Raw genomic sequence first — 50,683 nt, forward strand, 5'->3', positions numbered from 1 at the left:
GTGCTGGATTACCGATCTGTTGTTCCCTGGGCTTTTGGTGCTTTCCAGCTTGGCGAGGATATCTGCCCGTGTATTTTCAGCTCGCCTTATATGCTCTACTTCAACTGCTTCAAAACTTCCAATCAGCTCCTTTACCTTCTCCAAGTACCTGCTCATTAATGGTCCTTTGGTTTGGTATTCGCCTGAGATCTGGAAAGCTACCAGTTGGGAGTCAGTGAAGACTTTGAGGCATCGGGCGCCCATTTCTTTTGCTTGGAGCAATCCTGCTGTCATGGCCTCATATTCCGCCTGATTATTTGTGGCGTTGAAATCAAAAGTCAGAGAATATTCGAGTGCTACTCCATCTGGGTTTTCAACTACCATTCCCGCGCCCGATCCTTTGGCGTTCGAAGAGCCATCAACGTCAACTTCCAGTTACCAGCTGAAGGCGTTTCAGTTGCATGCTTCTCAGGATGGGGGTTTGGAGTCATCTCGGCGATGAAATCTGTCAAGGCTTGGGCCATAATGGCCGTTCTTGGTTCATAGGCGATATGGTATTCTGATAGTTCTATCGCCCAAGACATCATTCTTCCAGCAAGGTCTGGCTTATGTAACATTTGCCGATTTGGCTGGTTTGTTCTGACAGTGATTGGATGGCACTGGAAGTACGGCCTTAAACGCCTTGCAGCAAAGATGAGTGTTAATGCTACCTTCTCAACTTGCTGGTACCGGAGTTCCGCTCCTTGTAAGACTTTGCTGGTAAAATAGACAGGCTTTTGTCCTTCCTTTGACTCCTTGACTAGGGCCGCACTGATTGCCTCCGATCCGTCGGCGAGGTATAAGTACAACATTTCTCCGTGCTCGGGTTTGGAAAGTACTGGTGGGCATGAGAGAGCCCTTTTGAACTCCTGAAAGGCGCTCTCGCATTCTTCTGACCATCGAAAGGCGGTCCCCTTTTTTAACAACCCGAATAGGGGGAGGGACTTGTGTGCTGAGTTTGCCAAAAATCGGGCGAGGGCTACCAACCTTCCAGTTAGCTGTTGAACTTCCTTGATTGTTTGCGGGCTCCGCATTTCAATGACCGCCTTACACTTGTCTGGGTTGACCTCTATGCCTCGCTCCGTGAGCATGAAGCTAAGGAATTTTTCCGCGGGAACACCAAAAGCACACTTGCTGGGGTTGAGGCGCATGTTAAATTTTTGCAGTCTTTGGCAAACGCCTTGGAGATCTGCTAAATGTTGGTCTGCCGTCTTTGATTTGGCTATCATGTCATCAATGTAAACTTCTATACAATTGCCGATCAAGTTTCTGAATACCTCGTTCATCATCCTCTGATACGTGGCGCCCGCATTTTTCAACCCGAAGGGCATCGTCGTATAACAATAATTGGGGTTCTGAGTAATGAACGCCGTTTTGTCTTGATCTTCCTCTAACAACGGAATCTGATTATAGCCTGAATATGCGTCCATAAAAGACAACATCTGGAAACCAGAGGCGTTGTCAACCAGCTGGTCGATGCTTGGGAAATGATAGGTGTCCTTGGGGCAGACCTTGTTAAGATCTGTGTAGTCAATGCACATTCTCCACGCGCCGTTTGATTTCTTTACCAACACTGGATTGGACAACCAAGTTGTGTACTTGATTTCCCTGATAAATCCGGCGTCGTGGAGTCTTTTGATTTCTTCATCGATGACCTTATGGCGATCAAAGCCAAACTTCCTCTTCTTTTGCGCAACTGGTTTTGCTTTAGGGTCCACCGACAAACGGTGGCAGCATACTTTTGGGTCGATACCTGGCATATCAGACGGTTTCCAAGCGAACAAATCTTTATTTGTTTTTAACAACTGTATCAGCTTTCTTTTTACTTCGGGTTCGATTGTTGCCCCGATTGTTGTCGTCTGGTGATCCGCCTCGCCCAACACCACGTGTTCTAATGCTCCGTCAGGCGTAGGTCTGGCGTGCTCGACTCTGGGATCGTCCCTGGCGTCAAAATCTACCAAGAAGGACTGGTTGTGCTCGTTCCTCCTCCTGTCGGGATTTCCTTCAGCTGGGGATGTCTCCTTCAGCTGGGGTGTCGCTTCTTTTTTGAAGGTAACCTTTGTCATTGGCCGCAGAGAGATGTTGTAGCAACTTCGGGCAACAATTTGATCTCCTCGTATAGTAGCTATGTTATTATCTCTGGCTATGAACTTCATTGCCAGGTGGGGGTGGGAGATGCTCGCCTCAAAGGCTGCAAACATCCTCCTGCCTAGGATGGCGTTGTAAGCAGATGGTGTATCCAGCACTAGGAATTGGATGTCTGCAGATCGTGATGTTGGCGGCGTTCCAAGCGAGAGACGCAGGTTTATCACCCCCAAAGGCTTGGTGGTGGTAGCATTGAAACCTGAAAGTTCACTTGCGACAGGAGTTAGATCGTTAATTGTGAACCCTAATGCTTTGAGACATGGCAAGAATAAAATATAGGCTGAGCTGCTGTGGTCAACAAATACACGGTTGACGCCGTAATAGGCGATTATAGCTTGGATGACAAGTGGGTCGTCGTGCCCGGGGAGAACGACCCCCAACTCGCTGCTGTCCCAAACTATGTTTGGCCTGGCTGGGCCATGGTGCCCTTTATCTTTGCTAATCACCTTTCCTGCAATCGCCAGACATTGTTTTAGATGCTTCTTCCTGGCGTTGGTCGTTTCGCCCCCGCCGCTTAAACCTCCAGAGATCATATTAATTACTCCGTGCTGGATGGTGGCAGAGTCTTCTTCTTCAACTCGCCTCCCTCCTCGGCTCGGGCTTGTCTGTGTTCTGGTTCTTTGAGGTGAGTCTTCTCTTTGGCCTCGTTCTTCGCGGGACCGAGCGTTGGCCTGATTGGTTTTCCTCCTTTCTGGCGACTTACTTCGGTCGCGGTATCGCCTGCCTGATCTGGAGGGGCGAGCATTATCTCCTCCGCTTTTTTGTGTACCGCCTTTGATGAGTTCGTCGATCTCGTCCTTGAGGCGCCTGCAATCCTCTGTGCTGTGGCCGCTACTGCGATGAAACTTGCAGTATGGCGCGACCTCTTTGCTTGGTTGCTGGGGCCTTTGGTTGCTTTTGGGATCCTCTTTGTAATCTGTTTGTAAGACAGCGTGCGACTGTCGTTCGGATGTGTCCCGTCCAGAATGGCGGGCGGAACGGCTGGATGCTTGGTATCCTTTCCTATTTTCCTCAACATGATTCCTTCCCTTGCTGATCGTCTTTTGTTGACAGTGGGAGTCATTAGCTCAACTCCCTTTGTATTCTTCAATTCTCATAAATTCCTGGGCCTTTTTCTTGACTTCCTCTAAGTCAGTAATTTCATGTCGCGCGAGCTCGTAAGCGAACTCTCCTTGTCGCAAGCCTGACAAGAGTATATGTACCTGTACTTTGGGGTCTAGGCCTTGCACTTGCAAGGACTTTTTATCAAAACGATCTAGGAAGGACCAGAGGGTCTCGCCAGAAAGCTGTCGGACTTTTTCAAGGGCGTGCACTGATTTGGGTACGGGGCGACTGGTTGCAAAATGGGATTGAAACTTGCTTGCTAAATCGTCCCATGACGCAATGCTGCCTGTTGGCAGGGTGGTGTACCAGGTAAGGGCTCTCCCTCCCAACAATGTTGGGAAAGTTCGGCACATGAGTAAATCCGTTTCGCCGTGGAGTGTAATTGCTGCTTCGAATTTCTGGATCCACTCAAATGGATCGGTATCGCCAACGTATGTGGTGATGTAAGAGGGACCCTTGAAACCCAGGGGTATGGGAGTTAGCCTCAGGCTATCGGTCAAAGGCTTGTTACGCACTGACGTGTGGGCAGGCGTTACTCTGATATGTTCTCGTTGTGGACAAGGCATTTGTGGGGCTTCAAAGGAGTAGGAGAGGGCCGGGGCTTGGTGGAAAGCTTGCTGAGCATCATATGGTTGTTGGTTAGGATTCGGGCAAGATACCTGAGGTTGTGGAACGGCTGCGTTATGGGATTGCATGGCGTAGCCATGGAAAGGGAAACCAACTTGGTGAGGTAGTTGAAAAGGAAAAGCTACGTTAGGCGTGTATGGCCTAGGAAGGTATGGGGAGACCATGGGTATCTGGTGGTCACGGTATACTGGCAGTGGTTGACTTTGGGCTGGTAACGGAGGACGGGTGAGATAGGCAGGTCGTGGGACAACTGTTGGAAATGGCATTCCAAAATGGACTCCGGGGGGAGGTGGCTGGTTTAGGACTACATTTTCTCCTTGCATCTCGCACACGGGTGCTTGATAATGTTGCAGGGCGATCCTAGCATCGTTCGTTGGCAGCAATGGGCCTATGGTCTGTAGTACAAGAGGTTGGACTTCTCCAGCGGCCAGCTCGGCTGGGGCCGAATGCATAGATGGAGGGGAGCTTGGTTGTACTGTCTGTACGTGTCCTTTTGGCGTCATGGCCCTGGCGTGCTCCGCTCTTTTGGTGGTGACAACCATGTAGAGTTGTAAAAAGCGTCTGGCGGTTGTTTGTTAGTAAGAGGAAATGACCCGTCAAATGGATCTTTGGGTAAGAGAATGAGAATAGAAGTTTATCTTTCCCACAGACGGCGCCAATGTACCGTTTGGTTCTGTGAGCCCACTATGTACCCTTTGAGGGTAATGTTGTTATATGGATGGTACCTCTAGCTAAGGTAATGACCAGGCTAGAAGGTAATATTCCAAGATGAAGCAAGCAGATATCAATGGTAGACAAATAGTATGGGTATGACTTAAGAATAAATGGGCGTAAATACAGTACATAAAAGATCCCCTTCCTGTTGTGCCCATGAGGGCTATTTATAAGAAAAATGGTGTGGGTTGGTGAGGTGGGGGTCAGCCCTTCTTGGGATGTGTCCCCTTGATGGCAGTGTTAGGCGCGGTTGGTGCTGTCACGATGGCAGCGCTGCACCTACTGCATCAGGCGATGTCAGCACTGAGCAAAGGGGCAGATTCTTTTGCAGTGCTTATGGCGACTGGGTTTAGCGGTTAATGTCCCAAAGTGGGACGTTTTGGTGTATATTTTGGACGTGCTGCAGTCTTGGAGAGCGTGAGGGTCCACGTCAGCCCTAAGGGCTGACTCAGAAGAAAGCTGAGGATTGGGCCTGAGTAACTGGGCCGCTCCAGTGCTTAGGCCATCCGGAACAATATATATATATATATATATATATATATATATATATATATATATATATAAAGAGAGAGAGAGAGGGGTAGGATCCTTTGACATCAGTGTCAAATTTAAAATTTGACACCTCGTCTAACAGCCTTTAGATTAAAAAAATTAATGGTGTCACATGCTTACAAATTAGAGTCATTAATCTTTTTTAATCTAATGACTGTCAGATGAGGTGTCAAATTTCAAATTTGACACTGGTGTCAAAGGATCATACTTTATATATATATATAAAGATAGGATATTGTGACAACCAAATAATGTTACTATCACATCTTAACCGTTGATTTCCGCCAATCAACGATTATCATTTTTCAAATCAAACTCATTAATTAATTATTAATTCGCAATAAATGATAACCGTTGATTGGCGGAAATCAACGATTAAGATGTGGTAGTAACATTGGTAGTAACATTATTTGGTTGTCACAATATCCTATCCCTATATATATATATATATATATATATATGGAAAAAACATTTCTCAAGCAGCTTGAGATAAGTTTATCTCCGGCCACCCCAAAATTACAGTGTTTTATTTATTTATTTTCTTATATTAATTGATTCACCTTTGAATGGTTATTATTCCCTTTTTCTCTCTCTTCCTTTATCACCATTGATCCATCTTTATACGTTTATGATTTAGTAGCCGAAGATAAGATTATCTCAAGCAACTTGAGAAACGATAAGCCCTATATATATATATATATATATATATATATATATATATATATATATATAGAAAAATATTTCTCAAGCAGCTTGAGATAAGTTTATCTCTGGCTATCCAAAAATTACATCATTTTATTTATTTTTTTATGTTAATTGATTCACCTTTGAATGATTATGATTCCCTTTTTCTCTCTCTTCCTTTATCACCATTAATCCATCTTTGTACGGTTATGATTTAGTAGCCGGAGATAAGATTATCTCAAGCAGCTTGAGAAACGATAAGCCCATATATATATATATAGACTTATCTACATTCACTCCCAAATGACGTCGTTTTGGGTAGAGATTAAAAAATTATAATGAGAAAGATTATTATAATCCTGAAATAAATTATAATTATAAAAATACCTTGATTTTCACGTCAAAACAATATCGTTTGGACTCAATGTGATAACTTATCCACATTGATCGGAGAAAAAATGATCTCATATATATATATATATGTGTGTGTTCGCGTGGGGCAGGAGGGCAGGATCATCTTACACTCAACCTTAACTGTTAATTTTTGTAGATCTGATGGTTGTAATTTATTGAAAATTAATAATTAATTAATAAAAATAACTAAATCAATCTTAACCGTTTGATTGATGGAAATCAACTGTTAAAATTGAATCTAAATTTATTTTTCTTACATCAATAGAAGTTGATCATATATATGTGACAAAACATCTCATTTGGGTATTTACACGATTCACTCCTCATTTATATACGGGCTTTACGGTGGTCTTGTCACAGGACCAATTTTTTTTTTCGTGCTAACTCAAACAAGTATGGGATTTTTTTTTTTTTTTTTTAGTAAATATTTTATTCATTCCTCAGTAAATTTTATGATATCCATTTTAGTCCCTAGCAAATAAAAAAGTTATTTGTGGTCTTAAGAAATTTAAAATAGATCTATTTAGTTGATATCGTGATCCTTCACAAATTCAAAAAAGACCCACATTAGTCCCTCAAAAGGACTAAAATGTGTCCACTTTGAATTTCTTAAGGTCCACAATTAGCCTTTTTATTTATTAGGGATTAAAGCGAGTATCATAAAATTTGCTGAGGATCGAAAATGATATTTACTCTTGTTTTTTTTTTTTCCTTTACTTTTTTCATTGGGTGGAATCTATGGATTGTTTGTTGGCAGGAGGAATCTAATTTTCTATAACATAATACTTATAAACCCTTTATATATACGACAAAACATCTCTATAAAATTATCTTCGACTACCTGCATACGCGCTTGTTTCCACTAATAGAAACACACACTCACCTAAAATAATAGCTCATTTATCACACGTTCTATTATATTCTCACAACTGTCTATATATATGCTCATTTACACACAGTTCCACGTCTATTGCTTGTAGTTCAAAAAATAAAATAAAATAGGATTAGGTATTGGTGCTGGTGCAGAGAAAGGGACGAGGGAGAAAGGGTATGGAGGAAGTGAGGAGAAAGAAAGGAAAAAAATTAGTTTTTTTATATCACAAATATTGACCGTTGGATAGGATTGTAATCGAACGATATTAAAAGGGGTAGACAAAGGTAGGCAAAATAAGGGTAGGTAGAATAACTTATCCCATATATATATATAAGGCAGGTTATATTTACAAACTTTTTTGTTTACAAACTCTTGCAAACTACACTATCTTCTCCTACGAGAACACTGGTTTCACTATGTTCTCCCAGGAGAAGATAATATAATTTGTAAAAATTTGTCAAAAAAGTTTGTAAACGGATCATTCCCCTATATATATATATAGGGGTGTAAATGGGCCAGGCTGGCCCAGCCCGACCTATATTAAGCCTGACTTGGCCCGGCCTTTCAGAAAAGTAGAGTAGGCTTATGCTTTTAAGAAAGCTTTTTTAACAAATAGGTCGTAGGCCAATTTTGTTAAGCCTGGCCCAAAGCCTTGTAGGCTGGCCTATTTAATTTATTAAAAATAAAATAATAAAATAAAATTTATTTTATGTGGCATGACAAAGTACCAATACCAACCCTAATTTTTAAATGAATGACATTCTCTTGTAGACTTTATTTCAGCACTCAATAATTGTACTTTTCTTATTTTCCCCATTTCTTTGACTCTATTCCTCTATGATATACATTCTAAAGCTGGGGTATTATGTTGACTCTTTCTTGTTTGTTATTTTTTTCTTATGAGAAATACTAGTGTATTCATGAATGAAACTTTTTTTACTTTATACAATTATTTTCTTTGCTTAGTATCTACAGTGGTAGGGCTGGCAATATGGGCCAGCCCGCCCCGACCTGCCACTAGCCCGCCCAAAATAGGCTGGCCTGCCCCGGCCCGTTTTGACAAAATGGGTTGAATTGAGTAACCCGACCCGTTTTATGAGTGGGCTGGCGGGCTACGGGCCAGCCCGCCTAAAATAAAAAAAATAAAAAAATAAAATACAAAAAATTAAATTCTGCATAAAATCACATAAAAAAATCTGCATAAAAGCATACAAAAATCTGTATAAAATCCTAACGTGCTTATGAAACCAAGAAGATCAGTGTTTAATAATCTGCATATAAATATGCATCTTTCAATCCAAAAATAATAATAAAAAAATAAAATCATATCAGGATAAAATAGAATAACAAAACAAGTAACAAAGTGTTGTATGAGCAGTCCACAACAATTCAAAAAAGCCACTTGCAAGCAGAGAAATCTAAGATACGGAGCTACATAACAATTGGGTAACCTAAAAAAAAATAAAAAAAAAATGACTTGGCGGGCTGACCCATATGGGCTGGCGGGTTTGGCGGGGCGGGTTTGGCGGGCTGGTGGGTTGAAAGACTCAACCCAGCCCGCCCCATTTGGCAGGCGGGGCGGGCCAGCCCGGCGGACTCAACCCATTTTGCCGGCCCTATACAGTGGTAGGCCTACAAGGCCTGTAGGCTATGTCGGACTTTCTTATTTTTAAAAATAGGCCGGACTTGACCTACAAATAAAGCCTTTGATAGGCCAATAAGCCAGATAGGCTAAATTTTTTTTTTTACGTAGGCTTGGGCCAAGAAGGCCAAAGCCCAGCCCAGCCCATTTACACCCCTATATATATATATATATATATATATATATATATATATATATATATATATCACTATATAAAATTCAATGAATACTTCCATATTTAAAAGATATAAGTCATATAACTATATAAGACATAAGTCCAAAGCACAAATAGAGAATATTGAATTTAAAAAATATGGAAAAAATGATTTTTTTTTTAAAACAAAATAAAAAAATTGAGTTTAAGTAAAAACTTGAGTTTCTATCGTTTTTATATTTCTTCGTAACATTTTTATCCGTTTTTACTTGACAATAATGATTATTTGTATTGTTATTCTCTTAATTCGCATATCAAATGGACCTAAATGCCCTTCTCAAGGCTTTTTTCTCATACTTTTCCCATATATTTTTTAGAGGAAGGTTATACTTATAATTTTTTTTTAAAACCTCTTACAATAATATCTTAACACCGTTGATTTTCGCCAATCAACAGTTATTATTTTCAAAAATTAAACTCATTAATTAATTATTAATTCACAATAAATGATAATCGTTGATTGACGAAAATCAACAGTATTAAAATATGGTTGTAAAAAAAAAAATTGTAAATATAATCTTCTTCTATTTTTTATTTAAATTCGTTTAATCCAATTCGATCACTGTAGGATCCATACTTGAAAGAGGTTGTCTCTATACAATTTTTTTATTTTCAACACTAAATAAGGAGAATAACACGTTGTTACTCTTGCTTATTCACATTCTTGTTTTTTTTTTTTTAGTAGACATTCACATTCTTGTTTCAATTGCAAAGGAATGCGTGTGGGCTTTCTTTTGGATGATCTAAAGCAGTTTGCGGTATACCTACAAATCTGGAACTCTTGTATAATTGTTCTGCAATCAGCGCACTTGATTGGAGCCATGTATTTGGACAGCGTTGTCGGTCCAATGACAGAAGTCAATATACGAGGGGGCACTTATTGGGCTTTGTTATGGCCCATCTCTCTGGATTTCATATGATTTCTTATTTTTTGCAACAGAACATTGAACAGGGTATTGACTATTGACAACTTGCATTAGACCCATTCATTAATTGACAAAGATACAATAAATATGCAGAAAAAAAAGGAAAAACTTAAAAAATCTTCCTGTAATTTTTTTTATAATCATTTACCTCCTCTTCAAAATTTTGAATTATTTATTCTCTGACTTAAAGTTTTTTATCATTTACTTTTTGAGGAGGTTAAGTGATAAATAAATTTTAAATCACGGGAGTAAGTGATAAAAAAATCTAAATAAAAGTGTAAATGATTCAAAAAATTTGTGAGGGGTTAAGTGATAATTAAGAAAATTTATAGGAGTTTTTTGAAATAAAAACTGTCGTATAACAATACAAAATAATTCTGGGAAATAATTTAGTTCTCTAATTTATTATTATTATTTTTATCATTTCGTCATGCAATGCTTCACTGGACTCCCCTAATAAGAATTTTTTAGCCACTAATTTAATTGTAAAGCTTTCCCCATATTCTAGCAGGTATAATACAAAAAAAAAAAATCGTTAACAATAAAATCGTTAACAATAAAATACTATGTATGGATTTTATGATTATTTGAAAAATTCTAGTATTTTTTTAATACAATAACATTTATTGACAATGAAAACAACGTTGAAAAAACTCATAAAAGAGATAAAAGATGGTGAATTTTTTCCTCAACATCGTTAAGCCCTAAAAACTATTTTATAAGTTACTTAATTCTGGGACTCACCCAAAATTGAACCAATCGTGAAACAATGAATCGATTGAAATATTAAAAAAAAAAACTAATTTATAAGTTACTTATCAATGTTTTTACTTTCACAACAAATATATTAAAGATATACACACAAAAATGGTTTTTTCAATAAAATAAGATTGTCAATTTTCTCATGTACTAGGAGAATTTTTTTTCATTTATAGACATATCTTGTGTGGGGCTTATATCTATTAAAAATATTGAACAAAAATCAAAAGATCAATGATAAGAAAAAATAATTCTCTAATAAGATGAGAAAATGTTTCCCATCAAATAATCTAATGAAAGCACCAAGTTCAGATAGATTAGGGATACCGGAGAGAGCCAACTCGTCTCAAAGAGATAATTAGGGTTGGGTAACTCAAAAAAAAAAAAGATAGATTTTTGTTACCTCCTAAAAAAAATGCGTTTCAACTTACAACTCCCTTTCATATCTAAAAAAAAGTACCATAGCTAAAATTATGGTCTCTTTCTCAATGCCGAATCATCCGCGCATAGTGAAGGATTTTAAAACTATTCCCCAAAAATAATTGTTTTAAAAATTAGACCTGACTGGATTAGCCGATTTAATCAGAAAATTAGTGAATTAATAAGTATTCTAATTTTATGATAAGAAAAGCTGTTTAAAGAAATGATTAAACCACTCCAAAACCAATGAACTGAAAATTGGTTTCTTGTATGGTGTTATTTTGAGATTTTTTTTTAAAGGGACAAGTTTTATTGTTTTGAGAGCAGGGTTATACTAACACATACTACACGTAATACATAATGTAATTTATAAAAATTTGAAAATAAAAGATTTATAAATATAACATATCTCTTATTTTGAATATTATATCACAAATTTATTTTCAAGTATATTTATTAATTTAATAAATATTATGTCTATTATTAAATTCAAGTAGTTAAAATCGAGTTTTTACCTAAAAAATTAAAGGGATAAAAAATTATAAAACGTAAAATTGTAATAAAAAATCATAAAAAAGTAAAAGCGCTTAGAATGTTGATAAAAATATTTTTAATAAAAAGAAAAAAATTGTAAAAACATAAAAGTGCAGTTTTAAAACGAGTTTTTAATTATCATGATTAAACTTGAATATGTTATATATTACTTCGATTGTAAATGTATATACTTTATTAATATGTTAATCTATTATTTAATATATTACATAAAATCAAAAATCACCGACTGTACAAATTAATGAAATATAAATAACTGTCTTTACAGGTTTAATAATCAATACAATTTTAAAATCACGATAAAAATTATAATAAAAATATCATTATATCAACATCAATTTTATAAGATTTGAATGAATAAGAGGTCCACTTAAAAATCTCCATAACCAAAAAGAATGTTAACAAATTAAAAAGGAAATCAATTCCTTCCATGTAAAAGTTTCTTCTTATGTTGCTCTTTTTTAGCAACAATTTAAGTATATATTTGAATTAATTTATTTATACTTTTAAAATATTTTTATGGATGAAATTATTATTTTAAGATACTGCAACTGCAATCTTACATTTTGTATAATATAAAATAAATAAAACATCTAAATCCAAATCAAAATATAAAAGGAAACAGATACATTAAATATTTTAATTGGGCCGCCCCACCTCTACTTGTTACGATCAAGGGTGGAACACATTAAAATCTGGGAGATAACCGTATCCATAAAGTTAAAAAAAATAAAATTATTCGAGTATTAAGTATGTATTTAATAAAAAAATATTCATATCAAAGATATATGTGATACAATCACAGCAGACTAATTTTACGCTTATTTTTTTTCCTTTGACATCACAATAGGTCAATAGTATTGTTCATTCTTTTGTACCTACTCCTAATTGATTTTTATTTAAACTAAATAATGATTTAGTTCTTAAGCGATTTAAATTAATATTATGTTAGTTATTTTTTATTTGTTATAGATGTAATTTAAATTGACTCAAGTAGGTTTTTAAATTTTTATCATAGAAAATGTTATATTTACAAATTACACTTGAATGAAGTCTGACCGGCTAGACATAGTGTAAATTTATAAATTTATATAAAAAAAGAATAAATACCTTTTAAGGTTCCTAACAAAAAAATAAGGTCTTCACTTTAGTCTTTTACAAAAAAAAATTAGTCTCGAGATCCATAAAAAATTTAAAATGGACCTATCTAGTTGAAATCGTAGCCCCTTATAAATTCAAAAAAGACCTATATTAATCTTTCAAAAAGACTAAAACAAGTGTACTTTGAATTTTACAGAAATCAGACCACCAATTTTTTATTATAAGAAACTGAAATCGGAGCGTATTTTGTCATGGATCCAAAAGTATTTACTCAAAAAAAAATTCAATATAACCCTTCTCTTTTATCGTATCCAAAACACTAATTTACTCATTATTTTTCTGTGGGAAAACTAGAACTAAATCAGGCATAAACTCTAAAGCCACGCATCTCTCTCTCTCTGTCTCTCTCTAATACATGATGGTGATACTGTTTCTCTCTAATACCCATATGGACATATCCATGTCCCTCATCAGTTCCACCTCTCCTTAGTGTTGACACATTGTCTTAAACAAAGCCACATGTGTTGCTGTTGGTTTTAGTGTTTCGTGGATTTTGCATCAGTTACCTTAATACCTTGCCTTGCCCCCCTCTTAGCATTTAGCATTGTCCCTTTTGTTTTTATTTCTTTCTTTCTTTCTTCCTTTATCACTAAAGTTGTCTCCTTTCTTGCATGCTTTAAACAAAGACTCTCATACACCACACTCAGCAACTAACCATTATTCTTACTCTTACAACTTGTTGACATGTCTATCCCTATCATTCTCTGAGTTTTATGGTGGTCACTGGTGAGTTTTGTTATTCATTCTATCATGATAATAATGAATCTTCTTTTGGTTCTTTTTTTTTTGTGTTTTTTTTTCTTCTCTTTACCTGTGAACTCTTGCAGTCTTTGCCCCCATCCAAATCGTGAGAGTGTTGTGATTCGATTAACTTGTTGTGGCTTGTGATGGGTCCTGTGAGAGGATTGAAAAAGAGAAGAAAGCCAGAGAAGAAGCATGACAAAAATGGTTCTTCTGCTTCTGGGTCACCCGACAAAGAAGGGTCTGAAGATTGGTGGGATGAGTTGTCAAATAGGATGAATGGTAGATTTCGTTTGACTTTCACTGTATTCAATTCCTTTGATGTTTGCTCTCTTCGTTTTATGTTTGGTATATTGCTTTTGCTGATGAATTCTGCTATGATGAATGCCTTGGTTTTCATCTCTATTTTACCAAATCTCAGTTTTGCTCCTTTTGTTATTTGAATTTTTTGTACACTGAATCAATCATACATGTGCATTTTGATAAATAAGCTAAGGATCCCTAATTTGACTTTCAAGTTGTTTGTCATTGTGATCGTGCTGCTATCTTACCAATCAAGGAATGTTTAATCACATTATATAATTGCATTATAATTAACTGTGAACAGGTTTGTGTATCTTATACTACATTATGGATGTATACTGAATTCCAAGGGAGAACGATACTTTCTTCTTGGTGCTGGAATTAGTGTAGTCAGTGTGCTGTAATTCCGGCTTTATATTTCTAGAGTTTTCTAACTTTCTAATGCTAATTAATTTTAATTTGATGTTTTAAAATAAATAAAAGAAAGCATATGTAACACATGTATCAGATATGTATGTATTCCATCTACCTTGTGACCAATTGAAAGAATGATGATCCCCATACAAGGTGCTTCAGAACTTTATTATAATTTGTTGTTATTTTTACTTCAAGATTTCATTAAAGCAAAAACAAAATTTACTGCTGGTGGCCGTGGAATGGGTAGCCTCTCCTCCCCCTAAACTTTTTCCAACCAAATAAAAAAGTTTATAATGATGTTAAGTAGTAGTGAATGCACAATATATTTTGTGCATTGCTTTATTGTCATTCTGCTTTCCATTCATTAGACTTCCAGCATATAGAGAAGGGAGCTGAATTTTGTTAGTTATGGTTTTGTACTGGTTCTATTAGCAAGTTAACCTAAGTTAATTTAATTGATATAATTGTTCAAAGTCACTGTTTTGGGTTTTAGCCTACACATTGAATTATTGTTGTTCAACTCAAGTGGTTAATTGCAGCCTTAAGTATGACAGTCAGGTACTTGCAATTGGCATGCATGGACTATTAGACTCACTGAGTGAAAGAAACTTAAGGAGAAAAAGGGGGGATGTGGTTATGCAGGAAGAACAACAGAACAGACTTTTTAAATCTTCGTAGTATCTTCTATAAGCTATCCTCTTAATGCTACTCATTTTTTATGTTATATTCTTTGCTTTTGGTTTATCTTTAAGGAATTGTATTGGGTCCTAGCCATTGTTTGGAAATAAAATAAGGAGGAAAAGAAAATGAAAGGATAGAAAGCAAGGGGATTCAAAATGAGGAAGTAGAAAATAATTTTCTCATCATTTACTGTAACTGAAGAAGAATTAACAGAGGAGAAAATGAGAAGGCGTACTCACTAGGTGTTGTTGTGCTTTATCTTTCTAGTTTTGAATCCGTGATTTGATTGGCTAGTTTCAAGGTGTTGTTGTGCTTGGTGTATAGTTTTTATTAAGTTGTATAGTGCTAAAAGCACTATTATGCAAGTTAGTGACGCTAAGCCGGGCTTTCAGTTGCTGGTTAATTTTGTATGCTTCTCTCTACAAAATGATTTTTTGGTGTTCTTCTGTTTATTCTATTTATACTTAGTTAAACAATCTTGTGGTTTGTAGAATTAGAATGTTAAAGGAGTGATGACCATCAAATTTTGTTGTGATGAGGTACACTGAGTAGGTAACTTGCTGTAGAATGAGATACAGTATTCCTCTCAAGCTTATATTTGCTCACACAATTTTACGTTGACTATTTTATGTTTATGATATTTTAGTATAATACTGTTCATCCTCTTTATAGTTTTGAAATGGTTCACCTTTGTGATGTATGATCATCATGCAGAATTCATTTTATTTTTTTAATATTCTAGACCACATTTATGAAACCCTTTGTAAGTAGAATTACTTGATATTTAGTTCAATTTCTGCTGCTTGATTATGTCACAGCCAGTAATCAATTGGCAAAGCTTACAATTTATTTTATACAATGGTAGGTGTTATTTTAGAAGAATCGGTAACTCAGATTTTGGTCAACACTGATTGATTGCTTAAAGATCATTGCAAAGTAATATCAAAGAACATTGAGAAATCTATCAAGTTTTGCAAGTAATTTGTTTTCTTCTTGAACTGAATGTGCCAAAAGGTTTAACGAAGTACATTTGGAAAGTAGCATCAACCCCCGTATATGATATTGTGACTTGTGTCTGTTTACAGTAATAAATAAGCAGCTTGGCGATTGTATAGGTTATAGCCAACATACGAGTCATGGTAAAATAATCTTTTAGGACTAGCTTTTGATTTGCCATAATTTCGAGGCAACTAGAAACATCCTTTAGCTACCTAATTTTTTACTAAAAAATGGGATGAGAATCAAACAAAAGAATGAGGAAAAAAGAGAGTAAATGCCATTTTATGTAGGTTGATTAGATTAAGCTATTTTTTAACATGCATTCGCAGATCTCATATAACTTTGGTGTTTTTTTGCTGTGTGAGCATTAGTGATGCCAATTTTCATGTTCTTTGTTTCAATACCCAGAACAGATATGTAGTGGGTACTATAAATTTTATAATGACATATATTTAGGCAGCAGAATTACTGCGTTCTAGAATAATGTTATTGCTAGGAACATGATTTGGATACAATTACATGTATAGAAGTCCAAGACCAGACAAGGTTTTTTCGCAGCTAGCCTCTAATCTGTAATCTAACTGGTGAATTTAATTGTAATGCATTTTTGAAGCTCAGGCATATTATTGTTAATATGCATGTTTTCGTGACCTATATTTTCTTCAGATTCATGTATAAATCTGTTATCCTGAATCCTTACTTATTTTTATGTTTATCTCGCCTGAATCAGTTTTATTGTAAGTACAGAAGTTATGTCTAAATTAATCTATTACTTGACCAGACAATAAACATACTACATCCTTCTCAATTAGTTAGTATGATAAATTTTGTAGCAGTTTGTATGGCCTCATACCTCACGAATTAAATCATAATGTGTAACATTTTCATTTGTTTTGATGTTTTTTTTGTTCCTGTTATGAAATGACTCTCACTGATTTCACAAATAAAATTTAAGGCTCGTGAATTTTCTCACTTAGCATTAGCTCCTTCCCCTGACTCTTTTCTATTTTAGATAGTGAAGGATAGTTGCCGTGCCTTGGCATTTTCAGTCCTGCATGACCTGAAAGATCATCCAAAACAACATCTGAAAGTAAAGTCTGCATGGTTAACATTTAGAAGTTATAACACATGTTGCTTGACAGGTCTTCAGCAGTCTGCATCGAAGTGTTTGGGTAGCTTCGAATCATTTTTCAAGATCTCCAGAAGGACGTTTGAGTACATATGTTCACTTGTCAAGGATGATATGATGACAAAATCTGCACATTTCGTGTTCACTAGTGGCAAGCCAATGTCTTTATTTGATCAAGTAGCTGTGGCACTGAGAAGACTGGGATCTGGTGACTCACTAGTCGCAATTGGTGATTCATTTGGGCTAAACCACTCAACTGTTTCACAAGTCACTTGGAGATTTGTGGAATCCATGGAAGAAAGGGGGCTTCATCACCTTCAATGGCCTTCAACAGAAGTGGAAATGAATGCAATCAAAACCAAATTTGAGAAAATACGAGGCCTCCCCAATTGCTGTGGTGTAATTGATGCTACTCACATCACAATGTGTTTACCTGCATCAGAACCTTCATGTAATGTGTGGCTTGATCATAAGAAAAATCATAGCATGGTCTTGCAAGCAATAGTGGATCCTAACATGAGGTTCAGGGACATAGTCACTGGCTGGCCAGGTAAAATGGAGGACTGGTTGATATTCGAGAGTTCAAACTTCAAAAAACTTTGTGACAAAGGGGAGAGATTGAATGGAAAGAGATTAGAGCTCTCTGAAGGATCAGAAATAAGGGAATATATAATTGGTGATTCAGGCTATCCTTTTCTACCTTACCTTGTTGTTCCTTTTGAAGGGAAAGCTCTCCCAGAATCAAAAGCACAGTTTAACAGGCTGCATTTGGCAACAAGGATGGTGGCACAAAGAGCACTGGCAAGGTTAAAGGAGATGTGGAAAATCATTCAAGGAATGATGTGGAGGCCTGACAAACACCGTCTTCCAAGGATTATTCTTGTTTGCTGCATACTTCACAACATTGTTATTGACATGCAAGATGAAATGCAGGATGAACTTTCTTTGTCTCATGATCATGACTCAGGTTACCAACAACTGATTTGTGGAGCTGTAGACGACAAGGGAGTGGCACTAAGAGAAAGTTTGTCTCTCTACTTGACTCGAAGGTTGCCTCCATGATTTTGTTTGTCCATTACTAGCTTTTGGTTGCTCAGTATATTATCTGGAATCATGAAAGTTTCTGGGAAAACATCTCGTATGATATAGTTGTCCCTCTCTTTGATTTCTAGACTGTAAATAATTTGGATGGTGCATGGCAGGGTGAACATTGCAGGTTTACCAAATTATGGTTGAAGATAAGGTTATTGGTAAACTCACATCAGCATTGAGCATAAATTTATCACTGGAATAAAGGGAGTTGATTATTACTCTGTTAGTTGAAAAATATTATGAACATTTCCTTGTAAAACCTTTTGTTTATGATAACAAGTAATTAAAATATGAAACTCTTTTAAAATGTGGCGACTCATGATCAAAATAATATAACAAAAAACTCATTGGATCATAATTAAACCCTTTATTGATGTAAGCTTTAAGTAAAATAATTAAAGTGACATATAATTTATTCTTATATAATAAAATAAAGTCCTTATTGTTAAGAGTAAAATAAGTTTCTCTTTTTCCTTAAGGTATGTAGCTTCACTATTGTTTAGAGTTTTAAATTCTTAAATTATTGGTTATTTCAAAAATTTCTTTTTAGTTAAAATTTCTTTCTTCTCAAATTTCAATTATTTATACTCTCAAAACAATTGCTTTTAAGATATCTATTTAAAAATTTCCTTTTATTTTTAAATATTAGATGTATGTGCTCTCCTAATTTTTTTTTTCTTTCAAAATTGTTTTCTTTCAAACCTCAGTTGTTCCATTGTTACATATTAAATTAAAATACATTATTTTAAATGTGATTTAATTTGTTAATTTATTATCCCTTGAAGAATGATACATATTATTCTTTATTTCACTTCTTTTAAATTTTACATTAAAATTATTGAGAATTGATTATGCATGTCTTATTTATAATTTCAAAGTTTTTCTCTTTTAATTTATATTTTAAATTTTACCTGAATTAATTATGCATACATCTCTTATAAATTACACATTTTTTCATCTAAATATATTTTTTCAATTTATTATTTTTAAATTCTATTTCAATTTAACCTGGTACTTTTCAAATATACTTTTTAATTCACCAAAAAAAAAAAAATTGGCCCAACAATTTACATTTTTAGTTAAGATATATATTTGCCATTTACCCAATTGTCAACAAAGTGGTCACAATTGCCTAAGGGTTTGTCAACAAGCTGCTTGAGATATATTTATCTCTGGTCATCCCAAAATTACGTCATTTTATTTATTTATTTTCTTATATTAATTAATTCACCTTTGAATGGTTATGATTCTATTTTTCTCTCTTTTCCTTTATCACCATTGATTCATTTTTGTACAGTTATGATTTAGTAGCCGGAGATAAAGTTATCTTAAGCAGTTTGAGAAATGATAAGTCCATATATATATATATATATATATGGGGTAGGATCATTTGACACCGGTGTCAAATTTGAAGTTTGACACCTCATCTGAGAGCCGTTAGATCAAAAAAGATTAATGGTGTCACATGCTTACAAATCAGAGTCGTTGATCTTTTTTTATCAAACGGCTATCAAATAAGGTGTCAAATTTCAAATTTGACATTGGTGTCAAAGGATCCTACCTCTATATATATATATATGGATTTACATTTCTGCAGCTGCTGTACGTGCAACAATCAAATACTTGTCATATATATATATATATATATATATATATATATATATATATATATATACGTGAAAGCATTAAATGCAGGGAATCATAACCATATAAAAGATAAAAGCATTAAATGTGAGAAATCATAATCATACACTTGCCGTTGTTGTACGTAAAGCGGTTGCAGAAATAATTTTACCATATATATATATATAGGGCAGGATATTATTACACCGGTGTAAGAGTTAGAAGTCTTACACTCAGTCTTGACCATTGATCCACTTGTATCCAATGGTTCACATTACTGAAAAATTTGAACCCTTAGATATAAGTGGATTAACGGACAAGATTAAGAGTGTAACTTACACTGGTGTAAAATGATCCTGACCCTATATATATGTATTTGTCAATAAAGGTGGACACAGTTGGCTAAGGGATTGGTCCATACTCCTCAAGGGCATGAATTTAGTGACTACACCTAAGCATTGGTACATAATCTCACTTAAACTTTTGTTTACCAATATATATATATATATATATATATATATATATATATATATATATATATATATATGAGGTAGGATCCTTTGACACCGGTGTCAAATTTGATTTTTGACACCTCATCTGAGAGCCTTTAGATCAAAAAATATCAACGGCTCTGATTTGTAAGCATGTGACACCATTGATCTTTTTTGATCTAATGGCTCTCAGATGAGGTGTCAAATTTCAAATTTGACACCGGTGTCAAAGGATCCTACCTCATATATATATATATATATATATGTGTGTGTGTGTGTGTGTGAGGAATGCTATATTTACAAGCCTTTTTATTTTTACAAACTCTTCCAAACTATATTATGTACTCCAAGGAATAGACTCCATTAAACCTAAAAAAAAAGAGAGGAATAGACTCCATTAGGAATGTACTCCTAGAAGTACATAGTATAATTTTAAAAGTTTGTAAATATAACATATCCCTAATATATATATTGAGAAAATATAAAAAATAACAAGTTAGTATACAAAAATAATTTATATAGTACTACTTTAATGGGAAAGTTGGTGAACAAAAATATACTCTGATCCGTACATGGGATTTAAAAAGGGTTTGCATTTGTCATTTAACATGACACAACAAAATTTCCTACACACACAATATTATGTGGGGCCCACACTTTTTGAAGAAAAAGAAAAAAAGAAAATTACGGCACGCAAAACGAATCTCTATAACATTACATAATCACTTTTTCTACAACATAACTCTGGCAAAAAAATTTATTTATTGTAATTTAATTAAATAATTACGCATTTATTGCAGTTTGAGAAGTATTTACAGATCTATTGCACAATGTGACGCCTTTTTTGGGCGTCACATGTGACGCCTCATTTAGGCGTCTCTCACCAAGGGAAGACGCACCAATGGGGCGTCTCTAATGAGGTGTTGACACGTGTCATTTCTCTCTAAAAAAAAATAATAATTTAATCATAAAACTTCTAAAGGCCATAACTTTTGACTCGGGTATCCAATTCAGGTAATTCTTTTTTTGATTCCACATAACTTTTCGATATCTACGTAATGACATCTCATTTGATATATTTTATTTCTCACAAACATAATTTAAATTTGCAAGAATGGTACTATACGAGCGTTTAAACCTAAAAGTCTCTTAGTTCTTTCCGAATCAACACCAAACACACCAAAACCAAGTGTTTGAAAAAAATAGTGTACAATGTTATTGAACAGAAATTCGTATTGTGTATCGTTTGGTTGATTTTTCGTATCTTGAATCATACGGTATCATAAGTTACATCCTTCTGTTTTATGACTTTTTTCTTTAAAGCCATTTAAATTATAGCTTCTGAATGGTTTTCAAAAATAAAATCCTTCTTACTTAGATATTTATAATATTTATTTAATTATTTTTTTATTATACAGATTTTTCAAAAAAATAAACATAAAATAAAATAAAATCCTTCTTACTTAGAGATTTATAATAGCTCATGAGTACTAGATTTGTGATTTTTGAGTTTAAGTCACAAATCAAATCTTTATTTTGTTTTCCTTATTAATGATAATTTTTTATATTTTTTTAAATTTAAATCACAAACCAAAACTTTATTTATTTTTTATATTAAAAATTAAAAAATGTGATTTTTTTAAATTTAAATCACAAACTAAATCTTTATTTTTTTATATTAAATCACAAATCTAGTACTCAGAGGCTTGTGGATTTAAACGCTCTTATAATACCATTCTTGCAAATTTAAATTATGTTTGTGAGAAATAAAATATATCAAATGAGATGTCATTGCGTAGATCTCGAAAAGTTATGTGAAATCAAAAAAAGAATTACCTGAATTGGATACTCGAGTCAAAAGTTATGGCCTTCAGAAGTTTTATGATTAAATTATTTTTTTTTGGAGAGAGAAATGACACGTGTCAACACCTCATGAGAGACGCCCCAATGGGGCGTCTTCCCTTGGTGAGAGATGCCTAAATGAGGCGTCACATGTGACGCCCAAAAAAGACGTCACATTGTGCAATAGATCCGTAATTATTTCCAAAACTGTAATAAATGTGTAATTATTTAATTAAATTGCAATAAATAAATTTTTTTGCCACATAACTCTTATAAAACCCATTTAAAAATGGTGAAATGCGAAATGATGTGAAATTTAAAATCTTAATCTTAGACCCATTCCGGACAAAATTTCCTCCCATAAAAGATACTTGTGATTTATCTAAAAAAAACTTGAAGCAACATCTAACATTATTTATTTATTTTTTGAGTACAGCGTCCAACATAAATTGTACCATTGTTTTCCTTCATAATGCTTAATTGTTCATTTCCAGTTTTCCACCAATCTGACAATTATAATTTATTAAAAAAAATATCCAATAAATTATAACCGTTAAATTTAGATTAGTAAAAATCAATAATTAAAATTTAGTAATGAGAGATTATAAAACTTTTAAGTTATAAATATATCGAGAAGTTATTCCATAGACTAGTCCCATAAAATTTACTAATGCTCCCTCTCACGTGTAAAAGGCAAAAAAGGAAAACAAAAGAAAAAGCAGGGATAAAATAGTCAAAAAAAAGTTTTGATTGTGAGTGAGACCAAGAAAAAATAACATGGGCCGGAATCATATAAAATTTTTCCAAATATATCCTACCTCCTAAAATAATAGAAATCCTACTTCTCCCAACTGTCCGTGGTACCACGTCTAAATGAACAAAGCTTGAAAGCTATTATCATGATCTACAAATTTGATGTTATAGGGGACATGTTCTTTTCAGGTGTATTCGACACTTTAATTTTGTTAAGTAGACATATTTTTCTCAGATTGTATATTATTTTTACTTTTTTTTATGTTGATTCAGCTAATGAGCATGACTGCATGAGATACAATCATCCGGCAAATTTGAAGACACCCTTATTACCGTACAATAAACTGTCTCTCAGCAAAACTTGTTACTGCCAACGAGTTTATAGCTCAATTGACACTAGTCCTAGTCCTAATAAAGATTGAAGTCTGGTGATGTCGAAACTTCAATCCTTCACCCTCACCAGGTGCTTGGAGATGCAACCCAAAAAACAAAAAATTCTACATTACAATAAGTGAAATAGAAAAATCTCTACTTACGGATTATAAGATTAGTCACGTAGATAATCTGATTTACAATCTAAGCTACATGGTATCAGCACATGCTCACCAATATGTTCTTTCATCTCTATTGTAGTCCCTGAAAAGCTGAATGGAATCAACAAGTAACTTTCAGTGCTTTTGAAGGTGTGGAATTACATGAAAGCAGTATTAACTTATTTTAAGCTTACCTCAGCTATTAAGTCCATTAATAACTCCATCATTAATGGATAGTACAAATGCTTCAGACCATTTCAGCTTTTCAGATTCTGGTACCATAGAATCATCTACGAAAGGGCTCCAGAAGCCCCCAGGACCAGATAGAACCCAGCTTACTTTTGTTGGTGGTTCGGATAAGTTATGCATGGAAGCTCTGTTGTCCTTTCTCGAATTCATTTTCTTCGGAGAATCAGACTTCTTAGACTGCTTTAAAAGACATTCAATTGTTGTTACATTGAAAGTGTATAGTTTTGAAACTCACTGTAGATTGAATAGAATGTTTAGTTACCTTTAGAGTGATTTTGTCTTCTTTAGCAACTGAAGAGTGTTTTTTGACCGGTCTTTGGCAACTTTTCACACCACCACGAGCACTTTGTTTTGCAGTGCCAGATTTCACCACTGACTGAAAAGGAAGCATAAATTAGATAGTGATAAAAAAGGCATAAATATGTTGATGCCACCAGATTATTAATTGTCAAACTGAAAGTAATTTTTGGTTTTAGCACCTCGAATGTATCAGCACAAGCATTTTCTCCGGTTAAATATTCCTCAACAGCACTCAAGGAACGGAACCGAGTCCCAGAGTCTATGTAGGTCTGCAGAAAATATAGCATAGATTAAATCATTGAAAGAACTTCAAACCACACAAGTCTACATCCTCTTAATAGTCTTACACCTCCATGACTTATTTTTTTATTTTTTGGTACTGCAAGCAGCTGGAGGGGAGGGGGACAGGTTGCCATAACTTCTTTATACACGTGTTTTTGTGAGTGTGTTTGTGGCTTCAATGAAGAGCAATAAATGTTAGCTTAAAATTGCCAAAGGAAAATACACAAAAAAAAAACTTTGTCCAAAAGAGAACAAAAAAAAAGGAAGTTTGAAATTGTTTGTGTGTTGTATTCAATCATAATTTGAAAAAAAGGAAGTTTGAAATTGTTTGTGTGTTGTATTCAATCATAATTTGAAATTAAGGCAATTCTCATACGCTAATGAGAGGATAGTTTAACCATTTTTGCAGAAAATCATTATTGCCAAATATTAAGCTAATTACATCAAAGACAAGAACTAAAAATAAAAATACAATAGCAGATTTTTTTTCTTTCTTATTAAATGCTTGTCCATTTGACCGTCTTCTAAGAGCAAAATATGCTTCTATTAAGTTCCTATCCCAAACTCAAACCAAACAAATATATAGAAGGATAGAACTTAATAGTGAGGCAGATAAGAGGTGAGAGCCTCCACTATAAATGAGAGTTCTGTGTCTCACACCCAGCCAATACGACACTATCACTCCTACATCAAAACAGTTAGATAGGAAAGAGTGGTTCATTCCCAAGTTATCAAATGTGGACTGCGGCCTGTAACGGCCAGCCCTAAAAAATGCTATAGTATGGGTTGCGATTGCAGAAATAGTGGAATAGATCAATAGAAAAATACTAAAATCCATTAACTGTATTATTCTGTTTTTATCAATAAAAAATCAAAGAATGCTATTTAAACAAGGATAAGGACAGTGACAAATGCATCAACAAGTAACAAAATAATTCTTCAATACAAGTAACACAACAAATTATTAAAAAAAAAAATTTGAAAAGTAGCCAGTAGCCACTGAGTTTTGTTGCCTCTGATTTTAACATTTTATCTTACATTCTCATTATCAATTACTTGTTTTTGCAGTGCCAATATTTCTATGTATCATGTGCTGAATTCAGTGTGTGGAAATTAATTATGTAATTTTGTTTTTATATATTGGTTTTGTCCCCACTAAACATAATCTCTGGGTCTGTCACTATGGAAAATGCAGGACAAATGCAGTTTTATCACAAGTATGTATAGACAAATGCAGTTAATAAATTTGCTCTAAGGAGTCTATAACACAAAGATAATGACAAAGAGAGAGACACAGAGAGCTTCAAAGTTAAAAATACAAAGATAAATAATAAAATATTCTTTTAAAAATAAAAAAACAGAGGCCAGAGAGCTTGCTAGAGATAGAGGGAGGAAAGGGAGAGAAGTGCATGCAAAATGGCCACGAATGCAGCCGCTATTGCGTTTTGGTGCGGTGCAGATTGTTGCGGCGAGACACTACAAAGTGCAACCAGCGCGGCGCACGCCACTATTACCGCACAATTGACTACTATTCCATCCATGTTATGGGGTGAGCAAACCAGGCACAATTGACTACTAAATCCTAGCTGATAAGAGGGGAGAGCTTCCACTATAAGTGGGAGTCCCATTTCTCACACCTAGTCCAAATAAGACCCAAGCTACAGCAGCAGAGTTTTTTATATTGCCTTTATTTATTTGCTTTTGCAGTGACTCATTTTTCATACCAATAATGAATGTAATGTCCATTGTATTCATTAAAACAAAAACTGCACCCTTACCTAAACATGCAGCCAAACAATATATATCTGGTTCAATATTAGTAAACAGCTGAATAATTAAGTGCAATTTTTTTTTTTTTTCTTCCTACAGTCTTATAAGCCTAATTAACACAACTTTTTTCTTAAAAAAAGTTACATATCAGAATATACCCCAGATAATAAAGTGTTTAGTAAAATAGAAATACCCGGTCTGTGACTTCAGCATAGTTATGGGGCTTCTCCTTAATAACCCAATCATTAGGTTGTTTAACGTATGAGGTATTTTCCCTAGAGAGTTACGACCTGCATCTACAGCAGTATTGGCACATAAGTGGAGATGTGGCCTTCATGTTTCAGGAATTGCTATTATTATATCTAAAAATGTAAATATTATAAGTTTTAGATCTCCAGGTTCTGTCTGAGTATTTAGACCGATTTCATTGTCTTTTCAAATATCATGACAGATTCCACTGTATTCCATATGCTACTGATTACCATTCACAAATTTCTTGTTCCGAGTATATACCTGGACAGATCCACTCGCTCTAAGCCCAACGGGCTAAGCCCACTTGGAGGATTTGAAGACTCCTCCATCCGGGTAGGGAAAGTCCAGTTTGGACCGTAACCTACCAACCCGGATTGTGGGGCTGTACCCACGATCCTCCTCCACCCTTTGGAATCTACGATCACTCCCTAACTGAACCGCACTAAGCTCACGATCACCATGATAACTATCTCCCAAGGTCCATATAAATACACCTACAGTACCTAAAGGACACACTTCAGTCACATTGCATTCGTCCATGCTTACCAAGCCATATTCAACCATACACTTTTGCCTTACACCGTTGACATCATTCCAGACCCATATACAACCAATAGCATTCTCCATACACCTGCATTACAACCCCGACATTGTAGTTGTTGTTCACTCAGAACATTTCTGTTAATATTTTACAAAGTAATTTGACTTTCGTGTGACTTTAACAAAGAGACACACTTGCAAATAATATAAACACAAAATCAGAACTCACAGTGTTTTCATTTTCTGATTTCTTTCTCTCGGTAGTAACATAGTCTCTTGTTTCTTGTGTTAGATATCTCTGAACAGATACCAGAGAACGAAACCTCCTTCCAGTGCCTGGCTCATAGTAATACTGAACAAATAAGATTTAAAAAAAAAAAAAAAACATCAAATCGTGTCATAAGGGGAATAATATCCAAATATTATGGTCCTGGTTTTAGAAATGACCACAATGGAATTTCAATAAATAACGTGAGAACAATATGATAATGTACCAAAATATAGGAACAGAGAACCTAAACTAAATGTGCAAACTTTAGAAATAAAGCATGGCAAGAGAAAACAACTAGCTTTCCCATCTTTTGGGTGCAGATTATTACAGGGTTGAATCAAGTGTGACTTTACCTACCCAATACATTAAATTATTAGCACTAAATGGATATATAGGGAAAAATTTAAACTTTTAAACGGTCTTACTCTGTCAAGTGAATTATCACTTCCTCTACAGTGTAATGCCAAATTTTAAAACCTACTACTAACCCTTGAAGAGATTGCATATAACCATGATGTGTCAGACATCAACTTTCAGTGTGACACTCAGAACTCCTATTAAAAATTCTCTTGAGAATGAAAAATTCAATCTTGATACTCAAAATACTTATGGGACGTTTTTTCAAACACATATCAGAAATGGCACCAGCTTCTCTGAGCAGTTCACCAAATCCAATATTTCAATCCCTAGACGTTGAATTAAAAATAATTACTAAGAAGGGATCTGACACCTAACGAAACCCAGCAAGCACAACATTTGACATTATTCAACACTTGCGACTTGCCACCGCCTCCAACAAATTTAGAAACAATATGTGTGGTGCCTGATTATGCAGTGTGCAGACATGCATGCATGAAACAAAAAGAAGAGGAAAATGCACCCTGTCAACGTGGTAGGGGTTAGAGTGACGGGGCTTTGCCTCCACTATCCAATCATCTGGAAGCTTGAAAGGTGAGGATGATGGTGATGGTGACAAGCTTACAATCTGCAATTCATTTTCCATTGAACTGGTCGGATTGTGATTGAGTTGTTTCTCTTTAACACTATCATCGTACTCATCAATGTCTGGGCTCCTAACTTGGATTGGGGTCGGCATTAAGGATTCCCAGGACATGCTAGTGATGTGATGTGTCGTGTTCTTGTTGTTCTTGCCGTGCAAGTATGTTTCTCACTTCGGTTACTACTACAGTCTATACAACAAAGCAAAATATGGTTACTCTTTTTCGGCCCACTGGATCTCAAAAGCCCGTGTAGTGTAAGTAACCCTTCAAATTAAGTGATTTTAAATTTGGTTTCTAAAATTTTATAATATTATCAAATATTCAATAAAAAAATGTATTCATTGAATTGATGAATATGTTAAGGCGAAATGAAATAACCACAAAACTTTGTAACTGAATGCTATTAGAGTAAGTATTTTTTAAAATTATTAAAAGTGGATACATTTCAATTTGTTTTTAAAATTTGAAAATATGAAAAGACAAAAAAAATATAAATTAAAAATTAAAAAATAATAATTATATAATCAAAAAATAAAATTAGTGATTTTCCATGCTATAATTATATTATATACATATAGGATCAAACAAAAATAAACATTCTCATATTAATTTTTCACTTTATAATTTTATATTTATTTATAAACTCTAGTGAAAAAACCAGATAACGTTTGTATACGATTTGACTGATATGCCGATTAATAGTCTATATTTGACTACTTTATTTTTGTGATGTCAGTACTTTGATACTCAAAGAGTTTTCACTTCCGAGTTCCCACGACAAACTCTATGTTGCCAAGGTAAATATTTTTAGGACTTGCAATTTCTCATCTTGCATAAAAAATTCAAGTTTTCTTACAAAGAGAGAAATGAGTGGAGTTCACCTTAAAGAAAAAAATAAAAAATAAAAATAAAAAAATGATTGGCACGGACATCGAAGTGAGAGTGGTAGAAGAGGAGATTTCTCATGTAATATGAAAAGTCTTTTTCTCATATTTTTAATAGGGTTTTATTAATCGCATGTTAAAGGAGATAGTTATCTCATGTCATAGAGACAAATTAATGGGCTCCTCCACCTGAAAAAATAAAATAAAATAAAAAAGTAACACAGTTATCAAAGAATGTGTAGAAGAGAAAACGTATGTCATGTGACATAAGAATAGTTTTTTCTTTTTTAATATTATGAATGCATCAGACTCGATACATTCATTTATTAAATAATAAATGGAAAAGTTTAAAGAGATATAAAAAATAATATAAAAAAATAAGGGTTAAAATAAAAAAAAATTATCCATTTTAGTAAATGAATATACCAAAAGTTTGCTCGTTGACAAGATAGGTTCGAATGGGAGAAAAATTTTAATATACCAAAACCACCGAATTCACCGAAACTCAATAATTCTTTTATTGAAAAGGAAAATATTTTAGAACTTCAAAAAAATATTTTTTAAAAATTTGTAAAAAAAAAAATTACATTTTAGTAAAAAGACCACCGAATTTTGGTGGTCCGGTTGTAACAAAACTTTTCTCCCCGAACAGCTGGGAAGAAAACTTTACAGGTACTTTCTTCATTGATGTATTCACATCAGCCATGATAAGATTAGAGGTTATGATTATAGCAGGCAAAACGGGCTCAGCTCGGCTGGCCAACTCGTTCAATTTGTTAAACGAGACGGGATACGCTGAGTTTTTCAACTCAACTCAAAAATGGGGCGGGACGGGGCGAACTCATTTTTTTGCGGGTTGATGGCGGGCATAGGCGGGCCGAGGCGGATCAGTGTAAAATAGACTCGGGCTGGCGGACCAACCCGCCCAATCCGCCAAACGGGGCAGGACGAGCTAAGTTTTTGAGTCCACTTTCAAAAGCGGAACGAGGCGGGCTGACTTAATTTTTGGCGGGTTGATGGCGGGGTGGGGCGGGGTAGGGCGGGGCGCCCACTTTGCCATCTCTAGTTATGATGCACCGATACTGACATGAGATATGGGATATGACACGATATGCCGATACGTTAATTTTAAAAAATGTCATATTTTGACACGTTGGGACACGTTTGATATTAAATAATATTTTTAATATATATAATATAATTTATATTTGATGCATATAACAACATATAATAAGTCATGTAACCAATCAAATGTTCAAATTTCATAACATAAATATAAACAAAAATAATTTTTCGTATCTTATTAATTTTTCATGTAAATTTCATAACATAAAAAAATTGATTTATAAATTATTTTTTTTATTTTTAGTTAATAAAAAAACATGTCGGATGCGTGTCAAAACGTTGATCGCGTGTCGGAAAAAATTAACAGCGTGTCAAAAAAATGTGTTAAAATGTGTCAGAACGTTGACCGTGAGTCCCAAAATATTGACAGCATATCAGAACGTGTCGGTGTCCGACACACACAATTTGAAAAAAATTTGTTGACTAGAGGGTCTGGTCTACACAAGTTATGGTGCGAATGGTAAATTAAAAAAAGATCTAAATGTCATAACTTTACAGGGCTTTATTAATCAACTTTATATAGCAATGGAAAAAAAAAATTGTGAATTTTTTAGATAGCTATATTATGCTCTAACTAATAAAGGGGATATTTACAAAAAAAAAAATAAATAAAGGGGAAAAGATTTGTTATGTTCGAGGAAGGAAATTTTTTTCTTATACTAACAAAAAAAACGTGGCTCCCATGAAAGTTTAAAAACAAAAAACAAAAAATTGTTGACAAGATGTTTTCTGTCTCTGCATAACGGGATTGATTTGTCCGGTAACAGGAGGAATATAATCTCCAATGATAAATTGATAGGAATAGGTTATTTTATCTTTTTTTTTATACTTACCTTATTTATTACTCTCCAGTAACATTATATTAGAATCTCGATAAGGACAAAAAAAAAACTCAAGAGAGAAGAGAAATAATACAAATTAGTTGAAATTATAATCTAATGATATTGAAGAATGATAAATAAGTTAGATATGAGAAAAAAAGTATGTAGAATAATCTATCCCAAATTGATATTATTCTATCGTATGGATAAAACTGTCTAATATGATCATTGATATGTTTATGTTGAAGTTGAGTGTCCTCTCTCAGGAATCTATAGGGGAAATACCTGAAAGATCATCATATTATTGTGCACTATAGTAGATGGCATAGCCAAGGCTTGGGATTGTGCACAGTGACAGCTAATAAAGAGAGAGTTTAGAATATGTGTATCTGGTTAGCTTAACTCTTTATTTATAGATGGGTTACTTGTCAATAGTGGACTTATGGGTCTCTTAGAAATATTGAGGGTTCAGTTCTTGATTCATTGCTGTCGCACTAGAATTAATGCAATTAAGAAATATTTTCTTAATTTTTCTCTTAACTGTTAGTCTTTCTTGGACCTTCTAGAATATGGGTCATTACATCAGGTTCATAACAGTTACCTATCACCCTCATGTCTGGGTAATGTTTGATCATGTGGATCGAGATGTGTCCAATAAATGATGATTTGTATGTTTCTGTTGGATCTGGATACTCTCTCTTAAGCATCTATGGGAAAGATAATTTAGAGATCAGCAGATCACTATGCACTATAGTAGACAGCATAACCAAGACTTGAGGTGTGTGCACACTGACAACTAATAGAGTGAGGGTTTAGAATATGTGTACCTGGTTGGCTTAACCTTTTATTTATGGATGAGTTTGCCTATCAGAGTTAATTTTTGGGTCGCTTAAAAATATTTTGGGTCCAGTTCATGATTCACTGTTGTGACACTGAAATTAGTATAATTAAAAAAAATTCCTTAATTTTCCTCTTAACTATTAGTCCTTCTTAAACCTTTTAGAATATGTACTTTTACGCCAAGTCCATAATAGATATATTAAATTTTTATTAATTTAATTCACATAAATGATATAAAATAAGTCCATAAAAATTGAAAATAAATTGAAAGCATGACATCGAATCAAGGTAAAATAATCTGAAATCTTATAATTAAAAGGGAGTCCCACTTGGCATCTTTCAACAATAAAAATAGAAGAAGATTATATTTATAAATTTTTTATTTATAAATTCTTATAAATTACATTATGTACTATCCAATAAAAATAAAGGGAATTAGTTTTTTTCTCTTATTGCACATTCATCAAAAATCATACCAAGTTTTTTTTTTTTTAAAGATGGATCCCACATGAATTTGTCTCTACATGAGACCATACTTTTATCTTGTAACAAGAAGAAAAAAAATTGCCCTAAAAATAAAACGATCAGATACAACTCATAGAGACAAAATGGATAATACCTCACCAATAATAAATCACGGACGACCAGATTCAAGCTTCTTCCTTCAATGAATGAATGGATCCTAGAAATTACGAATATGCGCTGTTAGATCTAAATTTTTTATAATTATTATTATAGAATTGAAAATGTTGGATAGCAGTTTTAAAAATGTGTAATTTTTATCATTTTTAAAATTAAGAATAAGCATTCTTTTGTATAACGTGGATAAAATTTTGTAATATAATACAGTTTATTCAAAATTTAGATCCTTATTCTGTCTTTAAATTTTTTTATTCAATTCTTATATTATTTTAGAAATATTAAAATAGATTTTTATATTATACAGTCATATTTTTTGGCAGATAAAAAACTTAAAAATATGTAACAAAAAAAAAAGGAAAAAAAAAACCTTAAAAATGAAAACGACCCTAGCTAAGAACCAGGAAAGGGTAATTCTAAGTAATAATGCATGATTGGTCTAATGGGTTGGAATTTATTAACAACCTGTTTGGATGAGCTTTTTTTCTCCTAAAGTTGTTTTTTTTTTAAGAAAAAAAAGCACTTCTTACTATAAGTTCGTTTGGATGTCTGATTTTAAAAAAAACAGAAGTTACAAAAAAAGTCAAAAACATATTTTTTTAGAAGTTAAAAATTTTAACTTCTAAAAAAACAGAAGTCAAAAGCCAATTTTTTTTCAAAAAGTAAATATTTTTATAAAAATATAAATAGCCTTAACTTTTATAAAAAGCACTTCTAAAATAAGGAAGAAATAAAAGTTACTTTTTGTAAAAGGTGAAGCAAACGAGCTCTAAGAGTGGTATGGAAATGAGAAAGGAGTTCACACACACAGGTGACGGCGCAACGCATACGTTATGCAAAGGTTTGTTTGGGTTATGGATTTAAATTCTGATACGAGCAAATTTTTGGGAAAAAAATTTGTATCAGAGGTATATCTCTTCTCAATAGGAAATTAGTCTCTTTCTTTTTTCGATAGCATAATCTAATACACCATGTTTTAATGAGGAGTTAGTCTTTAGTGCCGTATTTCGAGGACAAAGTGGCCAGAAGAATTTAAATAAGAATACATTCAAGTTATAAAAAAAAAAAAAAAATTTAGACACACACGTTTGCTTTTGTAATCTAGTCTTGTGCCAAAGATTCTACAGCTACAGAATATATCTTTTTCTTCCTAGTCAATCTGTACTCTCTTCTTCTTTCTTTCATACACCAAATTCTCCAAAGCCCACATGCCATGCTCATCTCATTTCTCATATTACTCTTTGTTCCTTTTCAAACATTCTCCGCATTCAAATTGATACATAATTTCACTTTTGAATAGAGGAATTAATGTTTATCATATTATATACATATACGAAGGTGTATTAGTCTCACGTGGGGTTATGTAAAGAGAATGGAGAAAAAAAGAAAATATACATCATACATATTTTTTTATATATAGAAGATAAAATTATCTCATATAACATAAAATATATTAGGGTGCGCATGACAACTTTTCCGGAATCAGTTCTTTTTTAATTTATGTTCCCGGAAACAAAAATGGATAGGAAACTCGTTTGGTAAAACCGGTTTATTTTTTTGTTACCGGGATGAACCAATTTAATTTTTGTGCTGGGGAACAGAAAAAAGAATCAAAAAATTTCTGTTTTTTTGTTCCCAGGCACAAAATAAAAAACACTTGTCTCTTTCAATCACTCTCCATCTCTACCATCAACACCACCACCACCATCATTTCGACACGACCACTACCACCATCGTCGTCACCACCGCCACCGCCACCATGATGCCACTCCCACCATCACCAACGCCTCCATCCATATCTACCACCATGCCACCACCACCACCATCATCATTGCAGCCACTGCCGCCACCGCCACTACCATCGCTACCACCACCGTCACCAACCACTACTACCATCGCCATAGCCACTGTTGTCACCACCACCACCATGACACTACTGCCACCACTGCCGCCTCCACCACCATCGCCACCAACCACCACCATCATCATTGCAGCCACTGCCGCCACCGCCACTACCATCGATACCACCACCGTCACCAACCACTACTACCATCGCCATAGCCACTGTTGTCACCACCACCACCATGCCACTACCGCCACCACTGTCGCCTCCACCACCATCGCCACCACCACTATGCCACCATTACCACCACCGCTGCCGCAGCCACTGCCGTCACCACCACCACCACCACTACCTTCATCATCACCACCACCGCCGCCACCATCACCAGCGCCATCGTCGTAGCCATTGCCGTCACCACCACCATCGCCACCACTACCACTGTCGCGGCCACCACGATTATGCAACCACCATCAACACCATTATCACCACCACCACCGCAACCACTGCCGTCACCACCACCACCACGCCACCTCCGCCGCCGCCACCATCATCGTATAAAAAGGAAAGTGATGATCCAAATTTTTTTATGTTTAATAGGAATTATTTTTATTATATTATTTTTTGTGTTATCAAACGCAATTCTCATTCTTGGAATAAAAATAGAACATATTATCAAACACATTTTTTTCTCTCAGAAACTGTTTCAAGGCACAGAAATAAAAAAGAATTGTTTCTTTTCAAAAACAGTGCCAGAGAACATAATGATTGTCATGCACACCCTTAATCTCTTGAATAAATTATTATTTTTAATTTTTGAGACTGCATGTAGTTTTTTAGATGAAATAATGTTCTAGTAACATAAGTTCATTTTTATGGCTTTTTCACCCTTTTAGTGTAAAAAAAAATGGTACTATTTTTATTTTTTTTACAAATTATGTATTCATTTAATGCGAGTGAAATACATATGTGGAGTGTACGCATTTAAATTGCACATTACCCCTGTCACGTGTCACACATCACTTTCATCGCGTACCATAGCATGCACAACTTGAATGTACATCAGACATGTGCGTTGTTTGAATGCACGGTCAAGATGTGCATATTGTATTGTGTGAATTTTTGCACAAATCATACATTAGTGTCTATTTAGACGTGCATATTCGTGTATTTCATTCGCATTAGACAAGTAAATAATTTGTAAAAAAAGTAAACTGGTACTATATTTTAATTTTGGGATTAATATTTTTCCTATTGTAGAAAATAACTTTATTTTCGACATACATGAAAATATATGGCTCATGTGAGGTCATGTTGGAAAAATTCAATTTTGATACTCAAAATACTTATGAGTATCTGGAAGCTTGAAAGGTAAGAGTGATCGTGATGGTGACAAGCTTACAATCTGCAATTCATTTTCCATTGAACTGGTTGTATTGTGATTGAGTTGTTTCTCTTTAACACTATCACTGTACTCATCAATGTCTGGTCTCCTAACTAGGATTGGGGGCGGCATTTTTTTCCCCATGACATGCTAGTGTTGTTTCTTGTTCTGGCCTTGCAAGTTTGGTTCTCACTTCGGTTAGTATTACAGTCTATACACAACGAAGCAAAATATGAGTTCCTCTTTTTTGGCCCAGTGAATCGGAAGAAAGACTCAAAAGCCCGTGTAACCCTTAAGTGATTTTAAATTTGGTTGATTAAATTTTATAATATTCTCAATATTCAATAAAAAATGTATTCGTTGAATTGATGAATATGTTAAGGCTAAATGAAATGAATACAAAACTTTGTAACTGAATGCTATTAAAGTAAGTATTTTTTAAAATTATTAAAAATGAATAAATTTCAATTGTGTTTTAAAATTTTTTTAAAAATTGAAAATATGCAAAGTAAAAAAAAAATTAAAATTAAAATAAATATTTGTATAATAAAAAAATTATTGATTTTTCATGTAATAATTATAGTGAAAAAAAAAACTATATCATATACATATTGGATCAAACGAAAATAAACATTCTCATATTAATTTTCCACTTTTATAATTTTATATTTATTTCTAAACTCTAGTGAAAAAAACAGATAATGTTTGTAATTTTGTATACTATTTTTCATTCTTCATTAGACTGATATGCTGATTATTAGTCTATATTTGACTACTTTGTCTTTCTGGTCAGTACTTTGATAGGCAGAGTTCTCAGTTCCCACGAGAAACTCTCCAAGCTTTCATATTAAAAGTTGACGAGATAGCCTCCAATGGACCACAAGCAACTAGCAAGAAAACTTTACAAGTACTTTCTGTATTGATCTACACAAGTTATGCTCTAAATAATAAATTTATATATTACTTTCAATTAAAATAAATTGAAAGAATGACATTGAATCAAGTTAAAATAGTCTGAAATCTTATAATTAAAAGGGAGTACCACTCTGGCATCTTTCAACAATAAAAAAAAAAAAAATCATCAGAGACAACTCATGGAGACAGAATGAATAATAACACCTATAATAAATCCAGTACGGTCAGATTCAAACTTATTCCTTGAATGAATGAATGGATTGGAGAAATTCCGAAGCTATTATTGATTTGGTTTACAAACCTTATATCAATTTATGTGGGGTTAGATATGAATCTTTTATTTTTATTTTGGATTATAGAAATGAAAATGTTACATAACAATTTTAAAAATGTGTAATTTTCATTATTTTTGAGATTAAAAATAATCATTCTTTTTTCGTAACGTGGATAACATTTTGTAATATGATTCAATTTATTCAAAATTTAGATCCTTAGGCCGTCTTTAAATTTTTTTATTCAAAACCTTATATTATTTTAGAAATGAAAAAGATAAAAATGAAAAGTACCCTAGTTAAGAATCAGAAAAGGGTATAATTCTAAGCAATGATACATGATTGGTCTAATGCATTGGAATTCATTAAGCAGTGGTATGAAAATGAGAGATGAGTTCACACTCACAACAACTCACAAGTGAGGACGCACCGCATTCGTTATTTAGTCAACTAATATTTTTTTTGGACGCACATACGATTGCTTTTGTAATCTAGTTTTTGAGAAAAAATTTGGTGCAATAGATATATTTCCATCCATATTAAAAGAGAAAAAAAAATTGAACTTAAAAGAAATTATAAAAAAAATATGAGTTAAAATAAAATAAAAATCTTTTTTTTAATAAAAAGAAATACCGAGTTCGGTACTCCCATAATAATAAAGAAATTTTCATAGTCTTTTGCCTGAAGCTTCTACATATACAAAAAAAAAAAAAAAATCCTTGCTGCTCAGTATTTCTCTTTTTCCTTCTTTCATACACCAAATTGTCTAAGGTCCACACGCCATGCTCATCTCATCTCTCATATTATTCTTTGTTCTTTTCAAACATTCTCCGCAGTCAAATTGATACATAATTTCACTTGTGAATAAATTATTCTTTTTTTCATTTTTAAGACTGCATGTAGTTTTTTACATGAAAACTCTGTTATAATAACATAAGTTCATTTTTCTGACTCTTTTAAAACTCTTTTAGTGAAAAAAATAAATATATAATCAGTTTAATTCTTTTGACATATTATTTATGAGTTAAATGTTTCTTATGTTATAGAAAAATTTCAACTTATTCCTGCATAAATACAATAGCATGGATTTCATGGAAGTTTAAAAAAAGAAAAAGAAAAAAAGTTGACAGCTATATGTTTTCTCTTCGCAAGAAGGGAGGAAATTCTTATATAACATAAGAATTTCAATCTCATTATTTATTTATTTAATGCGAGTGAAATGTGCATATAAAATATATATGCTTAAATCATGCATTATGTTATGCTACGTGTCATGCATTATTCTCATTGCACCTCAGGGTGTTCATGACTTGAATGCACGTGGTCAAAGTACACACTCCTTGTATCCATTTTACTTATAAAAAAAAATTAAAGTAATGCTGTGATTTACTTTTTGTTCCCAACTTTTTATGTCGTAGGAGAAAAAATTTCTCTTGCAACCAATTAATATTATGTAATATTGATAGTATATCTTATATACATAATTATCGAAAGGTGTATAAGAGAAAAAAACTTATATCATGTGACATAAGAATAATTTTTTCCATCAATTAACGTGTTACCCTGCAAAAATTACTTAAATTTTGAATTCTTCGTCCCATGAACATCATTTTTTTTCTTCCAAAGTTCTATAATATAATGCAGAATTTGTATAGTCAAATCAGTAGTAATTTCAGCTGGATTATTCAGTCTTCAACATAGACATATAGGTCACCTCCTAATGGATACGTACGCGGTCACGCAAACGTAGGGAAAATAAACTATCTGACGTTACCTCTCAACTTGTCGCGTATTTACACCTGACCTAATGTCACTATCTTCGTTCCTTAATTGCAAAGGAAAAGACAAGGGTAATTTCTGCCGCTTATTACGCGTAATTCCCAATAGTCATAGTCGTAGTAGCTATACATGAACCTTCCTCACCGATGCTACAACCTATCCATATATAAGAGTGCAGTGCCTTGAAACTCTCATTATTTTGATACTTGGGAGAGTTCTCAAATCTCAAGAGCTTACGTGTACTTTCTTCTATAGTAAACCATTAAATCAACCGACCAACGTAAGCTATGAAGAGAGGCAGAGAAGAGGAGGGTATATTGGCTAAGCCTAACTGTTTGATGTTAATTACCAAAGTTGGTGAAAGTGAAAGTGAAACCAAACCATCGAGGGAGGGAGAGTTAAAGGATGGTGGTTTTAAGTGCAAAACATGCAATAGAAAGTTCTCTTCTTTTCAAGCCCTTGGGGGCCATAGAGCAAGTCACAAGAAGCCAAAGCTAATGCTTGGAGGAGACCTTTCGTGTCATTACCCGTTACCAAGCACGACCATGAAACACAGGATGCACACGTGTCCAATTTGTGGCCTTGAGTTTGCAATTGGACAAGCTCTGGGAGGGCACATGAGAAAACATAGAGCTGCTACTAATAATGGTATGCTGATTCATAAGCATACCTTGCGTCTCTTGAAGAAATCCAAAGATGCTGCAAGGTTTAATTTGTGCTTGGACTTGAACTTGACGCCATCGGAGAATGATCTTATAAACCCAAGGACACCTGTTCTTAATTGTTTCATTTGATGGGAAAAAAATTTATCCTTGAGATTTTTTTTTTCGTTAGTTACTCAAGAGAGAGACGTACGTATGTAATTCAATTCACTTTGTTATCATTGTGCTTCGTTGAAACTACTTAGTTCTTATCCAATTTTGATGAGTGAATACTGCATATATATAATATTATGTTATATTATTCTATTTCATTATACCATGTCTATCAAATGTGGTTATAACAATTATTTTGAACAAGTTGTAAATCAAGACCTATTAGCTTGATTTGACTTTGACTTAGGTTGGGCCCTTTTAAAAATAGAATAGTCTTAAATTTATTAAAAAGTTTGTTTAGAAATTAGACCACAAATCTATTTTAGCAGGTCTACTTCAGGCACAGCTCCTATTTTTTAATAAATAATATTTTATTTTTAATAAAATAATATCTTGCTATTTTTCAATAAAATAATATCCTATTATTTTTCAATAAAATAATATCTTATTATTTATCTTGTTATTTTTTAATAAAATAAAACCTTATGATATTTTAATTTTTCATAATCTTTTATCTTCTCACTTGATAAACATATTTTTCTTAATCTTAAATTCTTTCGTCATCATTGATCTTATCTCCTCTGCTAGATTTTATTTTTTTTCCCCCTCATTCTTAACTTCTCATACCTTCTAAACCATCCATGAACTCTCAATAGTTTCGTAATTGATAATAAGTTTATATTCTTTGTATTTTTTCTTCTTTTTTGTCTCATTGACAAAATTATTTATATTTAAAAAAATTTATTAAAAAAATTACATATTATTTATCTTATAAGTGTTGTATGCATTTACATATCTTATTCTTGTTTGTTGAGCACGTGTTTATGAGTGATTTTATTTATTTATTTTCCTTTATTTATTTAATTATTTTTTTTTGGAAAATTCTTTTTATTAATTTAATTTGATTGCCTTTCACTTATTTGTTAGTTACATCTTTTATGTTTAAATGTCATGGTTGATTAGTCTTAAAATAAATACTTTTGTACTCATTTTTTATACACAGTATACAAAGTCTAATTTATTTTAAATTTAATTTTTTAATTAAAAATCAATATAATTCGATTCGATTGATTATTTTTTAATTTTCAACAACATAATTAAATTATTAATATATTATTTTTGAAGGTTGATAGGCTTGATAGGTTAGGACAAAGCCTTGTATTTCTAAAAATAAAAAAAATTAAATTTATAATTTGGCTTGTGTCACACTAACAAATCAAATTAAGCTTAAAATAATTTATGTAGACCTAATTTATTTTTTTAGATTAAGTTTTGACTCATTTACACCGCTAAGATAATTTTTATTCGTCTGTTATCCAAGATGTGTAGATCCCAAAAAAATAGAAAATTAAGAGACAAAAGTCAACAAACCCTGTTACTAATGCATCAACTTTTTAGAATATTTAACATCAGATAATAATCATCTCATAGAAATAGATAATTTTATTTTTAATATTAATTATTTTACACATAGTTAAGTTAATGAAGACTCACCATCTACTGAAAAAAAAAAAGGTATGATTCATCCGTACAAATAACTCGACTGATCATCCATATGAGAAAACTAAAAGGACTAGTGTTAAGAAAATCGGATCGACCCGGTCGGGTCGATTTGGAACCGATAAATTCAGTGGCAAAGTCACATAGTAATTACACTACAACAAAATTTCTCTTTAGCCACGGCAAAAACCGTGGCAAAATATCATTAAAATCGTTGCTAAATAAGTTGTCCACTGTTTTAAAAACCGTGGCTAAAACTGGCGTTGCATTTTTTTAACCACGGTATTTTTTGCATTTAAGCACAGTCTTTATGAGTGTGATAACATTGAGTTAGCCACGGTTTATGTTATATTAGCCACATTATAGTCGTGCCTAAACGATTTGGATCCCAATGATGAAAAGTTTTATTTAGCCACAGTCAGAACCGTGGCTAATTGTAAGGAATTAAAAAAAATATATATATATTTACAAATTTTCCCAATCATATAAAAAGCAAATAATAAAAATTGCATTTGATATAAGAACCAAAAACCAAATTAAGGGAAATAATCAAATAAAGTGGAGTACACAATTTAACACAATACATTATTTTTTTCTATTTATATAAGTAAATAATGTTTTTTACACAATTTCTCAAAATTCATAATTTTTTTCCATTTCATATAAGCTGAAGGAGTTTCCTTTACCAATAAAAGGAGCTAATCAAGTTTTCCACTTACATCATTTAAGAGAAATAATTGCCAAATAAAGCTAAAACTATAAGTTTGTGATTGTCACAAGACATCTATACAAAATATTAACTTCATTGTTCAGCTAAACAAAATATAACAACATATTTTTTGAATCTGTCTTCCAAGAATTGTTGTTGTATACATCCTATCCTTTTAAAAGGGCTCATCACCAATTCATACCTGTATAAAAAAAATTAAATAAGATATGCTAAAATGTCACATAACTTTTCAATGTCTATCTTTTATGTTTTAGATAAAATATGAACAAACCTTAAAAGAATTAATTCTGTTAAGAGGAGAAGCGTAAACCTTCAGGCCCACCTATTCAAAAGTAAACCATTAAACAATAAATTAGTAAGCAATAGAAAATAAATATAAATATAATTAATTAAAAGACAAAATGCAAAAAAAGCATGTGAAAAAGCCTTCAAGTTAATTTCAGGTCCCTAGTAACCGAGCCTTTGTAACATCACAGGTTCCACATCAATTGGATCCCTGTTGCTGACTTTGTTAGTAGAATGGCCAGGGTAACTAGTGGAATCCCCATAAGCTTCAAACCCAGGTGCAAGCACAAAATAAATACATCCAATGTAATGCCTCAATTGGAAGATTCGAGTGAGACTCTAAAACAATAGGTAATGATAAAGAAAACAATTAGAAATAACTTCAATCATTGTACTTCAAAGTAATTGCATTACAAGTATAACAAATGGGCATTGAATAACTGAAACAATCTATTGTACCTTTAAATACTATATCATTTAGTTAAATGAATAAATAAATGAAATAAAACAAAACTCACATATTGTCTGCTAATGAATTAACAATAAGATTGACACGTTGGTCACATCACGATTGTGATCTATCATCTCCTTTATCCAAATTTCGGAACCTAATGGAATTGAAGTTCAAATATATGAGCCTCCAATAATAGCAACAAAGGAGTGGAATAAAAATTAAAAATACATAACTACCAAAAAATAATAATTAAAAATACATAGGCCAACAATTATTTAGTCTTATTAAGATTTTAACCCTTTTTGCGAATGTGCACGAATCGGAGGCCATTTGTTTATTATTCAATGCCCAATAATTACATAAGAATCTTTGGCCCACTTCCTATGGCCCGATGATTAAATGCTATATCATTTATGTTCTTGCCTTCAATCCAAGTATTAGATAACTGAAACAGTAATCCATATATAGAGACACACATTTAATGAAAGAAAAGCGTCATAAATAAACATGAGATGGTAATATTATGACATGGCTTACTAACATAAAAATCTATACGAGCACTTCCCATCCACCGATGCTTTTCAGACTCAATGTCAATATCGGCCACCAGACCTGAAATAGAATAATATTTTCACTGGATATCATAAACATGTTTGAGTGAATCTCAGGGTTAGAACCAGAAGCAGGCACAACTGTCTTAGATGCTTGCATTGCATTTTATGATGCCCTTAGGTCATAATAAGAAATCATAACAAACCCACGATGCTTACAGGCTGTGTAAATGGTTCGGATATCTCCATATTGTTGTCCGAACAAATATAATAGTCCATTTAAATAATATAATTAACGGTATGAAATACTTCCTGAGAATTCCAAAATAACATCTAGCAGCAAAGAAGAATAAAGACACACCTCAAAAAGAGCCTTTAGCTCAGAGTCTTCTACATTGCTATTAATGTTTCGAACAAAAAGTGTTCTAGAAGGCTGTTCACCAAAAGGAAGTTTTCCTTTAGAACCTCCCAAGAAAACAGAATCTCCATCCAGACCACTAGTACTTTTGCCTAAAGTCAAATGTTCATCTCCTTCTAGCTCCATGCCTCCACCACTGCTAAACAGATCAAAATCTTCCAAGTCATCATTTGTTCTGGCAGGAGAACCGTATCCTAACTCATCAACCACACCAGAAAACAGATCATCTTCGTCAGGAAGGAGATTCCCTATAGTGTCAGCCTCCATTTCTTCAAGAGATTTATATGGTTCTTCCTCAGGAAGGGAACCAACAGTAATGGGCCGATCAGACAGAACATTATTCCTCGGTAACCTCACTGCACCAAGATATGCATATAAACACACAGATAAGGACATCAATTCAACTAAAGTAAGATCAGAAAATCTTAAACAAATAAATATAACTTTTCTGAGTGGGTGAGGTGGGGGTTGGGGTGAGGTGCCCTTCTTTTTTTCTGCTACATTGGGCAATAAAGCAAACATTTAAGCTAATATCCATTATCCAATGATGACAAGCAAAGTGATGCAACAAAATATTGTTTCCAAAGTATTATAAAGATGAAAAGGCATCAATACTGATCACTTAACTATGCTGTAATACCCATTATACATGCATTCTCAGGATGCATGAAACAAGTTCTTACACTTTTGGTTAAAAATCTCAGACAGTGAGCTTGACAAACAATTGTGGCCTTGGATGGCAGAAAATTCCATTCCAACTCTATGTTTTAAATACCTAAAAAATGATTTTGGAATTCCATAGCTCTTGACATGGAAATTATGAAGAATTTCAAGATCTGTAAAAAAATATTCACAACTAATTGTGGGAAAAATCGAACATTAGCACACTTTTTCACTGAAAAATCTATCAACTAAGGATATTCATACAGAGGTAAGGTATATCAGTCTAATTGAAAGAAGCGAGAATCATCAAATTATTCATCATCATAACACTAACATACTTTTTTGGCGGCAGATTCTATCAACTAACCAAAATTGATACAGTAGAAGAAGCGGGAGCTCAATTACCATTTCTTAGATATGAACCTTGGCTGAATAGGAATCACAGGCCAACAGAACCATGCGTGTACATTTTCAACAGATTGAAATCAAGGATCGAGAATTGAACTTCAACTCGAACTATCGCACCCGATCTCTGGAGATTGAAACCGTATTCCAAAATAACATCTAGCTTAGAAACTGAAGGAAACAGTGAAAACAAAGTTTCTGAAATATAAAAAAAAATAAAAAAATCATAAATTAGTTTTAAGCTATTGTTAACGAGACTAGCTCAGAAACTAAAATTGAATGAAAATGAAGCAAACATTGCACTCAAAATTAGTACAAATCTGAAGGAAAAACATATAGAAGAAGGAAAACTCAGATTCAGAGGTGAAGTTCAAATGGAAATCGGATTATGAACCTAGCTTGTGGAGGAACTGAAGAAGAATCGAACAACATATGAAGAACAGAGAGCGTAACATGGAGAAAATTTCACACCACCAATTGCATCTCCAAAGAAAGAAAAAGCAAGAGAGGGAAAGAGAAATAGGGTTTTGTGGTGAAGGGGAAAGAAATAGACTAACGTGTGGTCACGTGGCTAATGTACACTAGTCATTACAATAGTCATTATTAAATTGCAACGAATTTCAGTCATTACTAAATTGTCGTGGTAAAATGCCGTGTTTGGTGTAGTGTTAGGGGTGGTCTCGACTCAGATTAAATTTTAATAAGTTGTACTTATTATATATAATTATATAATTAATTATAATTTGATTTGGGTTAAAATTGTCATGTGGCCCGGGCTAAAATTTGTGTTTGGCCTTATCTAAAAATTAAAATATATTTGATAAAAGATTTGAGTAAGTTGTATTAGGTTATGTGTTCAATTCTCACTTGTATAAAAAAAAATATTTAATAAAATTATAATTTTTCTTAGTGCTACCTGCTCAGATGCTTTGTATATAATTTAAATATATTATAATATGAATTAATTAAATTTAACAAAAAAATACACATAATTTTTGGCATGGGCTCAAATTGAAGCCCGTCTCCGCCACTGGGTAAATCGGTCATATAACCGGTCCGGATGAAGCAACGGACCGGCCATGCATCAGAACCGGTGCGACCCGGTCTGACCCTGTCAGTTTTCATGAAAACCGATGACCCGGCCCGATCCCAAAAAAAAAATTCCAAACATTTTTTTTTCAAAACAAAATTCATAATGGACATATTTAAATATTTTTTTATTTATTACTTACATAAGTTATGCACCTACAACATTAATATTATCTCAATTATGCACTATGTAGAAAATTTTGATTTAATTTATAATTAGAGATATCATTTTCTGAACCTAAAGTCCCGTATCACGATTATTATATTTCTCTTTGATCTTTTATTAAATAATAATATGTGATTTATTATTTTTTATATTAAAATATTTGCAATTTTTATCATTTTTTGTAGATATTTGAATATGTTTATAATTTTTTAATATAAATTATAAATTGCATATAATTACCGGGTCATGCGGTTGAACCAGTGACCCAATAACCCAGTACTTTGACCGTGTCATTGACCGGGCCTGTTTTAATAACATTGAAAAGGACTAAGAGAAATTGTACTAAAAAAAACGGACTAAGAAATATACCTATTTAAAAATTAAGAAATATACCTATTTAAAAATCGGTATAACGTTTCGGATGGATTAATTTGGAAAAATTTTAACATACTCTTAAAGTAATAATATTTTCAATGATTAATATTTTAAGTTTAATCACATAAATAAATATACAAGCTAAAGTGTTACATTTTTAATGTGCAAAATGTAATACTTTTACCTTGCATAACAATACCCAAGATTCGGCCTAATTATAAATTAAGGAAATTTAATTTAAATTATAAAAATTAGACTTGATTTTTTAAAAATTAAGAAATATCTTATATTATAAAGGAATTCCATTCTGTGGAAACCTTGCTGACGTGTCGCACTGTAGTTCAATTTCATCAATGTGTTCACACTACAACATTTAAAAAAGTTTCCTTTAATGGTAAATAGGTGAATATAATAAATACAAAAAAGAATTATATTTTCAATTGACAGGATTTGTTACTTTAAATCAATGGTCAAGATTGCTTATTCTTTGATTTATAACTACTAAATCACTCTTTGTCGTCATCTTTGTTTTTTAAATAATTGATGTTGATCATGTAATCTAATCGTTTTTTTAACCTTTATTCAGTTTAATTCAAATCTTTACGTTTTTTGAAAAAAAAAAAAAACAGGATATTCATTGTTATTAAAACAAATGACTGTTTTATTCCATGAAATGACTGTTAAAAAAATGGGATATTCTTTGATTTATAACTACTAAATCACTCTTTGTCGTTATCTTTGTTTTTTAAATCTTTATTCAGTTTAATTCAAAAACTTCACATTTTTTAAAGAATACAATTCTATTTACTCGAAAAAAAAATTAATTAGTAAAAAAAAAAAAATTATACATATCCCGACCTTTGTTCCTTACTTTTAGATTTTTAAATTTGAATCTTTTATTAACCTCTTGATTCAGTGGAATCAGGTATGAGTGTTTTGTTATTAGAAAAAACTTCTGTTTTATTCCATGAAAATCTCATTTATAACTACTGAATCACTCTTTTGTCGTCATCTTCGTTTTTTAAATAATTGATGGTTATCATGTACTCTAATCATTTTTTTTAACTTTTATTGAGTTTAATTCAAATCTTTACGTTTTTTGAAAAAAAAATGGGATATTCATATTGTTATTAAAACAAATGACTGTTTTATTCCATGAAAATCTCATTTATAACTACTGAATCACTCTTTTGTCTTTTTCTTTGTTTTTTAAATCTTTGTTCAGTTTAATTCAAAAACTTCACATTTTTTAAAGAAGACAATTCAAAAACTATAAATCACTCTCATTTATACAATTCCTGCTACGCATTATTCTTCAACGTCGGTGATTGCTTCTCTGTTTTTTCTTCTTACACAAAATATGAGTTCAAAATATGATTTTCTGAAGGATGTTAATCCTGCCAAAGAGGACTGGAGGATTAAGGTGAAGGTGGTTCGGACTTGGAAAGTTCCTAACTTTCAGCGTAAAAATTTGGAGGACAATCTTGAAATGGTTTTATTGGATGAACAGGTTGTGTTTTGTGTTTTAAAAATCTTCCATCTTTGTTTTGATCATTTTAGTTAACGTTGTTGACATAAGTTGGCTCCATTCTTTTGTAGGGTGGTAGGATCCACACCACTGTCAAAGGTACCTTACTTAGTCGGTAATAGTTCTTCCTCACTGTTATCCTTTTTTTAATTATTGCGGGTTTTATTTTTTCCCATACTCTTTGCTGCCTTTTTTTAATTTTTAAACGTCATTGGTTTATTCTGTATCATGACTATTTCCTTATTTTTAAACTCTTTGCGGTTATAGTTTTGTGTTTTTAATATTTTGTCACGAGTAATCTTATTCTGTATCATTATTTTTTTCATTAACTGTGTTTTTTATGTTTCTGTATTCGTTTTTTATTATTGCATAATTTTTTTCACAAACTCTTTGCTGCGTTTTTTTTTTTGTAGACGTCATTGGTTTAATATCAAGAATTGGGAAAGTTTGTGATCGTGTGGTTTCTGGTAGGAAGACAAAAATGGTGGTGTTGGAGCTTGACGACCTGAGGTACTTACAAATGTTTAGTTAAATGAATTATTTTTGTCCAGCTAACATAGCTTATATTTTACGCGTATTAACGTTGTGCTTGCTGCAACTCACGTGTAGGGGTCATAAGTTGGAGTGCACTTTGTGGGAGCATTATGTGGATGAGGTCCAATCTTTTTTGGCAGACAACGACGATCCTCATAACGTCCTGATAGTCCAATTGGGAAGGATTAAGTGTTTTAGAGGTATGTTTTTTCCAAACAACGTTGTTTTAATTTTTTCTTTTATAATCAGTTTTTATGCACGTTATTTTAATTAATTTTGCTTCTGTATTCAATGTTTATCTGAACCTTTTAACTCAATAGGTAAGGTCGGGATAACAAATACAAAATATACAACAAGGATTGTAATGGATTCAAAACTGAATGAGATTGTTGAGTTCAAAAAATGGTGTGTACCTTCTTTCTTCAGCTCATTTATTCGGTTATTGATTAATGGATTTTCATATTTTTTTGATTTTTAAATTATTAATTTTTGCGTTATAGTCTCTCGATTGATGGTGTGGAAAGTAGTACAAGGATGACTCAATTGTCTACTCAGTCATCCTATTCTTTCGAAAATGATTTTCTTAAGGAGACTGAAAAAAAGTCTATCAGTGATGTGAAACTTTGTGTTGAGGTAAATGTTCAAATTTTATTTTTACTTTTCTTTAATTTTTACTTTCCTTTAATTCTGTCAATTTTGTATTGATGATATTTTATGTTAAACTGCGATTGCTTTAATTAAGGTAACTACCTGCATCACATACGGGACTATAAAGGCAATTGAGAGCAAATACAACTGGTGGTACAAGTCATGCAAAAAGTGTCCATTTTCCGTTTATGAGGATTTTGAGAAGTGGTATTGTAAGAACTGCCAAAAACATTGGGAAGATTATTATCCGAGGTAAAATATTCTTCTTAGTTTATAACCTGTCTTTAATCCGTATCATTCATGTACGTTGCTGATATACAATTTCGCAAAACTCCAGATTTAGTGTTTAGGTCAGAGTTGTGGATAACACAGATTCCGCATCCTTTATTCTGTTTGATCGCGACTGTGTGTCTTTGTTGGGAATGAGTGCTGCTGAATTGCGCGAGCTGCATTTCAAGAGGGTTTGTTTTTTAATTGCTGTGTTATGGTTAAAATGTATTTTTTGTCGTTTTGTGCTCTCTGTTTGCGCTGTCTATGTTCTGTTCTTTTTTTTTAGAATAATTTTTTTTCTCTTTTCATTTTTTTTAGGGTGCCGATTTGGATCAATTTCCAAATGAGTTAAATGTTCTGAATGAAAAGTCAATGTTGTTCAAGATAAAAGTTAAGCAAAAGGATTTGAACACAAATAGTGAGCCCAAATATCAAGTTGTAACCTCAGCGTTCATTAAGTCTCTTATAGATCCAAATGTATGCTGCTTATATATTTCTTTTAGATAACTATTTTTCTTATACATTATATTTACTGTTGTTGGTTGTTGTCTATCACAGGATGAAGCAAATTTCGATAATGCACGCGAAAATGAAGTTGTTTCGCCGGAACTGGAAAAGGTTGCGGTGAGCTATGAATTCGATTTAGATTCATGTTATTAAAAATATATAAATACATATTTGACATACCTTTTTTATCTGAAAAAAAAAACAAAAAAAAAACACAGGATGTTGAAAGTCAGACCTGTGACAGTGCTGACGTTAGTGATGTCTCTCTGACGATGTTGACACCTGTGCTCACTTCTCATGATTCCATTGCTGGAGAATTTAAATTTTCAGCTGTTCGGCCGACAAAGAAAATAAAGCTTGAAAAGGAGTTACGTACTGTGGTTCTTATATTTTTATTTAAAATTCATTTGTGTTTATATGTATTTTTTCTTACGCGAAGTGAAAACAGTGATAATTTATTTTTTCTTTTTTTTTAAATAGATTTGATGCAGAGGCAGATGAGAGTACGCTGTAGATTGGGCTGCTGTGACTGAAGAGTGTTATTTTGCGTCTTGGGACATGATGTTTATTTGACAAACTCTTGCATAGACATTTTTTTTGTTGGAGTTACATCTTTAAGTGTTTGCATCTTTTTTAACTTACGTTTATTAAATGTCCAAGTTTGTGATGTTTTGCTATGTTGAGTACAACAAAAACAAAATGTTACGTGGTGTTTATTAATGTATTCGTTTGCGCTTTTCTTTTTAAGAAAAAAAATAATTCATTGTTTGTGTAAGGGATATAATTCACTCTTTTATTTTTATTAACGTTAATAACTGGAATTCAAGTATTTCTTTTGTTTTCCAAACAAACACAATATCCGTACTCATCTTAACATCACAAGCTACAAAATTTAACTTTAATTATATTAACCTTATTAACTTCAATTTCCTTTGTTTACATCTCTGTTTATTTTTTAACTGGACCGAATGTAAGTAGGTTCTAATCGTTTTGTTTTTTTAATCTTTAATCAGTTTAATTAAAAAACTTTACATTTTTTAAAGAATACAATTCTATTTGCTCGAAAAAAAATTAATTAGTAAAAAAAAAATTATACATATCCCGACCTTTGTTCCTTATTTTCAAATTTTCAAATTTGAATCTTTTATTAACCTCTTGATTCAGTTGAATC

General features: G+C 32.9%; 5 protein-coding genes across 5 annotated transcripts; 3 read left to right on the top strand and 2 right to left on the bottom strand.

The window, feature by feature from the left end:
- Positions 1-13,668: 13,668 nt before the first annotated feature.
- Positions 13,669-18,360, top strand: LOC133315018 (protein ALP1-like). Its single transcript, XM_061516562.1, has 2 exons — positions 13,669-13,829; positions 17,090-18,360. Exons 1-2 carry the CDS (start codon positions 13,694-13,696, stop codon positions 18,136-18,138), a joined length of 1,185 nt encoding a protein of 394 aa, XP_061372546.1. The 5' UTR covers positions 13,669-13,693; the 3' UTR covers positions 18,139-18,360.
- A 4,856-nt stretch (positions 18,361-23,216) lies between these two features.
- LOC133315021 (methyl-CpG-binding domain-containing protein 7-like) lies at positions 23,217-28,222 on the bottom strand. The gene is made up of 6 exons (XM_061516565.1): positions 27,955-28,222; positions 27,033-27,155; positions 24,139-24,228; positions 23,922-24,035; positions 23,605-23,836; positions 23,217-23,521 (listed from the first exon to the last, which is right to left on the bottom strand). Exons 1-5 carry the CDS (start codon positions 28,186-28,188, stop codon positions 23,606-23,608), a joined length of 792 nt encoding a protein of 263 aa, XP_061372549.1. The 5' UTR covers positions 28,189-28,222; the 3' UTR covers positions 23,217-23,521; position 23,605.
- Positions 28,223-38,789: 10,567 nt separating this feature from the next.
- LOC133315017 (zinc finger protein ZAT12-like) lies at positions 38,790-39,487 on the top strand. The gene has a single exon (XM_061516561.1). The coding sequence runs from the start codon at positions 38,862-38,864 to the stop codon at positions 39,366-39,368; it is 507 nt and encodes a 168-aa protein (XP_061372545.1). The 5' UTR covers positions 38,790-38,861; the 3' UTR covers positions 39,369-39,487.
- A 2,716-nt stretch (positions 39,488-42,203) lies between these two features.
- LOC133315019 (protein MEI2-like 4) lies at positions 42,204-44,080 on the bottom strand. Its single transcript, XM_061516563.1, has 5 exons — positions 44,011-44,080; positions 43,271-43,683; positions 42,900-42,970; positions 42,423-42,512; positions 42,204-42,243 (listed from the first exon to the last, which is right to left on the bottom strand). The coding sequence occupies exons 1-3, from the start codon at positions 44,078-44,080 to the stop codon at positions 42,908-42,910; spliced, it is 546 nt and encodes a 181-aa protein (XP_061372547.1). The 3' UTR covers positions 42,204-42,243; positions 42,423-42,512; positions 42,900-42,907.
- Positions 44,081-47,385: 3,305 nt separating this feature from the next.
- Positions 47,386-49,629, top strand: LOC133315020 (uncharacterized; the record flags this gene model as incomplete). The annotated part of the gene is made up of 10 exons (XM_061516564.1): positions 47,386-47,535; positions 47,625-47,652; positions 47,967-48,063; positions 48,163-48,287; positions 48,408-48,492; positions 48,588-48,720; positions 48,830-48,947; positions 49,108-49,196; positions 49,324-49,482; positions 49,564-49,629. Coding segments are annotated over exons 1-10 (1,050 nt in total), but the record flags the coding sequence as incomplete, so codon positions are not given.
- Between the last annotated feature and the right edge of the window lie 1,054 nt (positions 49,630-50,683).

Source organism: Gastrolobium bilobum, unplaced genomic scaffold (genome assembly GCF_033153095.1).
Source record: "Gastrolobium bilobum isolate Gb01-03AN ecotype WA unplaced genomic scaffold, APGP_CSIRO_Gbil_v1 utg107053, whole genome shotgun sequence".
Taxonomy (NCBI): domain Eukaryota; kingdom Viridiplantae; phylum Streptophyta; class Magnoliopsida; order Fabales; family Fabaceae; genus Gastrolobium; species Gastrolobium bilobum.

Coding starts and splice junctions, on each gene's coding strand:
- LOC133315017 (XM_061516561.1), top strand. CDS start 38,862: ATGAAGAGAGGCAGAGAAGAGGAGGGTATATTGGCTAAGCCTAACTGT.
- LOC133315018 (XM_061516562.1), top strand. CDS start 13,694: ATGGGTCCTGTGAGAGGATTGAAAAAGAGAAGAAAGCCAGAGAAGAAG. Junction 13,830..17,089: donor GTTGTCAAATAGGATGAATG/GTAGATTTCGTT, acceptor GTTGCTTGACAG/GTCTTCAGCAGTCTGCATCG.
- LOC133315021 (XM_061516565.1), bottom strand. CDS start 28,188: ATGTCCTGGGAATCCTTAATGCCGACCCCAATCCAAGTTAGGAGCCCA. Junction 24,229..27,032: donor AATCAGAAAATGAAAACACT/GTGAGTTCTGAT, acceptor TATTTTCTGCAG/ACCTACATAGACTCTGGGAC. Junction 24,036..24,138: donor CTTGTGCTGATACATTCGAG/GTGCTAAAACCA, acceptor CTTCCTTTTCAG/TCAGTGGTGAAATCTGGCAC.
- LOC133315019 (XM_061516563.1), bottom strand. CDS start 44,080: ATGGAATTTTCTGCCATCCAAGGCCACAATTGTTTGTCAAGCTCACTG. Junction 43,684..44,010: donor TGAGATTTTTAACCAAAAGT/GTAAGAACTTGT, acceptor ATCTTGGTGCAG/TGAGGTTACCGAGGAATAAT. Junction 42,971..43,270: donor AGCTAAAGGCTCTTTTTGAG/GTGTGTCTTTAT, acceptor ATTCTATTTCAG/GTCTGGTGGCCGATATTGAC.